This window comes from Schistocerca serialis, chromosome 4 (genome assembly GCF_023864345.2).
Source record: "Schistocerca serialis cubense isolate TAMUIC-IGC-003099 chromosome 4, iqSchSeri2.2, whole genome shotgun sequence".
NCBI classification, from domain to species: Eukaryota; Metazoa; Arthropoda; class Insecta; order Orthoptera; family Acrididae; genus Schistocerca; species Schistocerca serialis.
Window position 1 is genome coordinate 190,701,474 of NC_064641.1, and position 72,089 is coordinate 190,773,562.

The following is a 72,089-nucleotide window of genomic DNA, read 5'->3' on the forward strand; positions in this document are numbered from 1 at the left end:
TTTCTTTACATGAAGAACTTAAAAACCATCCTGAAATTTTTTATTCATATTACAGAATGAATCATAATACTTTTCAGTATGTGCTGCAGAACATTCAAGACAAAATTTCGAAACAGAACACAAATTTTCGCAGAAGTATAACAGCAGAAGAAAAATTAATTGTAGTCATGCTTTTGTATTTTAAATTTCAAAAACGCTATCTCTGAGGGGAAGAGAGTTTATGGGACTCCAGAAAATCATTAGGAAGTAATTAGCTTCGTCATTTTGGGTAATGTCTTGCCCTGCCTTCGACGAAGAATCGCAGAAATACTCCTTCAGAATTTTCCAACTTTTTTCTTCTTTCTTCTTCATGATGCAGCGCTTGGCAGTGGTGATTGTTCATCATGTGGAGCCACTGATGACCTCACAGAATTCTTTTCATTGCCTTGTAAGATAGACAGATTGATAGGCGAAGAGTTTTGAGATAATGCCCTTTGACTCAGTGGTTCTATTTCCACTGATAAGGAACTGAGCATAGCTCTTGGAACTTAGGAAAATCATATGACAGAACAAAGCCCGAGTGGAATTGCATTTTAATATACTATTCCCTGGCTCACATGGCCTTATTTTGCCAAGTTAAACAAGTTATTCTGTAACTGTCTCTCAGATCTTTGCATTTCGATTTCATTATTTTAATTGAAAGAATATAGAAGGGTGCAAGAAAATATCTCTTTAATTATTTATTGTTGTATAACTGTGGAATGACGTGGACTAAGTAAATATTTACTGTGGAAACAAAGCTGTAAAAACTTCGCCCAACACCACACTTGAGTAACACATTTTACGATTTTTTTCTCAGGTATGTGTCCACTGCATCTCCTTTCATGCACTAGCATCATCATTCCGATTAGGAGTGTCCACTGTATCAGTGGTTGTGAAAGACGTTTGTATGGCCATATGGGAGTCACTTGCTCCCATTCATTTACCAATGCCAACTGTTTCTCGATTTAAAGAAATTGCCAGTGAAATGCATACGAGATGGGGATTTCCAAACTGTGTTGGATGTATAGACGGGAAGCACATACGTGTCCAATGTCCTAAACTTTCTGGTAGAATGTTTTACAATTACAGACAGTATTATTCGATTGCACTCCAAGCAGTTGCTGATGCAAATTACAAATTTATGGCTGTAGATGTTGGTGCCTACGGTAAACAGTCTGATGCAGGCGTGTTTAGAGAAAGTATGTTATATAAGAAACTTACAAATGGGGAGCTGTTATTACCGCCACCAACAAGACTTGAAGGAATGTGTCAGGAACTACCGTAAGTCATTTTGGGAGTTGAAGCTTACCCCTTATTAGAGAATTTGATGAGACCTTTTCCTCGCAGAAATTTGGACAACGAGAAGATTCTATACAATGATATGCATTCCAGAGCAAGAAAAGTTGTTGAATGTGCATTTGGTATAATGACCAATAAATGGAGACTACTGAGGAAGGAAATTGAAACATCCATTTACATAGCTGATCACATAGTCAAGTGCATTTGTATGCTTCATAATATTGTCATTGACAGAGAAGGATGCAATGTTGAAGCTGGAAAGTTTTGTAACAATGCTAATATGCAGGCAGCTGGTGCCACATTCAACAGAAATTCCACATTACGTTCGAAAACTGTCAGGAACACTTTTGTTGAATATTTCGTTAAAAATGCAACTTAAAATAATTAAAAAACCTTTCAAAAATAAATTTTGGAATTGAAAGTACTTAGCTATTTACTGTACTTTTGTGTATCTCATTTCACTGTAAATAAAACAAATAAAATTATAAATGAAAATAATTTATATTTGTGTGTACTGTCTGAAACACACTCCTTGGTTACTTTGTTCTTCTTGGTTACTTCGTTCCATAATCTGGAAACTCCATCATTACTGTCATACTAGCCAAATTTCAGATACCAAATTGATGGACACAAGTTACTGTCATGTATATGTTATTCTGCATTCATTAAAGTAAGAACATCGCAAAAAGATGTCACAGACAACAGCTTATAGTAACGTGCTGCATGATTTTACAGTGCATTGTCATCTGGTAGGGACACATTTCCGTCCCTCAGTGATTCATTAAAGTAAGAACATCGCAAAAAGATGTCACAGACAACAGCTTATAGTAACGTGCCGCATGACTTTACAGTGCATTGTCATCTGGTAGGGACACATTTCCGTCACTCAGTGACACTCATATCTGTCTCCGTTTACAAGTAAATACGAACTATCTAGTGGCGACAATGCCGCGATCGCTGGCAAGCTATTGTTGTAAATGCGTGTAAATACGGTAGAGTTATAAATAAATGAAATAAAAGTAATTTCGCATGTATCATTATAATAAACGTAATTTTTCCTCACTGATTGTGAAAGGTGAGGTAACATCTTACAATAAAAGACGTGTGCAGTCACACTTGTGATGAAAGCAGAAGGGAGACGTGTGTTGCGTGTACTGCAGAAGCTGTAGTGCTGCTCCACAGGCTCGCGCCTGCGGTCGGCTCGCGCCGGCAATATTAAACACTCGGGATGTCGCCGGCGCGGCTCCGGGAGGCTCACGCCGTGTCGGCGCGGCCCGGCCGCCAGTGTGAACGCAGCCTTATCTTTCCATATTTCTTACCAGTCATTGTGAAATGATGCTATTTGTCAACGTTGTGCACTTGATTTACAAATCTTTTAGTGAAAAAGTTATGTAGCGGGTAGCTTACTGTTAGATCAGTTTTAGACCATACATTGTTGGGAATGAAATGTAGCTAAAAGTACCAAAAAGTTTTTGAAATGATAATGATACTGATATCTGTCTCTGGTCTCAAGTAATGCGAGCTATTCAGTGGCGTCAGTGCCGCGTCCGCAAGCCACGGAGTTCGCGAGGTTACAGCTTGGTTTAGTGTAGTCATATAATGCAGGACAGAAAAAAACTAATTACTAGTGATCAGCGCAGACCCAGTGCCGGTCCCTCTTATTTTTTTAATGGTCTCATTCTCTAGATAAATCCAAATGTATAAGAATTTTTCCCTCGGCTACTGGACAATCATCTGCTATGCTTTTATAATTGGCCACACGTTGCATCACAAAAGACAAACAATTATTTGTCATCAACATCCTACAATTAGTATGATGCACATTTCGTATTTCGAAACTAAATGATAACTGAAGCGCAATTCTGTAGTCTCGTTGTCTACTTTGACTGAAAAAATAGTGGAGAGTTAATGAAACTACTGTAGATCGGCACAGATGTGCGTTTCATTGTTCTTCTTTTTTTTTTTTCTTCCTTGGCGGGCTGCGCTGCACGGTCAAGGTAATCCCCACTCTTTGGCTAAATGGCTGGCGGGAGGCCAAATAAATAGATTTAAAAAGATCTCCACCCTTCGACAGCTGACAAGCAAGTCAGTAGAAAACACAGCTGCAGTCAACAGTTGCTCGCCTTTAGCTGGTCTGTGCTGTCGTGTAGAACAATGTCTTCACTCTTTTATTGGTATTGTTTTCACTCTGCAGTAACTCTCGAGTTTTGAAGTACAGACGAACTAGGAGGTTATGGATTCATCCCATGAATAGCGACAGACATTTAGGAGAGTTTTTTTCTTTATATGAAGAACTTAAAAACTATCCTTAAAAAATTTTGTTCAAATTACAGAACGAATCATAATACATTTCAGTATGTGCTGCAGAACATTCAAGACAAAATTTCTAAACAGAACACAAATTTTCGCAGAAGTATAACAGCAGAAGAAAAATTGTGTATAACAATAAGGTAAGATTCGTTAGTACACACTTTTTGTCTCACAGTAGAACTTTGTACAGCATTCACTACCTCCAGTTAATTGTAGTCATGCTTTTGTATTTTAAATTTCACAAACGCTTACCCTTACCTCTGAGGGAAAGAGAGTTTATGGGACTCCTGAGAATCATTAGGAAGTAATTAGCTTCGTCATTTTGGGTAATGTCTTGCTCTGCCTTCAACGAAGAATCGCAGAAATACTCCTTCAGAATTTTGTAACTTTTTTCTTCTTTTTTCTTCATGATGCAGCGCTTGGCAGTGGTGATGGTTCATCATGTGGAGCCACTGATGACCTCACAGAATTCTTTTCATTACCTTGTAAGATAGATTGATAGGCGAAGAGTTTTGAGATAATGCCCTTTGACTCAGTGGTTCTATTTCCACTGATAAGGAAGTGCCACAGCATGACTTTACAATGCATTATCATCTGGTAGGGACACATTTACGTCCCTCAGTGACACTCATATGTGTCTCCGTTTACAAGTAAATGCGAACTATTCAGTGGCGGCAATGCCGCGATCGCTGGCAAGCTATTGTTGTAACTGCATGTAAATACGGTAGATTAAATAAACGAAATAAAAGTAATTTCGCATGTATCATCATAATAAACGTAATTTTTCCTCACTGATTGTGAAATGTGAGGTAACAACTTAAAATAAAAGACGTGTGTAGTCACACTTGTGAAGAAAGCAGAAGGGAGACGTGTGATGCGTGTACTGCAGAAGCTGTAGAGCTGCTCCACAGGCTCGCGCCTGCGGTCGGCTCGCGCCGGCAGTATTAAACACTCGGGAAGTCGCCGGCTCGGCTCCGGGACACTCACGCCGTGTCGGCGCGGCCCGGCCGCCAGTGTGAACACCGCAATTCAAATCCATGTGTTTGATATCGAAGCGGGCGGCGGCCCGGCCAGGCTCGGCTCGGCCCGGCCGGCAGTGTGAACGCAGCCTTTAGGGACCGCGGCCGATTTAAAGGCTACCACCTAGCAAGTGTGGTGTCTGGCGGTAACACCACAAGCAGCATATGCTAGAGTGGTGATCGCATCACCCATGCTGTCATTACTAGGATCTATCTCATGTCATGAATCATTCACAAAACAAGTAATATAAAAATTTTACAGTTGCAGGACGAAATCCCCTGAAATTACAACATAACTTCCATTCTTTGATAATATTGTAAATACAACGTACTGTGGTATCGTTAGTTCCGATGCCACAGCGTAGGTGCACGCTCGTAGGTTGGCACTACGAGAGCGGACGATCTACGCCGACCACAGTGCCCTCTAGCCGACGGTCAACGAGCGCAGCTCTGCTTTCTGCCCAGTTGATCAAGAGCAGACGACCTAGCAACTTAGCTTCTACTTGTATGGGGGCTAGCCATTATATACCGGGTGATCAAAAGGTCAGTATAAATTTGAAAACTCAATAAATCACGGAATAATGTAGATAGAGAGGTACAAATTGACACACATGCTTGGAATGGCATGGGGTTTTATTAGAACGAAAAAAAACAAAAGTTCAAAAAATGTCCGACAGATGGCGGCGCTTCGTCTGATCAGAATAGCAATAATTAGCATAACAAAGTAAGACAAAGCAAAGATGATGTTTTTTACAGGAAATGCTCAATATGTCCACCATCATTCCTCAACAATAGCTGTAGTCGAGGAATAATGTTGTGAACACTACTGTAAAGCATGTCCGGACTTATGGTGAAGCATTGGCGTCGGATGTTGTCTTTCAGCATCCCTAGAGATGTCGGTCGATCACGATACATTTGCGAGTTCAGGTAACCCCAGAGCCAATAATCGCACGGACTGAGGTCTGTGGACCTGGGAGGCCAAGCATGACGAAAGTGGCGGCTGAGCACACCATCAACACCAAACGACGCGCGCAAAGAGATCTTCCACGCGTCTAGCAATATGGGGTGGAGCGCCATGTTGCATAAACCTCGTACGTTCCAGCAGGTGTTTATCAGCCAGGCTGTGGATGATGCGATTTTGTAACATATCGGCGTACCTCTCACCCGTCACGGTAGCAGTTACAAAACCAGAATCACGCAGTTCCTCGAAGAAAAAAGGCCCGATAACGGTAAATGTGGTAAATCCAACCCATATCGTGACTTTCTCGTCGTGCAATGTAGTTTCCACGACAGTTCTAGGATTTTCGGTAGCCCAAATTCTGCAGTTGTGGGCGTTGACAGACCCTTGGAACGTGAAATGAGCTTCCCCGGTCCACAACATGTTACTCAACCAATTGTCATCTTCCGCCATCTTTTGAAACGCCCACACCGCAAACGCCCTCCGCTTCACTAAGTCGCCAGGTAACAGTTCATGATGCCGCTGGATTTTGTACGGATAGCATCGGAGGATACGCCTCAGTGCCAACCAAACAGTAGTGTATGGAATGCCGATGCGACGTGCGACTGCACGAGCGCTGACTTCCCCGTGCAAAGACGAACCCGCTACAGTCTCCATTTCTTCCTGAACTGTCTCAGCAGCATTACGTCTTGTGCTCGGTCGGCCACTACGGGGTCTATCGTCTAAATAACCCGTGGCTTCGAACTTCGAAATCATTCTCGCCACAGCTGCATTTGTCAACGGACCTTTACCCGTTCGAATCCCCTTCCTATGGCGATAGGATCGTAAGGCTGAACTAGCACATTCCTCATTCTGATAATACAGCTTCACTAAAAGCGCCTTTTCAGGTAACGTCAACATGCTCCGACTGCTGGCGCATCTGATTCTCTCTCTCATTACAGCTCCTGACGTTTTGCTGTCCAGCGCCATCTGTCGGACATTTTCTGAACTTTGTTTTTTTTTTTTTGTTCTGGTAAAACCTCATGTCATTCCAAGCATGTGTGTCAATTTTTACCTCTCTATCTACATTATTCCGTGGTTTATTAAGTTTTCAAATTTATACTGACTTTTTGATCACCCGGTACTTTGCCTTTGTAGCTTCTAGTAATTGTTAGCTTTGATACATGAACGGCTTCGCACATACGTGCTCATCTTCACCAAAAGTTAAGTCATGTGTTTGAATATGTTTATACACCAGTAAAGGTGCTTTAACTTTACTTGCAGTACCGAAGTGCTTTACTTCACCTGCTCCTACTCGCTTCCTTCATTCGGCCTATTTTGCAGATCTCAGGAGCAGACCCACGCGCCGCCTTCCAGGCGGGATACAAAAGACTTACATTAACTACAGCAAAGTAAGTTGCCGTCTCGAAGCTGTCACGATGCCCACCGCGCGCGTGGAGCTGCCAACCGCCGGCACCTATCTTTAGTCGCCGGTAGCACGCAGAACTTCGCATTTGATGTATTGCTCACGGCCCTCTAGGAGCCGCCGAAGCCATCAACTTGTAGACGACGCCGATGATTAGCTTGTGCCTGCCTCATCGCCTCCAGTCGCCGGTACTGGCTCTCCGTCGCCACCTTACTCGAACTCAAGCACGCCTGTCTTACTACATTGCCTGCACTTGCCCAGCTCCAAAAATGGTTCAGATGGCTCTGAGCACTATGGTACTTAACATATGAGGTCATCAGTCCCCTAGAACTTATAACTACTTAAATCTAATTAACCTATCACATAAATCCATGCCCGAGGCAGGATTCGAACCTGCGACCGTAGTGGTCGCGCGGTTCCAGACTGAAGCGCCTAGAACCGCTCGGCCACACTAGTCGGCCGCCCAGCTCCACTTGAAGTACACACGTCGCCATCAGATTAGGACGATGGCAATAACCATCCATTCATAGCTCATAAAATCTGTTTTACATCCGCTGTTCAAAACCAATGTTCTCCCCTGACATCCATCGTGTGTGACAAGTAATATAAAGACTTTTCCATAGGCACACAGGAATCTTCACATCACTGTACGCAATGTCCTAATCCACAAAAAAATTAAAATTCACAGTGCTTTTCAAATAGGCACTGTTCAAAATTTCTCCCATTTCAGTTAATCACTGTCTTTAAAAGTACACGAATGAATTCCATTCAGCAAGTTTATTGTCCCAGAACAGTTACTGTCACATCGATTACACACTGCCTGCTGGCCATTTTGCCCCGCAAGGGATGCCAATTGTAACGAATATTATGAGGTTTTAATGCGCGCTATTAAAATCAACCGCTGTTTAAATGTATTTTTCCCCACACAAGGGATGCGAGGCGTAACGAATGTTTGGGTCGGTAGTAAAACGTAGTCTCACAGTAAACGCGGATTTGACCCCCGTAAGCTACGTAGTGGGTTACAGCAAAATGAAACTTCCGACCTTAATGATGCGCCGGGATTAACTAACACGGTGGATTTCAGCAAGAAATATCTGCGATCACTTCCTTTAGCACAACTGTAGGCAATTATCTTACCGCACGTCTTCTTAAACATGTCTCGTAGCTGTTGTCCCGTTTGGCTTCTTCTACGTCGGTAGCGTGTTCAGACGCTTGTGTAATAAATAGTGCATAATAATGTGACAAGTGGATAGATTTAAATACAGAGCATGACAAGAATCGTAAAATGTTAGAATGCCAACTAATTTTATTTTATTTCATTACATACAAAATTAGTAAAACTAGTTCTAGAGCCATTCTATCATTAATATTCATAACAAGATTCGCGGTCATTAACCATTAGTTCCCGAGCACCGCAAGAGTCACAAAAAATGCTTCACACGATCTTAGAATCACATGAGATGGCACAAATAAGTATGTTTTCCGAGACAACTTTAATAATTAATTCCATCTTTACACGAATTTGCATTTCACACACTATGTAAGTAGGCTATTTATGTTTTCTTATTGGCAACGTTACGTAGCGCTCTGTATGAAAATCACTGGCTGTGCTGTGTGCAGTCTGTGGCTAGTTTGCATTGTTGTCAGCCATTGTAGTGTTGGGAGCTGGATGTGAACAGCGCGTAGCGTTGTGCAGTTGGAGGTGAGCCGCCAGCAGTGGTGGATGTGGGGAGAGAGATGGCGGAGTTTTGAAATTTGTAAGACTGGATGTCATGAACTGCTATATATATTATGACTATTAAGGTAAATACATCATTTGTCCTCTATAAAAATCTTTCATTTGCTAACTATGCCTATCAGTAGTTAGTGCCTTCAGTAGTTTGAATCTTTTATTTAGCTGGCAGTAGTGGCGCTCGCTGTATTGCAGCAGTGCGAGTAACGAAGATTTTTGGCGAGGTAAGTGGTTTGTGAAAGGTATAGGTTAATGTTAGTCAGGGCCATTCTTTTGTAGGGATTATTGAAAGTCAGATTGCGTTGCGCTAAAAATATTGTGTGTCAGTTTCAGGACAGTCATGTATAATTGATCAAAGGGGACGTTTCAACTAGTTTGAGTGTTGCCACCTCAAAAACCGAATGTAAACAGGCTTGAATTAATATTACAACTTCGCATAGGTACGTTATCCGAGGGGATTTCTGAAAAAAATTGTTCCACTTTTACATGAGAACAGATTTAATATTTGGATTCATATATTGTATTACACTCTTGAAAACCGGTCGTAGACCAGTAGTGAACCATCTTAGAAGTTTGGCGCCTGTCCTCTCACAGCGCACTTGTGATTGGGTCTTCCTTTCAATCACTGACAGTAATTAAAATCTGTAATCAGTATTTCCTGATGAATTGAGTAATACTGAAAGTATTATTAACAATTTCTCAGGACAAGTAACGTCATCAGCACGGCTGGAGCAGTATATCAGTATCTAAACTGTAAAAGTAAATAACAAAACATTCGTTTTTGGCACCCAGCGTGGTGGATGAATCCCCATTGTCTCTCTCTCTCCTCCAGTACGATAGGGATTTTGGTCGCCCGGACGTTCTCACGCTATGTGACCATTAGGTGCGTCGTTCGATGAGTCTGCCTTTTCATCCCATCTACTCGCTAGCCACACGTGCCAAAATCTTCCTACACCGTTCATTAGAACGTAGCTGCATAATGTAATAAACGTGGGCAGTGATGTGGCATAAGCGCCGCTGTCGGATCTCAAACGAATCCCATGTTTCCAGTTTTCCAGAATGCTTTTGTCACTGGTCCTCAAAAATGAATTTAGATCAAACTGCATGACACGTAAGTTCGTATGGAAGTCATTAAATGAAAAGCGCTTTTCGTTGCTGCGAGAACTTTCCTCGAAATTTCAATCTCCAACTTTCTTCTGTGAACTGCATGCCTTAGTTGTGCGACTGGATTTGTGATTTTCTGTCACAGAGGCCACATTACGTAGTAAGTGGCGGAAAGCCGTCGAGTAAAATATGAGATTCTTACAATATGGGAGGACTTCGAAAAACTTTAAACAGAAGCAGCTCGTTTTGCATCATCGCGAAATAGAGAGGAAAATGTCACCGATATGATACAAAAGTTCGTATGGGAGTCGTTAAATGAAAAGTGCTTTTCGTTGCGGCTAGAACTTTCCTCGAAAATTCAGTCACCAACATACTTCTGGGAATGCGAATATGTTTTGTAGACTTCCCCTGCATAGAGAGAAATCACCAGCGTCATAAAATCAGAGATTCGTGTAGTAGCTTTTCCCACGTGCTATCCCAAAGTGCCGTACATAAAAAGCCTGAAAGTCTGATTTTATCCATTGTAAATGGTTTTTGAAAGCACGAGACTGTGGAAACAGTGTGTTGTTTATAAGTAACTTTATACTACCAGTCACGATTTTCTTTTGCTTATATTTTACACGACGCGTTTCGGGAAATGGTTCCCACTTTCAAGTGCGTTTTTTTTTCCTTACGAATTGTTCTCGATATGTGAGGTTCTGCTTTCTTTTGTTGACTTTACTGGAATATATAAAGAATGCGCAATTTTGGTTAGTTATCTACTTTAATGTGTATATTGCCGTTTGTAAAAAGTGCAACACCGTGAAGGAATTACCCGAATAGCACGAGAGGGGGTACATGTAGGCCGAGCAGAGCCCTCTCGCGTCGGTCCGACAGGGTCGGTGTTGTGCCCAGTGTAGTCGGCGCAGAGCTGTCACACAAGGTGGAAACAATACAGTGAGTGCCAGTATGCCCCGACGACGTCAAAGGGAGCCATATCGGCATGTGAGCGAGTTCTAACGGGGCTGAATGATCGGTCTCCGCGAAACGGCGTTGTCATAACGTGACATTTCGGCTCGCCCAGTGCATGCTGCTACGGCAGTGATGCGTGTGTGGAAGCTGTGGATAGAGGAAGGTCGTACGCAGCGACGAGTGGGAACTGGACCACGGAACACGACCACAGCACGGGATTGACCGTCATCTTGTCCGCATGGCCATTACGGACCGTACAGCGTCATCCACAGTGCTGGCTCGTCGCTGGAGCACCGCAACAGGTGTCAACTTGTCTGCATCGACGGTTCGTCGCCGTCTGCTGCAGGTTGGACAGGTTGCACGCATGCCATTACGTCGGCTACCATTGTCCAGAAACGCCAAGTTCCTCCGACTGCAATGGGCACGTGAACACCGTCACTGGGGTGCTGAGTGGCAACATGTAATCTTTCCGGATGAGTCCCGCTTCAGCGTGTGCTACAGTGATGGAGGCATACGTGTTCGTCGGTACCATGGTGAGCGCAACCTGGAGGGCTGCATTATGGAGCGACATATCGGACAAACACCAGGTGTGATTCTTTTGGGCGTCATTGGTTACAACAACCAATCTTGCATCGCACTTATTTAGTGCACTTTGCACAGCAACCGGTACCTAACGGAGGTTGTGGAGCCTGAGGTACTCTCCCTGCTTCAGGCGTCTCCACAGGCCACATTTCAACAGGACAATGCTCGGCCACTTATTGCGATGAATGTACAGGCCTTCTTCGAAGAGCGACGGGTACCATTGCTTCCCTGGCCTGCACGTTCGCTGTTGTTTATACTGATGGCTCCAAACAGGAGACTTTCCTTGGCTGTTCTGTGGTGTTCCCTGACCATGTTACCCGGATTCGCCTCCCTGCTGAATATACCGTTTTCGCCGCGGAGCTCCACGCGATCCTGAAGGCACTGGAGCTGATGCATCGTGTTCGGGGCGATCGATTTCTTCTCTGCTCCGATTCTCTTAGTGCCTTACAATCACTGCAGAACCTATACCCGACTGAGGAGATGGTCCAGCTGATACATGACCAACTGTACTTGCTCCAACGGCGGGGTAAAGAGGTATCCTTCTGGTGGGTGCCTGGTCATGTCGGCATATGGGGCAATGAACAGGCTGATCGGGCCTGCAGAGAGCAGGATGTGGTCCAGTGTCCTATCCCCTTGCAGTCAGTCATCGCTGCACTCCACAGGAAGTGCATGGAGTTGTGGGAGGACGAATGGCTGGCGGTGACGGCCAATAAACTGCGGTCGGTAAAGTCAACCACTCGGCCGTGGCGTTCCTCCTGCCGGCTGCTCAGGCGGGAAGAGGTGGCCCTCACACGTGTTCGGATCGGGCACTGTCCTCTGACGCATAGCTATTTATTACGGCGGGAGGATCCTCCGTTTTGTGCTGTGCACATCTCTGTCCGACACATTTTAACAGACTGCATTTTATACCGTGATGCAAGGGCAGAAGCACAAGTTTATGGGGATCTGGCTTGTGTTTTAGCTAACGTTGAGACGTGTGTGTCTAGGGTTTTTAAGTTTTGTGATGTGTCTGGACTCTGGCCTAAACTTTTAGGCTGGAGGATTTAGTGTATTGCAGAGTGGCTGACTCCTCCCAGTTTTTCCTTGCGGTCAGCCAGCCACTTCCATCTGCTACATTGTTTTAGCTCCCTCTCCCTTTTTCTTCCTGTGTTGTCCATGTTTTACTGCTGACGCCCTGCTTCATCCCACGCTTCGGTGTGGGTGAGCACATATTTTCCAATGATTGTTCCCCGTGTTTTTGGTTCCGTTTTATGTAAATGTTCTGAGTTTTTTTCTTGACACCCGTCTCACTATGATACTGAACGGGCGCTGAAGACCTTGCTGGCGTGCGCCGATAAACCCCTCTACTACTACTACTACTACTGCATGTTCGCCAGACATGTCGCCCATCGAACATGTCTGGGGTATGGTTGGTCGGCACCTGGTGCGTCACGGTCCTCCAGTAACTGGCGTCACGGATTTCTGGGCTCGGATACAAACTGCGTGGAGGGAAATCCCCCAGGAACGTATTCAGAACCTTATTGATTCACTGCAACGGCGCATAGCAGCTGAATTGCAGCGCAAGGTGGCCACACGACATACTGAATAGTAGGGCTCAAAGGACTTGTACAGATGTGAAAAGGTAATCATTTGTTACTTGTCATGTACCTAACCTGTGGTATTAAATAAATTGAATTCATGCGTTTTCTTCTTGGTGTAGCAATTTCCACAAACGGTAGAAGAACTTGTAATTCCACTTTTCTTATGGCCCGTTTGTGCAAAGTCTCACACATGTTAAACATTAGAAACAACTTTTCGTGTAGATTATACATTGAGAATAACTTATAAACGAATAGTTACAAAGATGTTTTCAGACATAGTTGACAGATAATGTTACAGATCTTCCACAGATCTTTGTACAGAACGTATTTATCTTAACAAATTGGATTATAATTTGCTTAATCTATTTTACAATGGTGCCTATTTTAGTTTAACGTCGAAGCATCTGAAAAAAATTCATCGATTCACTTTCAAGCTTTTCGTTTGCAATTTTGTCTTCATGTTTTCTGTAATGTGAATATATCTCCAGTTCTTCTAACAAATCCTTTTTTTACCCTTTTTATAGTCTGTGGATTACCTTCACATTTTTCTCTTTCTTTTTTTTTAATGCGTGTTCTGTATTATATGTGTGTGTGTGTAGCTAATGGGTTGTGTATATAGGCTTTAGTGTGTTGAAATTTTTGCCTATTTATCCTAGGTAGAACATGGAGCATTCCTAGCATGTTACTTTGTATATTTCAGAGTCTGAATATGGGCTATGATTACACTATATATTATATATTAGTTTTTGTCGTTGTTTATTCAGTATAGAAAATCCAAATTTTACTTTGTGATTTTTGAATATATTTGCAATCTTCTGTGATGTATTGCCAATGTAGGGGATGCGAGATATACATTTCTTTTTCTCTTTGTCTTCTGTGGTGCACTTGGTGTTTGAGTCTTTCTTCAGTTTGTCTATGACTGTGTCAAACATGGAAGTAGTATAATAATTAGCAACTACAATCTGTTTCACTATCTTTATTTCTTGTTGGACATTTTCTTGGTTCATACATACTTTATTTGCCCTGTGTAGGACTGATCTGTATGCTTCCTGCTTACGGATAATGGGTGACATGAGACTGCAGCGATTGTGGTATCGATTATTGTACTTTCTTCTAAATTCTGACTGTGCATGTATTTTTGTCTCTTATAATATTTAGATCCAGGTAGTTGATAATTTTGTTTTATTCATGTTCCACTGTAAATGTAATTTTCCTATATAGGTTATTCAAGCAATTAAGACTGTCTGTTATATGTTTGACATCTGTATTCACTAACAGCAGTGTGTCATCTATATTTCTTCTATAAAGCTGACTTTTATTTAGGCAGGGTTCTTGGCTGCAAACTAACTTTTGTTCCAAGTGATAGATGTTTCTGTCAGCCATGGTACCTCGTATACATGATCCCATTGGTAGGCAATCTGGTTGCTTATAAAGGATGTCATTAAAAGTAAAGTAGCTATAACTTCGAGCTAGCTGGAGGAGTTAAATAAATTCAACAATCTCTTGTGTTTGATACGGTTCCTTTGGTTTAATGTTACAGCTTCTTGTATGGTTTGAGTAAAGTTTGGAAATGTCAAGTGATAAAAATTGAGCATCTTTGGGGAGTTTCTTGCCTTTTACTTCTTCAGTTAGTGTCATGCTATTCTTTATTGAATATGTTGCTTCATATGTATAGTTTTCATCAGACGTTATTCAGTTTGCGTGAAAGTTTGTATGCTGGGCTGTTTATAGTGTTCACCATAGGATTCATTGGATTACCTTCTTTGTGTATCTTTTTTTGGTTGTGGTCTTAGACGTCGTGACTTTGTATTAATGCTTGTAAGATATTTCTTTTCAGTTTTTATCAATAGGTGAGGTGTGTTTTTTATTTGCCCCTTAATTTTGCTTTGAAATTGTTTCGTTGGGTATTTTTCGATGTGTTGAATACTATTAGCATCAAAGAATGTAGTCCTTTTATCACGACTAATGAACTGCTTTTGTCTGACTTTATTACTATGGATTGGTTGTTATTCAGTTTATAATTTATGGATTTTATTATATATTCAGATTTAAATTTATCTTTCTTCACCTATTTCTCAAGAAGCTTGCTTACTTTGTGACCTGTTGCTGCTTTTGTATTTGAATTTAATTTTGCAGCAGCTGCTGCATTTTAGTTGCAACTATTATCTGTTTTAATATATGGTTTTTGAGTTTAGTTGTATTTTTCTGTGTTTGGAGCTGTTTATTTTCTCCTTGGTCAAGTTGTATGTCTGTTTTGTTCACCACTCTGCTATAAAATGTGTATGTTTTTGTCAGTTATTAAATGTTGCACAGTTATTTTGTTTGGATATCAAGGTTTTAGTGTCTTGTTAAGTGTGCTGCAAATAGTCAAGGAAACCTTCCCGACTGTGTCTTGGAGGTTCTTTTAAAGCTTTCATAAATAGAAGGTACCACGTTGTTTGCTGCTTCTGTCTCCACGCTGAGTAGCTATCTGTTCGGCAAATTCTTCTTCTTATGTAACTGCCTTATTTCGGTTTTAAGTCATTAGTTTTTTGGTTTTCTGCTTTATAAGTTTTGCTATGCTACTGCATAAACTTACTTTCATTTTTATATCATTTTTACTTATATCGAGTTGTTGGCAGTGCTTGTTGCATCGTATATGTGCAGCTGAAGAAGGGTTCGAATGGTAAACAAAGTCCCTGCCCACCCATTAGGGATCCCACAATGTTTGGGGCCCGAAATCGTGTTCCACGTTCCCTCTAGATGCGAATTCATCCATAATCACTCTCCAGACTAAATCGGGACTCATATGTGAAAGTAACATTAGCCAACTGGTCGACCGTGCATGTGGCATGTTAACGACTCCACTCTAGTCGTTCTCTTCTGTGAAGACGCGTCAGATGTAGGCATACAGCAGGTCTCCGACAGCAAAGGCCACTCTGCCGAAGCCTTCTGCACGCCGCTTGCCTCCAAACAACACATCTAGTGGATTCTGCGAACTCACATGCCAGTTACCGTGCAGTAGTAAGGCGGTACTGTCGTTCTCACAATAATAAACGTACAACATGAGCATATCCGATAAATGGAAGGAATAAATACAGAATGATGAACAGCATTTTTTTTTTTTTAGTAGACATTTGGGATGTGTTTGTAATACGTCAGATGGAATGTTCGTAGTGATTTAGTTCTAGGTGGCAGAGCTAGGCAATCACAGACTATGAATACCTACACCTACAGAACAACTGAGACACAAAATCTTAGGAGGCAGACGACCATAGTTATATTAGAACGTATTACTGTACTGGAGCTGAATGTGTCGCTGTTCAGCTCCAGTACAGTACTACTTTCTAATCTACATCTGCATCTACATACCGGGTGATCAAAAAGTCAGTATACATTTGAAAACTTAATAAACCACAGAATAATGTAGATAGAGAGCTAAAAATTGACACACATGCTTGGAATGACATGGGGTTTTATTAAAACCATCCCATATTGCTAGATGCGTGAAAGATCTCTTGTGCGCGTCGTTTGGTGATGATCGTGTGCTCAGCCGCCACTTTCGTCATGATTGGCCTCCCAGGTCCCCAGACCTCAGTCCGTGCGATTATTGGCTTTGGGGTTACCTGAAGTCGCAAATGTATCGTGATCGACCAACATCTCTAGGGATGCTGAAAGACAACATCCGACGCCAGTGCCTCACCATAACTCTGGACATGCTTTACAGTGCTGTTCACAACATTATTCCTCGACTACAGCATTGTTGAGGAATGATGGTGGACATATTGAGCATTACCTGTAAAGAACATCATCTTTGCTTTGTCTTACTTTGTTATGCTAATTATTGCTATTCTGATCAGATGGAGTGTTATCCGTCGGACATTTTTAGAACTTTTGTATTTTTTTGGTTCTAATAAAACCCCATGTCATTCCAAGCATGTGTGTCAATTTGTACCTCTCTATCTACATTATCCCGTGATTTATTCAGTTTTCAAATTTATGCTGACTTTTTGATCACCCGGTACATACTCAACAAGCCACCATATGGTGCATTGCGGAGGGTACCTTCTACAGCTACTGCTATTTCCTTTCCTGTTCCACTTGCAAGTAGACCGAGGGGATAGGGACTGTCTATATGCCTCCACACAAGCTCTAATTTATCTTTTCTTCTCGGTCGTTACGCGAAATGTACGTTAGCGGCAGTAAAATAGTTCTGCAGTCAGCTGCAGATGCCGCTTCTCTAAATTTTCTCAATAGTTTACCGCGGAAAGAACGTCGTTTTCCCCCCACGGCGGATTCCCATTTGAGCTCAAGTAGCATCTCCGTAATACTTGCCTGTTGATCAGAATTACCGATAACAAATCTAGCAGTCCGCCTATGAATCTCTTCGATGTCTTCCTTTAATTCGATCTGATACGAGAGAGCCAAACACTCGAGCAGTAATCAAGAATGGATCACGTTTCGGTTCTATACGCGATATCCTTTATGAATGAGTTTCACTTTCTCAAAATTCTTCCAATCAACCGAAGTCGACCATTCCTCTCCCCAACTACTGTGCTTACGTAGTAGTTCCTTTTCGTATTACTTTGCACCGTTACGCCTAGATATCTAATAGAAGACAGTCTCAAGCAGCACCTTACTAATGCTGTATTCGAACATTAGAGGCTTGCCTTTCCTGCTTACCTTCACTAACATTTTTCTACATTTAGAGCAAACTGCCATTCACCACACCAACAAATTTTCTCTACGTTATCCTGTATCCCCCTACAATCACTCAGTGATGACAACTGATGCGCCACGACGACATCTGAAAAAAGCCGCAGATTACTGCTCACCCGGTCCTATCACACTTGGTTCAAATGGCTCTGAGCACTATAGGACTTAACATCTGAGGTCATCAGTACCCTAAACTTAGAACTACTTAAACCTAACTAACCTAAGAACTACCACACACATCCATGCCCAAGGCAGGATTCGAACCTACGAGCGTAGCAGTCGCGTGGTTCCCGACTGAAGCGCCTAGAGCCGCTCGGCCACAACGGCCCCTATCATACTTCCATGAAGCACTCCTGAAGATACTCCTGTGTTCGATGAACACTCCTCTTGGAGGATAATTCTGGAATAGCACCTGGGAAAAACGAACACCTACATTTTTCTGTGTGTTCTGATTTCTCTTATTTTATTACGATGGTCATTTCTCCCCATGCATGAAGAGTCAACAAAATATTTTCGCATTTGGAGGAGAAAGCTCTTAATACATGGTTTACAGGATATCATGTGAAGGCATAAGAGAGTCAAAATTAAGCGAAATCTATCCAAGAGATTCAAGAACTAGTACTTAAGTGGAACTCTGAATGTCTAGAGCCCACAGTGTTTGTCGGAAAGTCGTGTGTATCCTTAAGGGTGATGACTAGATACAGTATGGGAACAGTGCTGGCCAATGCATTCGGTTGATGTCGCATCTTTGAAGATAACAAAACACTGCTGGAGTACGGTGCGGTCTTGCTTTATCATCGACTAGGATGAAGTTGTCTCCGATTTCACGTCTGCAGAGCTTTACAATCGTTTGTAGGAGCTCTTGGGGTTATCGGCGACCAATCAAACTGTCATACATGAGAATTATAGGGGTCCATCATCTCATCATCATTGCCGCCCAGGACATTACACTACACCTGCAAACACATGGAATTCCTGAACGTATCCAAGTTCCTGGTGTCGTCTAGCTCTTTTACAAACCCTAACACGTCTAGTGTCCAGTCGCAAACCAATCCTTGTCTCGTCAGCAAACGTGACATAGCTCCATTCTGCAACGATCCAATGTTGCTGTGCAAGAGCATAGGTCATTCGACTGCCGTCGGTTACGTTGTTTTACTGCAAAATTTCTCATTGGTCTGCTGGAATGAAGGCTACCCTGATGCAATCTTCTGCGCACTGTTTGGTCCGAGATACGTATCCCTGTGGCCCGGTAGAAGTCATTTCCAATGTTTCTGGCAGTTGAGTTGGGCGCTTGCTAGCAGACAATTGGAGGAAACGATCCTGCATTGATGTTGTCATCAGAGGACGACCACTGCAGTGTCTGTTGTTCACATTTCCCGTCTCTCTACACTTTCTCTACACCTTAGACCCACTGCTTTGAATAATATGTAACTGATGGGCAACATCTTGCTGTGATGACCTGCTGAAAGTAATGCCACTATCTTGACTCTATCAGAATGTTGTATGCCTCTACACGGCATGTTACTGCAGGGTCGAACGCAAACTGAATGAAACTGCGGAAACGGCCACGCAGCATGACATTAGTAAACGCTGTCCAATGTATGGGCTCCGACTGGATAATGCAAGAAATGCGTAGATCAGTTGGACCTCTAGTATCGTAGACTACATTTTACGATTATATTCCAAACATTTGTTGAGCAGTGTATTTGCTAGGTGCACAAATTTTATAAATCCAACTTTTTATATGGAATATGAGTAACTGGTCTAGTACTGCGAACGTGCGCGTCTTAAGCAACTTCGAAACAGCAACTGAATTAAACGTCCGCTATGGAAACGCTGCCCTAACACGTCCCAATGTGGGCAGTCAGAGTTGTGTTATTCCTACCTCTAACTCTTTTTTTTTTTTATCTTCGTGTTGACCGATTGGGATCATGTAACATCTTTGACTGCTTTCTTAGTGATGACCCATATTCCGGTACTCCATCATCTTCCCATGTTATTTATTCCTTTCTTCTGTCATGTTATTCTTCATTTCTTATTTATTTCTGCCTTGAAAGCCTTGTCAATTCAGTATTTTATTTATAAAATAAGTTCTTTCTATGCTACACGATTTTTTGATAAAGCTTCTTTCTAGTACGTTTCATCTTTCTGTGATTCAGGCTATTGTTGTCTTCTTTTTCAGGTGTACAGGACACTAGTTTTCGCAGCCTTTCCTCAGGTGCCCAAACAAGATTAATTTCAGTTTGATATTATTTCCGATTATTCCGTATATCTTGGTAGATTACATTATTCTCGTTTTTCGACAACCTGTTGTTTGTATTGCACCCATTAATTTTGTAATAATCCTTTCTCAATTATATATATTCTGAACAAATTACAGTTTATTGCTAAGCATTCACATGCACATAAATTTTCTGGTTTTTCTGGCCTTAGAGCTTTAGTTTTGTATTTCTATGAACCCTTTTATTGTTGTAGATAGTTTTAGTTAAACCATATAATGTTTATATGTCACTAATTTTTACAACTATTGCAAACCTTCCTAGTTTTTGTTTGCTTAACCTGTTTGTGTTTCTACGTTCTTTTATATGCATTTTTCATTACACGAATTTTTTTCAACTGAAATTCGGAGACTAGTTCTATTGGCTGTACTTTCCAGTATATTCATTTCTATAACCTCTTCTGCGAGGCTAAGGAAAAGTAATGCGAAATCGTTTGCGAAACCGAGGCAGTCTAAATTAATTATATTCTTGGAATAACTGCGCAAATGTCGCGTGGTTTAGAGCTATATTCCACAATTTTAAAAATTTCTCTGACACGAAACAAAGCAATAAAGGCAATATGCCATCTTTTTGCCTTAAAACAGACCTCATTTCGAATAACTGAGAGACCTGCCTCATAAAACTCACTTTTCATCTCATATTTATCATAGTCATAATTGCTAATTTTAATACCGAATACTATATTAGATTTTTCTATTACTTCTCTGTCCGCTGAATCAAGTGTTTTTTTGAAATCGATAAATGATACTTTTATATGTTTATTCACTACCATACTGTGAAAACACTACTTTTAAGTAATACATCTGTTCTGCACAAAATTTTCTCTTTCAGTAAACACCCTGATATTTTCCTAGTTGTATGCCTAAAATTTATTCAGCTCTGGTTTGAGGATTTTTAACACATTTTTCATGTCACTGGTAGAAATGGGATTGCTCTGTAGTTGTTAATATATCGTCTGTCTCCCTCTAAACGCAATGGACAGATTAACTGTTTTTAACATTTCCTGTTTTCTACAGGTCCTCAAAAAGTGAGTGCAGATTTCTTATAATGTTCGGGTCTGAACATGTCAATTTCTTATAATGTTCGGGTCTGAACATGTCAATAATACTGCTGAACTTCAGCCTACGCCAAAAGATTTGCTGTTTTGGAATGATTTAATGGCTTCATGGTTTTTTAGGTACGAGGGTTGTCCAGGAAGCTCCGTTTGGTCGCGAAATGGAAGCCACTGAGAAAATCCGGTAAAGCTTTGCACAGATGTGTTGGGCAGTGTCTCTAGTATCCCCGTCGATCGTGTCGCGTCGCTCTTTTCAGTTTTGAGTGAACAGTGAGCACGTAAAAATGCGTAGGGAATAGCGTCTCCCGCCAAGTATGAGGGCATGGTTGCATGGTTAGAGAATTCGCCAGTGTCATTTAGCCCACAAACACAACTGTCGAGCAGTTCCTTCTTCATGCCAATTCTCGGCCGCGCACTGCAGGGCAATGAAGACGCTCCTGAAGCGTTTCCGATAAGAAGTGTTTCATCACCCTCAATACAGTCCGTAATTGGCTCCCCCTGAGTCTCATCTCTGCTCACAAGAACCGCTGGCTACGAATACAAAATTTTTCCACAGACAACGAGCTGCAGACCAGTGCAGATAATTTGCCAAAAGCACAGGCGGCTGCTTTCTATGACGAGAATATTGGAGAGTTAATACAACACTACGACAAAACCCGAAGATGGAACGGCGACTATGTAGAGAAGTAGGTGGAAAGTGTACATAATTGTTGCAAATAAAACTTTTCTGGTTTTCGCTGTGGTTTCCATTCCACGACCGATCGGAACTTACTTTCTGGACAACCGTCGTAGGCCAGCCGCTGTGGCCGAGCGGTTCTAGGCGCTTCAGTCTGGAACCTCGCGGCCGCTCCGGTCGTAGGTTCGAATCCTGCCTCGGGCATGGATGTGTGTGATGTCCTTAGGTTAGTTAGGTTTAAGTAGTTCTAAGTTCTAGGGGACTGATGACCTCAGATGTTAAGTCCCATAGTGCTCAGAGACATTTGAACCATTCGAACCAATCCTCGTATATTATTTTTCTTTCTCAGCTTTTGTTGCCTTGCTGAAAATTCTAATTTAATTTTTGGAACTGAGAGCATCAGGAATATGTCAAAAACTATTGCTAATTCTTTGCTAACATTACGTACCTCCATTGGTATCATTGTTATTAATATTATACCAAAAAAGGGAAACCTAATAAAACTACTTTACAAGTTACGTTTTCTGTTCTAAGTTCATTAAAACTACTTTACAAGTTACGTTTTCTGTTCTAAGTTCATTGCCTTTCGTGGTTTTATCTCGCATACCAAATGCTGTTGACCCGTACAAGTATACTTGCAATACAGTTGCACAAATCGCAAAAATATTAATTTCTAGGATAACTTTTTGCGGAACTCAAATTATATTGTTCTGTAGATCTGCCAACAGGTAATCAGATTCACCCACTCCGTATAAACTTACAGATGTGTGGCAAATCATTCACAACATTATGACACCAGGTGCCAAACATTATGCAAAAATGTCTTATTTGTGCTGTCGTAAATAGTCATGAATGACAAAATCCACATCTATTATTAAAAATTATTTCTTTTATAAAAGGCAAATCCCAACCTGGTTTCAGCACCTGTATCTCATCTTGAGGTGCATCTGCAAAATTATAAAGCAGTAATTAGACCAATCCGCATGGATGCACAGCTGAGGTTAAAATATGTTGAAATATCTGGTAAGACATCTTCTTCAATTTTAGGCCCGCCAGAAAGCTTCTCGCAGAGGAGGACCTACACAAAAAGACAAAGGTCCTCAATTAAAAGAGTGGAACCACGGCTAAATGGAATCAGGTATGAAGTATTAACGACCCGATATCCCACACGCCCACTATAAAACTTTCAACGGTCTGGGCGTAAGGGCTAGTCATACATGGATCCACATGAAGGTAGATAGTTTCTTCGAACACTGATACGTCCTTTATGAACTCATATGTTAATGTACGTACATGGTTTTTTCTAAGAGTTTGTGTTGGTCCTGCTTTGATTTCCGTATGTTTACAATGTGGGTAGGTGTTATTATTGCCGGCCGGAATGGCCGAGCGGTTCTAGGCGCTACAGTCTGGAACCGCGCGACCGTTACGGTCGCAGGTTCGAATCCTGCCTCTGGGATGGATGTATGTGATGTCATCTGGTTAATTAGGTTTAAGTAGTTCTAAGTTCTAGGGGACTGATGACCTCAAAAGTTAAGTCCCATAGTGCTCAGAGCCATTTGAACTATTTTTGTTTTTATTGATTTATAATTTCACAGAAGCACGTGAATATGTGACACAGGTCGAGATTTTTGGGGTAACTGTGTTTTAGGCTTTGAAGTGAAAGGCTTGAAAGTGAAGAAGCCGAGGATAACTTCTGAAAATTGAGTGGTAAGACAACAGCAGTTCAGATAGTTAAACAGATTACTAAAAACGGAAAGTTAATGGATATGTCTCCAGAATCAGATTTTCACTTTGCAGCGGAGTGTGCGCTAACATTGAACTTCCTGGCAGATTAAAACTGTGTGCCGGACCGAGACTCGAACTCGGGACCTTTGCCTTTCGTGGGCAAGTGCTCTACCAACCTTTTTTTTGTTTTTTGTTTTCTTTTATTTCTTATTTTTAATGGCAATTGCTCTACCAACATTTTTTTTAAAGTTGCACATAAGGAGAAAACAAATAAAAACCTCTTGTGTATGAAAATAAAAGACGACGTTCTTCATAAAATAACACAATATCCTTTGAAAACGTAAAACATAAAAGGTAGCTTATTTCCGCAAAGACCTTCTTTTTTATTGTTTTTTCAGTTTTTTATTGTTTTTGTTTTTGTTAACATAAGTGAGTATACAGTCTCACCATCAGCAGCAACCCAATTTTTGTTTGTTTAGTTTTTGTTTTTTTGGGGGGGGGGGGGCAGCACAGGAGAAAGAAAACAAATAGGCTGCAGATAGAGAGCTGTGTGTGAAAAGGATAAACATGTGTAGGGAAAAAAATAACTTTGAAGAGGAGGAGAAAAGAGAAGTGAAATAAAATAGGAATACTTTTCGCGCCATGCTCGACTTTGGCGCGCCATCAGAAAAAAATGCGTTCTGTCATTGGCTATTAAAGGGGAACGTGGGATCGTCCAGTCTTGGCTGGCACGGTTCGTGGAGATTCCAGCTTTGAGGCGGGTTGGTGAAAATACTCTGTAAATGTGGCCCGATAGTGTCGATGTCGGAGAAGGGTGTGGTGGTGTACTTGGAGGCGTGTCCAAAAGTCTGCCGGAACGACGATGTCGTCCCGGAAGAGGTAGTTGACAGCCATGCCACTGATCCATGTGATGGCGTGCCACTTAGCCGATGGAAAGTATGTCTTGTCGGGATATATCATCACGGTAGGAGAAATGTGATGTGGTGGTACTCGGAGGTAGAAAGCCACAATCTTCTGTGCGAGGGTCCAGACAGCTCCTGCATCCAACTGAGCTACCCAAGCACGACTCACGCCCCGTCCTCACAGTTTTACTTCCGCCAGTACCTCGTCGCCTACCTTCCTAACTTTGCAGAAGATCTCCTGCGATAGATATAATATCATATTGAGATAATTTCATTGTAATTGAAGGAATGATACACATTTGAAAATACTATGTCAGTTTTCTAGTAATGTGATGTTACCTATTCTAAACAGTTCTTGTCCTCGGTGTTAGCGTCCAGAGTTTTACGCACTATGGGGCAGTTTTATGTACCGCAATGAACGTTTCAAGTACAGCAGTAGACAGCAGACAAGAGTGAGCCAGATAAGAGCAAAACTGTAGAGTCCTGCGTTGGCAGTTGGACGTGGTGTTATTCAGTTAAGACTCTCGCAGGGGCCGTAAAACAGCGTCACAAGCAGGTGGCTGTGGCTGGTGAGAATGGCCTGTGGAGAGGAAGTAAGAAGGCGACGTGAGCAGGGGGCTGGGGGCAGCCCGGGGACGGCGGCGGCGCTGAGGGCACCGGAGAAGGGCAGGGGTCGAGTGCGCGCGCCGCCCTACGACACACTGCAGGTCGCCCGCCGTCTGCACTGGCGGGTCTGCGTGCCAGGTGGGGGTGGGGGTGGGGGGGGGGGAGAGGCCGGCTGGGATGGCGCCGCCCCTCAGCGCTCCGCCTCCCTTCCAATGTTTGTCTACACGGGAATCACATTGTATGCTGTGCCCACTCAGGGGCTGGTTTGAATACTGAATAGGCTCTTGACCAAGTCGGAACATACCAGTGTCTAACTGAAATGTTATCCGTCCTATTTAAACCACTAATTCACCACTGGCCATTACAGTTGCAACAATATGCAGGCAGATTAGTATGGAAGGCACCTCATGCTTGCTTATGCAAATGCTTAGCATGTCACCGCAACCTAACAAGTTAGGTAGAGTATCACCATCAGCATCCCACATACAAGGTGAACCAGACCTCTACTGACAATCTTTCAGAGGTCACTATACGAACCATATTAATAATAAGGAGACTGGACCTGGATAAACTGAAAGAACAAGAGATTGTACAGAGTTTCAGAGAGAGCATAAGGAAACAATTGACAGGAATGGGGGAAAGAAATACAGTTGAAGAAGAATGGGTAGCTTTGAGGGATGAAATAGTGAAGATATCAGAGGACCAAATAGGTAAAAAGACGAGGGCTAGTAGATACCCTTGGGTAACAGCAGAAATATTGAATTTAAGTGATGAAAGGAGAAAATATAAAAATGCAGTAAAAGAAGCAGGCAAAAAGGAATACAAACGTCTCAAAAATGAGATCGACAGGTAGTGCAAAATGGCTAAGCAGGCATGGCTAGAGGACAAATATAAGGCTGTAGAGGCTTATCTCACTAGGGTTAAGAGGGATAAGATAGATACCGCCTACAGGAAAATTAAAGAGACCTTTGGAGAAAAGAGAACCACTTGTATGAATATCAAGAACTCAGATAGATAGCCAGTTCTAAGCAAGGAAGGGAAAGCAGAAAGGTGGAAGGAGTATATAGAGGGTCTATACAAGGGCGATGTACTTGAGGGCAATGTTATAGAAATTGAAGAGGATGGAGATGAAGATGAAATGGGAGATATGATACTGCGTGAAGAGTTTGATAGAGCATTGAAAGAGCTAAGTCTAAATAAGGCCCCGGGAGTAGACAACATTCCATTAGAACTACTGACGGCCTTGGGAGAGCCACTCCAGACAAAACTCTACCGTCTGGTGAGCAAAACGTATAAGACAGGCGAAATACCCTTAGACTTCAAGAAGAATATAATAATTCCAATCCCAAAGAAAGCAGGCGTTGACACATGTGAAAATTACCCAACTAGCAGTTTAATAAGTCACGGCTGCAAAATACTAAAGCGAATTCTTTACAGACGAATGGAAAAACTGGTAGAAGCCGACCTCGGGGAAGATCAGTTTGGATTCCGTAGAAATATGGGAACACGTGGGGCAATACTGACCATACCACTTATTTTAGAAGCTAGATTAAGAAAAGGGAAAACCTACGTTTCTAGCATTTGTAGACTTTTGACAATGTTGACTGGAATACTCTCTTTCAAATTCTGAAGTTGGCAGGGGTAAAATACAGGGAGCGAAAGGCTATTTACAATTTGTACAGAAAGCAGATGGCAGTTATAAGAGTGGAGGGGCATGAAAGGGAAGCAGTGGTTGGGAAGGGAGTGAAACAGTGTTGTAGCCTCTCCCCGATGTTGTTCGATCTGTATATTGAGCAAGCAGTAAAGGAAACAAAAGAAAAATTCGGAGTAGGTATTAAAATCCATGGAGAAGAAATAAAAACTTTGAGGTTCGCCGATGACATTGTAATTCTGTCAGAGACAGCAAAGGACTTGGAAGAGCAGTTGAACGGAATGGACAGAGGGTATAAGATGAACATCAACAAAAGCAAAACGATGATAATGGAATGTAGTCAAATTAAGTCGGGTGATGCTGAGGGAATTAGATTAGGAAATCCGACACTTAAAGTAGTAAAGGAGTTTTTCTATTTGGGGAACAAAATAACTGATGATGGTCGAAGTAGAGACGATATAAAATGTAGACTGGCAATGGCAAGGAAAGCGTTTCCGAAGAAGAGAAATTTGTTAACATCGAGTATTGTTTTAAGTGTCAGGAAGTCGTTTCTGAAAGTATTTGTACGGAGTGTAGCCATGTATGGAAGTGAAACATGGACTATAAATAGTTTAGACAAGAAGAGAATAGAAGCTTTCGAAATATGGTGCTACAGAAGAATGCTGAAGATTATATGGGATATCACTTTACAAATGAGGAGATATTGAATAGAATTGGGGAGAAGAGGAGCTTGTGCCACAACTTGACTAGAAGAAGGGATCGGTTGGTAGGACATGTTCTGAGGCATCAAGGGATCACCAATTTAGTACTGGAGGGCAGCGTGGAGGGTAAAAATCGTAGGGGGAGACCAAGAGATGAATACACTAAGCAGATTCAGAAGGATGTAGGCTGCAGTAGGTACTGGGAGATGAAGAAGCTTGCACAGGATAGAGTAGCATGGAGAGCTGCATGGAACCAGTCTCAGGACTGAAGACCATAACAACAACAACAACAACAACAATATAAACCATATTAATAAGTGGTAAAACGCTAGACTCGCATTTTCCATTTTCTTTGCTTTCTCTAAATCGCTAGTGGCACTGCCGATTTCTTTTTACATTCCTCCCCAGTCAGAGCGCGAGGTCCGTTGCTAATGAACTACACGTCTGCGGGACGTTAAAGACAAACCTTTCATTTTCCCTCTCTCAAAAAGTGGGGAAGATGAAATTCAAAGCCGGCCGCTGTGGCCGAGCGATCTGGCTCGAAATCTGGCAGAAAACCGACAGAGATTCTGGTCATACATAAAGCACAGCAGTTTCAAGACGCAATCAATACCTTCACTGCGCGATAACAACGGTGAAGTCACTGATGACAGTGCCGCTAAAGCCGAGTTATTAAACACGGTTTTCCGAAACTCCTTCACCAAAGAAGACGAAGTAAATATTCTTGATTTCCAATTAACAACAACTGCCAAAATGAGAAACATAGAACTAGATATCCTCGGTGTAACGAAGGAGCTTAGGTCACTTAATAAAGGCAAGGCCTCCGGTCCAGATTGTATACCAGTCAGGTTCCTCTCAGAGTATGCTGATAAAATAGCTCCAGCATTTAGCATTTATGTACAACCACTCGTTCACAGAAACATCCGTATCTAAAGACTGTAAAATTTCTCAAGTCACACCACTACCCAAAAAGCGAAGTAGGAGTAATCCGCTGAATTACAGGCCTATATCACTAACGCCGATTTGCAGCGGTGTTTTGGAACATATTCTGTATTCGAACATTATGAAATACCACGAAGAAAACGAGTTATTGACACATAGTCAGCACGGTCTCAGCAAATATAGTTCTTGTGAAACACAACTAGCCCTTGAATGAGATTTTCAATCTGCAGCGGAGTGTGCGCGGATATGAAACTACCTGGCAGATTAAAACTGTGTGCCCAACCGAGACTCGAACTCGGGACCTTTGCCTTTCGCGGGCAAGTACTCTACCATCTGAGCTAGCGAAGCACGACTCACACCCGGTACTCACAGCTTTACTTCTGCCTGGCTCGTCTCCTACCTTCCAAACTTTACAGAAGCTCTCCTGCGAACCTTGCAGAACTAGCACTCCTGAAAGAAAGGATACTGTGGAGACATGGCTTAGCCACAGCCTGGGGGATGTTTCCAGAATGAGATTTTCACTCTGCAGCGAAGTGTGCGCTGATATGAAACTTCCTGGCAGATTAAAACTGTGTGCCCGACCGAGACTCGAACTCGGGACCTTTGCCTTTCGCGGGCAAGTGCTCTGCCATCTGAGCTACCGAAGCACGACTCACGCCCGGTAATCACAGCTTTACTTCTGCCAGTATCTCGTCTCCTACCTTCCAAACTTTACAGAAGCTCTCCTGCGACCCTTGCAGAACTAGCACACCTGAAAGAAAGGATACTGTGGAGACATGGCTTAGCCACAGCCTGGGGGATGTTTCCAGAGCGAGATTTTCACTCTGCAGCGGAGTGTGCGCTGATATGAAACTTCCTGGCAGATTAAAACTGTGTGCCCGACCGAGACTCGAACTCGGGACCTCTGCCTTTCGCGGGCAAGTGCTCTACCATCTGAGCTACCGAAGCACGACTCACGCCTGGTAATCACAGCTTTACTTCTGCCAGTATCTCGTCTCCTACCTTCCAAACTTTACAGAAGCTCTCCTGCGAGGAGATGTAGATGTAAATGTAGATGTGTAATGTCCTTAGGTAAGTTAGGTTTAAGTAGTTCTAAGTCTAGAGTACTGATGACCTCAGATGTTAAGTCCCATAGTGCTTATAGCCATTTGAACCATTTGAAATTCAAAATCAAAACAATTACATGTGCCAACTTCATTCTTTTATTACACTGAGGCGACAGAAGCCATGGGATACCTCCTAATATCGTGTCGGAACTCCTTCGGAAGGCGTAATAAAGAAACTCAACGTGGCATGGACTCAACAAGTAGTTGGTAGTCCCCTGCAGAAATATTGAGCCATGCTGCCTCTGTAGCAGTAAATAATTGTGGAGGTGTTGCCGGTGCAGAATTTCATAGCGAATTGACCTCTCGGTTATGGCCCACAAATATTCGATTGGATTAATTTTGGGCGATCTGGGTGGCCAAATCATTCACTAGAATGACGCTTCATTCGAACCCAAACTCGATAAGATAAAGTCAATGTTGTATGAATTCATGTAAACGATATGCAAATAACCAGTAAATCACAAGTGCACACCGAGATTGAAATACTTGAGGCTGGCGTACACACACACATTCAAGACACGACGGTCACAAAAGCTTTTAGTTCGGGAGAGGCAAACCACAAACCAGGGAGCCGGTCCCTTCAGAGGACGAGTCGACCTATCTACGTCGGCCGGCGACTGCCCATAGAGCAGACAGCGTTTGCCTGAGAGAAAGGGAGAACGCCCCGTGTTCGGCTTAAAAGCAAATTCCGCTACATTGAGTAGGAGCGCCCCAGGGAGACAGCAAACGCCAAACCCCGATGCTACAGATTTCTGGATTGGTCACCTTAAACGAAACGTCATTCTCCAGTTTTATAAGAGCAATGCTGATTGGCAGACTATATTCCTGACGCCTTGAGCTGAAGGAGTAATGGAAGAGACCGAAAGATATACCCCTTCACGTCTGCTGTGGTGAGGAGCCGTTCTGTTGTTGCTCTTGGAGCGAGAACACGTAACGAGAGCGTGCGCGAATCGGAGTGCGACTCTATATTGAGTCCTTGCGATTGAGCATTGTTCACTGTGTTGGTCACCACACTTATTGAGCGGTGTGAACGGACAGAGTTATAGTTAAACGCCTGTGAGCAAATTTTTGAGTGGCATCGTGGTGGACTGGTTATCTGACCCGTGTACCATGCCAATAGTTAGACTAGGGGCGAATAGGAGTCTTTGACTTCATCGAGGCGTAGGGAGAGTTTGATTGGCGAAGGTCAATCCAGATAGAACGAGAGTTATCTTATTTGTCAGCAGCGAGCGGCACAAACAGCATTCATCGCAGCTTACGGTATTGTGCGCTACAGCTCTTGCGAGCCCCATATTTCCTCCACAACAGTACACTTCACTGCATTTCACACGCGACAGCCTCACCCATACCTAGCAACATTGTAACGGATAATTATTCAAGTTGAGTAGGTGCGGCTCTCAGCCATTCTGCCAAGTCTATAACAATCTTAAACTTTGTACAGAAATTTCATTAGCGAATCCTATCCTTAGGAGGTAACTTCACATTCCGAAAAGAATCCGGAAATAAGTTGTTCAGTTCATAGCTAAAAGTGCCATTGTGATTTCTCAGAATTTTTGAAAAAAAACAATAATTTTCGTTACTTTCATGTTTTTCTTACACTAACTAGCACTACTCCAGTACCCAAGTATCCCACTAGTTACGTAAGAAATTTTGTGAATTTTTGTGTCATTTCCTTACAGCGGACGACTCCAGAAGATATTTATTGCTGAAAGTTTTTCAGGCATTTCTCTTTAGAACGTCAGGAGCATCTGTCTGACTTCTGTGGTGTGGGGGTGGAAATTGCACCTTGCAGGAGCCACAGGGTAAAGGGAACATCTCAGATTAATCCGTTTCGCAGAATGACAGAATAGCACCACACGTTGCTCACAACAACTCTACGAAAACGTCACTACTCTCTGTCATTAAGCGAAGCCCGACAGCCATTGTCGGGGATGAGAGATATTGCCTGAAATTTGATAATGTTGGCACACTATTCGCATTGTGGATCAGGGAATACTGAAACCCCTAACGATTTCGAAATGGATTGTCCAGCAGACTCTTGACCCTAGGGATATCGGAGTACTGAATTCTCAAACAATTTCCGAAATGGAATATCACATTGGTATACCTCCAGCTACTATTCCGCGTTCAGAGGCATTCATATTGGGCCATCTGTGTGATCAAATCATTCGCTCGAATTGTCCAGAATGTTCTTCAAACCAGTCGCGAACAATTGTGGCCCAGTGACATACCGCTTTTTCATCCACAAAAATTCCCTCGTTGCTTGGGAACACCAAGTCCATGAGTGGCTGAAAATGGTATCCAAGTAGAAGAACATCATCATTCCCAGTCAATGACCGGTACAATTGGACCAGACAACCCTGTCCGTTCCATGTAAACACAGCCCAAACCATTATGAATACACCACCAGCTAGTACAGTGCCTTGTTGACAACTCGGGTTATGGCTTCATGAGGTCTGTGCCACACACAAACCCTGGGGTCAGCGCTTTCAAACTGAAAGTGGGACTCGTCTGCCCACGCTATGTTTTTACAATCGCCCAGGTTCAATCGACATGGTCACGAGACCAGGAGAGCCGCTGCTCGGCGTGTTGTGCTGTTAGCAAATGCTCTCTCGTCGGTCGTCTGCTGCCATAGACCATCAACGCCAAATTTGGCAACAATGTCCTAACGGATGTATTCGTCGTACGTCCCACATTGATTTCTACGGTTATTCCTACGCAAACATCTCTGCCCTCGGTCGTTAAGTGAACGTCGTCGGCCATAGCGTTGACCGATGTGAGACGTAGTTCCTGAAATTTGGTATTCTAGGCACACTCTTGACACTGCGGATCTCTGAATATTGAATCATCTAACCCTTCTCGAAATAAAATGTCCTACGCGTCTAGCTACAACTGCCAATCCGCTTTCAAAGTCTGTTAATTCCCGTCGTACGGATATAATCACGCCGGGAACCTGTCACATGAGTCATCTGAGTAGAAATTACAGTTCCGCCAGTGCACTGCCCTTTTATACATTGTGTACGCGATACTACTGCCATCTGTATATGTGCATATCGCTGTCCCAATACTTTTTTCACCTCAGTGTAATTTACTTGGTAGCTTCATCAGAGAGTCTGATATAAAGCATTCACTACTCTAGATAGGCTATCAACCTATACGCCACTAATAGACGGCACCTAGATGAACATCTGTGTTCCAAATGGGAGGTAATAGTCTGTGGTGGACGGTACGTCTGCTACCGCTAAAGTCCGCCTCCCCACTTTCTCGCTTCTTTAAAGTGCGAAAAATCAGTGTCGGTAAAGTCCGTGTGATATCTAATTTGTGGGAGTTTCTCTCCTTGATAATTTCTAGAGCAGGATGTGGGAGGAAGTGATACGTCGTTCTATTCTTCGTGGAACGTAGCTCTCGATATTTCTACAGTAACCATCTTCGTGATACACAATATCTCTCTTGCACCAAATGCTAATGGAGTTCGTTGTGCATCTCCGTTACGTTATCTCCCCGACCATAGTATCGCGTAATGAGACAGGCTGTTCTTCGTTGGATCTCCTCTGTCTTGCAAAAGACCGCGTGTGTAAGTGAATTACACTGAATCAGAATCTGAACGTGAAACAGGCAAACAGACCCAGTGCTGAATTCAGTGTACGCGACGGATTTACTAGTGCTGTAAATTATTTACATCCTAGAAGTGGATCTTAAAGTGGAGAATGGACGTAACATTTATCGTTGATAAATTTTAAATGTGATGATGCATACAACATTTAAAAACACTCCATGATTTATTACATAAATACGTTTGGAAACAAAGCATTCAAAACAATTACGAAATTATCAACGTTATAGTTGAGCCGTGGTGCGCCTTTCTGGCACACTAGCTCTTTGGCGCGACACTATCGATTAGCCGGCTGTACTAGGATCTTTGCCCCTGTTGTGATCTCACTGGTGTTTCGCGCCCGGGACAGTTGGTGTTGGACTCACTACGAGGCGCAAGGACATGCTTGCGTGGACGAAAGAGGAAAACACGCGAGCTCGCCCAGCAGCGGCACGGCGGTCTACCCCGTAAGACGGTCGTCTGTTTGTGGCGAACCTGCCTCATGTCAACTCCGGGCGCTGTTCGTCCCATTGCCTTGGTGCCTGTTTCCTCGGAGAGACCCATCCCTGGAGACCATCTCGAACAACGCTCTCCATCGAAGGTGTAAGTGATTTTGGCGCCTTCGTTTCGTTGAACGATTTGCGTTGCAGAGAGTGTACTCGTTGCTTGGTTGCCCTAATGTACATGTTGTTGAAGTAAGACCAGCCGGCAGCGTGTGTGACCGCATGGAGACCAACGGTTACTATTTCTTTTAAAAAATCCGCTGGTTTGATTACTATTAGGTAGCTGATTGGCACGAAGGTGTGTGTGTTATATTTTGGGTTTTTGGGACAGTATCCAGAAGTTAGGTATTGTCTGCATGAAATTTTCAGTGTATTTTGATTGCCATCAGATTGACGTCCCTTGTATATTGCTGCAAAATTTGGGTCACTTCTATTGAAAGCTCTTACTAAGTTATTAGTAAAGACTCGTGTTCTGTAAAGCTAGTCTTTTGTACGTAGTTCCTTTATATAAGTGCATTTATTTGAAAGTACTGACTCTGTTATTAGTGAAGACTCGTATTCTGTAAAAGGCAATCATTTGTATGCAGAATTTTATACGTGTGCATTTATTTGAATGCAGTATTACTAAAAGACCAATTGGTTCTTCATTTATATTGTTGTTTATTGATCTCTTAACTTATATTAATTGATGTTTGGTTGCTGTTTGCCGTGTCTTCTGCGATCTGTGTGTGTTCCAGTTTTCAGCGAGTTGGGGTTTGTGGGAGCTACGCCACGTTCCGCTTCGGTGCACAGAAGCTGTGACGTGACGTTTAATGGGAAATGACTCCCGGTTGGGCCCCGGCGTTTAGGTGTTGTTTTGGACGGCTGGTCTGCTGCTTCCGGCATTTTAAGTTAAATCACCTTTTGCCCAGGGCAGTCTGGCATCACTGTCCCTTTTGTAAACATTTAACGTGTTTCATGTATATTAAAAAAATGTTTTTTTTATTACTTCGGAATGAATTGTATTAAATTGTAACTTGTGCTGCTTGTGTTATTTGGGTTCTTAACGAACTGGTGTGCGTTTCATAAATCACTTTCATATTGCAAATTATTGCTCTTTTAAATAAATTATCTGTGCCACATTTCTTTAAATCACTTTCAGATTGTAATTTATTGTTCCTTCAAGTATTGAAATCTCTGTGGCTCATCCCTTTAAGTTAGTTTTCGTAACTGTAATTTGCTGCCTTGCTTGAGAAATAAGCTATCTGTAATATTTTGGTAATGTTTTAAAGATAGCCACGTGTTGATTGTCTCTTATCTCTTTTATAAATATTGTCCTTGAATAAAGTGTTAATTTATTGATTTGGTAATTGTTGTGTTTAAGGAGTGACAGTCACAGTAATGACATACATTCCAAAGAGAATTGCAAAACTAAGTTGGTAAACTTAATATGACGATTACAGTGACTGTCTCACCTCAAGAAACAAGGAGTCCCAAAGATGTGAGGATATACTGGTGAACATGAAGCAATGAAACCTATCATCTATCTGAACGAAGAACTCTCGCTTATCCCAATATGCCAGAGCTGTAAGCGATTCTCGACATAATCTTCTGTGTAATATGAGCTGAGTGGAGACACTACACCTCTCTGCTATGAAGTTCAGTGCTACAATCGGTGGTCCGTGGGCTCCAACACTGGACCCAGATTGCTCCTCCAAGTGAGAGAGCAGCCTGCAGAGCGCCAGTCGGTTCATACCCAAGCCCTATGACAGAGTCTGTACTTTTCAAGCCTGTAAAAAGCTGCATACATGCACCCTTCTTCCCACCGACAAAGCGCGACCACCAGTCCTCTCAAAAGCTACCACAGCCGGTCAATGGCATAGTTGTTTCTTCAACAAAATGTCCCACCATGAAAAGGCGACCAATGAACTGAATTTCCTCCGCTCTGCACAAAAATTCACCACTAAGTGTTACGTACTCCTGACGTCATTTCTATCACACCAGCGTTCTCACAGCCATCAGCTAGCTTTGTATTACGGGTCCTGAGAAGTATTGAAAAAGTGTGCAAAATGCTAGTCGCAATCTCTGCTGTCACTTCTGAACTTTTAGTAGGTCAGAACTATTTTGAATTTTTTTTTTTTTTTTTTTTTTTTTTTTTTTTTTTTTTTTTTTTTTTTTTTTTTGGAAAGCCAGCAGAAATTTGCATGTTGAAGTATTCTTCTTAACATGATCCTGGCACCCACAACCCCCTGACATTGTTCCGTCCTCCGTAAAGAATGCCTTTACCCGGCATCCAATTTTCCTAGTAGTTATTTCATGTGGCCATTCCACTTTAGATTACTCTTGACAGTTACTCCAAAGTATTTAGCGTAGTTATTCTTTCCACTGCTTTGTCGTCAATGGAGTAATCGAACACTGTTGGATCTCTTCAACGTTTATGAGCAATACGTTACTTTCTTTACGTTCAGGCCCAGCTTCCATTCCCTGCACAAGTCATCGATTCTCTGCAGCAAGTCTTCCTGCATTTCAGTTCCATATTCTGTCATTGAAACCTACAAAAAACTGCATCGTCCATAAATAGCCTCATTTTGCTCACAACGTTGTCCACTAGATCGTTAACATAAACTGTAAAATGTATCGGCCTTCTAATACTCTCTTGGCGCACTCTCGAAATTACCTATCCATATGTAGATGTTGTTTGATTAAGAACGACGTATTGAGTTCTATCTGCAAGAAGATTCTGTGTCCAATCACAAATATGGTTCAACACACGATAAATCCAAAACACAATATATTCGAAATTTGTTCTCTAATCAATAGAGCGGAACACTATAGAATTCTTTTGTGACGTCAAGGGACACGTCGTCAACCTGAGCTCCTCTTCCTACAGCGCTCTGGATATCATGGATGAGAGGAAAGAACTGAGATTCACGAAGTCTCTTTTTTGTGTTGAATCCATGCTGATTGTTGTAGAGGAGATTTTCGTCCTTCAAAAACGTCATAATGCATTAACATAAAACATGTTACACAGTTCTACAGCAGAGTGATGTCAGCGATTTGGCCAACAACTAGGCGCTTAGCGACGCTTGTTGAAAACGGGGATGATCTGTACCTCTTTCCGATCATTGTGGTTTCTTCGTTGCTCTAGCAACCTACGATAAACTATTTCTAAAAGAGGAGAGAGCTCTTCGGCATACTATCTGTTAAAATGTTTCAGCTATCTCACCTTGTCTAGTTGCCAATCTAACTTTGAGAAATTTTAGTTGATTTTCTATTCTGTGAATATTCGTGAGATGATTGAAAGTATCTGTTTGGAAAGAACGATATTTCAGTCCTGATAGAGGGCTGTGTTATTCTTAACATCCTTTTTAAAATAGTTGCTTATTCATTTTCGGTTTAGGAAATTATCGGCCAACTTAATAAGCTGTCATTTTGGTCATGATCTGAAGGTGATCAGTGATTTCTGAAATTTTATACAATTTATAAAGTGCCCATCGGGATTTAGTATTAAATTACCATGCTTTATTACGAAATGTGGCAACGGCCTTGCCGCAGTGGATACACCACCAGTTTCCGTGAGATCACTGAAGTTAAGCGCTGTCGGGCGTGGTCGGCACTTGCATGGGTGACCATCCAGGCCGCCATGCGCTGTCGCCATTTTTCGGGGTGCACTCAGCCTCGTGATGCCAACTGAGGAGCTACTCGACCGAATAATAGCGGCTTCAGTGAATAATACCATCTTACGACTGGGAGACCAGTGTGCTGACCCCACGCCCCTCCTATCCACATCCTCCACCGAGGATGACACGGCGGTCGGATGGTCCCGGTAGGCCACTCGTGGCCTGAAGACGGAGTGTTTTTTTTTTTCTTTTTACGAAATGTGACTCTGAAAGATGGGACAACCCAACACCGCGTGTTACGGCGTAAAGTCAAGCGCCGGCACACCAGTCGCGAACGACACAGAAGAGAAGGCTGTGAGAAGATGTCAGCCAATCGCATGCTGACTGGACCTCCCTCCAGGTCGACAACGCAACAGCAGCGGCCCCTGTGTGAAGAGGACATAAGCGCCGCAACCGACTGGTGACGGCCCAGTTCCATAACACTGTCAACAATAGCGACTTCGATAGCAGTTCAGGAAAGTCTTTTGACAGTTAGAGAACAGTATTCACTGTAAAGACTGATTATTTCGTATCTCGCCTTGTCTTGCAACCTACCTGTGCAACTGCCAAAGTTAAGTATTGTAAATGATTTATTGTAGTCAAACTCATTCATACGACTTGCAGGTCGGAGTGGCCGAGCTGTTCTAGGCGCTACAGTCTGGAACCACCCGACCGCTACGGTCGCCGGTTCGAATCCTAAATGGTTCAAATGGTTCAAATGGCGCTGAGCACTATGGGACTTAACATGTGAGGTCATCAGTCCCCTAAACTTAGAACTACTTAAACCTAACTGACCTAAGGACATCACACACATCCATGCCCAAGACAGGATTCGAACCTGTGACCGCAGCAACAGCGCGGTTCCGGGCTGAAGCGCCTAGAACAGCTCGGCCACATGGGCCGGCGGTTCGAATCCTGCCTCGGGCATGGATGTGTGTGATGTCCTTAGGTTAGTTAGGTTTAAGTAGTTCGAAGTTCTAGCGGACTGATGACCTCAGAGGTTAACCCCATAGTGCTCAGAACCATTTCAACCATTTTGAACCATACGACTTGTTTCATTGTTTGTCTAGTGAACCGAAAAAAATGGTTCAAATGGCTCTGAGCACTATGGGACTCAACTGCTGAGGTCATTAGTCCCCTAGAACTTAGAACTAGTTAAACCTAACTAACCTAAGGACATCACAAACATCCATGCCCGAGGTAGGATTCGAACCTGCGACCGTAGCGGTCTTGCGGTTCCAGACTGCAGCGCCTTTAACCGCACGGCCACTTCCGCCTGCTAAAATCTAGTGAACCGAGTATGCACGCTTTCCACACCGTGTCTTAACGATTACCGTACAAGAACATACAATTATAAAATCTGGCTCTCTGCGAGTGTTTGTAGAATTTTGAAATTGAAATTTTAAAACAGAAAGTAAACGCTTACGATAGGTCTCAGACGTTCGTGGATGACATTTAGAAGAATCCTGCTGGCATGTGAAATTTATGAAATGGTTCGGTAGTTTCCACAACGCTGTACATTCCCTTCTTATGAAACGGAATCATTACTGACATGATCCAGTCTCCTATCCATGTTCCGTTATTCCATACGCTGTTACATATTCGATGCATGATTTTCAAACCAAAGTCTCCAGATGCTTTGATCATTTCGGCAATAATAAGGTTATGTCCAAGCGCTTTGTTACTTTCCAATTTAGCTATAGCTTTTCGGACTTCTTCTTTTTAGATATTAGGTTCCTTTTCTGCTGGAATGTTTGCAAGACCAAGTTTTCCGTTGTTATCCGTGCACAAATTGTTGTAGTATGTTCTCCGCCGATCAGCAACTAGTTCTATGTTGGTTAGATGTGGGCCATGTTCGTAGTCCATGTTCTTAATTTGATGGATCTTGTTAGTTTGTCTGTTTCATTGAACATGCCCCTGGTCTCACTACAGTCCCAGTTTCACAATTCCCTCACATCTTTCACTGAGGCAATTATTTTTCTCTCTTCGGCAGCTTCTCTGTATTAACGCTGTTAACTTGCGGTACTGCTGAGTTACAAGTAATCCTCTCATCTTCAGTACATTCCTGTCGTTAATGATTTGTATGGTTTCGTTAGTAAGCCAGTAACTTTTATTCTTCACTTTTTGATTCCGTTTAAAACTTCCTCATCTGCTTTAACTAATGTCTGCCTTAGCAAATTCCCTTTCTCCTCAGATGTCATGTTATTTGACTGATTGGTCGAAAGTACACTCCTGGAAATGGAAAAAAGAACACATTGACACCTGTGTGTCAGACCCACCATACTTGCTCTGGACACTGCGAGAGGGCTGTACAAGCAATGATCACACGCACGGCACAGCGGACACACCAGGAACCGCGGTGTTGGCCGTCGAATGGCGCTAGCTGCGCAGCATTTGTGCACCGCCGCCGTCAGTGTCAGCCAGTTTGCCGTGGCATACGGAGCTCCATCGCAGTCTTCAACACTGGTAGCATGCCGCGACAGCGTGGACGTGAACCGTATGTGCAGTTGACGGACTTTGAGCGAGGGCGTATAGTGGGCATGCGGGAGGCCGGGTGGACGTACCGCCGAATTGCTCAACACGTGGGGCGTGAGGTCTCCACAGTACATCGATGTTGTCGCCAGTGGTCGGCGGAAGGTGCACGTGCCCGTCGACCTGGGACCGGACCGCAGCGACGCACGGATGCACGCCAAAACCGTAGGATCCTACGCAGTGCCGTAGGGGACCGTACCGCCACTTCCCAGCAAATTAGGGACACTGTTGCTCCTGGGGTATCGGCGAGGACCATTCGCAACCGTCTCCATGAAGCTGGGCTACGGTCCCGCACACCGTTAGGCCGTCTTCCGCTCACGCCCCAACATCGTGCAGCCCGCCTCCAGTGGTGTCGCGACAGGCGTGAATGGAGGGACGAATGGAGACGTGTCGTCTTCAGCGATGAGAGTCGCTTCTGCCTTGGTGCTAATGATGGTCGTATGCGTGTTTGGCGCCGTGCAGGTGAGCGCCACAATCAGGACTGCATACGACCGAGGCACACAGGGCCAACACCCGGCATCATGGTGTGGGGAGCGATCTCCTACACTGGCCGTACACCACTGGTGATCGTCGAGGGGACACTGAATAGTGCACGGTACATCCAAACCGTCATCGAACCCATCGTTCTACCATTCCTAAACCGGCAAGGGAACTTGCTGTTCCAACAGGACAATGCACGTCCGCATGTATCCCGTGCCACCCAACGTGCTCTAGAAGGTGTAAGTCAACTACCCTGGCCAGCAAGATCTCCGGATATGTCCCCCATTGAGCATGTTTGGGACTGGTTGAAGCGTCGTCTCACGCGGTCTGCACGTCCAGCACGAACGCTGGTCCAACTGAGGCGCCAGGTGGAAATGGCATGGCAAGCCGTTCCACAGGACTACATCCAGCATCTGTACGATCGTCTCCATGGGAGAATAGCAGCCTGCATTGCTGCGAAAGGTGGATATACACTGTACTAGTGCCGACATTGTGCATGCTCTGTTGCCTGTGTCTATGTGCCTGTGGTTCTGTCAGTGTGATCATGTGATGTATCTGACCCCAGGAATGTGTCAATAAAGTTTCCCCTTCCTGGGACAATGAATTCACGGTGTTCTTATTTCAATTTCCAGGAGTGTATTTCTTGGACTCGATTCCTAAAAATTTCAGTTTCAGGATTTTGCTCTAATCTTCTTGCCTTTGGAGGTGACATTTTTAGTTTCATTCCCAATTCAAGACATAGAAGTTGATGGCCAGAATCACAGTCGGCATCAGAAAGAGGTTTAATGGTTTTGACTGACGATGTCCATCGTAAGCCAATCAATGAATAGTCTACCTGATTACAGTATGTTCCACGTGATGAGGTAGAGGTATAAAGTCTTCTTGGTTGATACTGGAGGCAAGTATTGGTTATAACAAAATTATTTTCCTAACAGAACTGAATCAGTCCATCTCTAAGATGATTTCTTTTGATTGAATCATGACAGCCAAGCACTTCGTTTGATGAGTACCGTTTCCCTACTTTAGCCTTGAAATCTTCTTGCACTGTGGTAACTTCCTTTTTGGGTATTGTCTTTAGGCAGCTGGAACAAGACTCATAAAATTCTAATTCGTCATCTGCTGTTGAATTTGGTGCGTATGCCTGTATTACATACAGTTTGCAAGCTCTCGTGTTTAATTTCACTAGAACCATTCGGTCACTGACAGGCTAGTAATCACAGGCGCATTCCATCCCTTGTGTACTAACAAGGCAACACCATCAATGGAGTTATCTGATATACCAAAACAGTAAGCTGTATAGTCGTAACCTCCCCCTCCCCCCTGACCTTGGACCTTGCCGTTGGTAGGGAGGCTTGCTTGCCTCAGCGATACAGATAACCGTACCGTAGGTGCAACCACAATGGAGGGGTATCTGCTGAGAGGCAAGACAAATGTGTGGTTTCTGAAGCCTTTTCAGTAGATGCAGGGGCAACAGTCTGGATGATCGACTGATCTGGCCTTGTAACACTAACAAAAACAGCCTTTCTGTGCTGGTACTGCGAACGGCTGAAAGCAAGGGGAAACTACAGCCGTAATTCTTCCCGAGTTCATACGGCTTTACTGTATGGCTAAATGACGATGGCGTCCTCTTGAGTAAAATATTCCGGAGGTAAAAAAGTCCCCCTTTCGGATCTCTGGGCGGGGACTACTCAGGAGGACATCATTATCAGCAGAAAGAAAACTGGCGTTCTACGGATCGGAGTGTGGAATGGCAACTCCCTTAATGGGGCAGGTAGGTTAGAAAATTTAAAAAGGGGAAATGGATAGGTTAAAGTTAGATATAGTGGGAATTAGTGAAGTTCGGTGGCAGAAGGAACAAGACTTCTGGTCAGGTGAATACAGGGTTATAAATACAAAATCAAATAGGGGTAATGTAGGTGTAGGTATAATAATGAATAAAAAAGTAGGAGTGCGATTAAGCTACTACAAACAGCATAGTGAATGCATTATTGTGGCCAAGGTAGACACGAAGCCCACGCCTACCACAGTAGTAAAAGTTTATATGCCAACTAGCTCCGCATATGACGAAAATATTGATGAAATGTATGATGAGATAGAAGAAATTATTCAGATAGTGAAAGAAGACGAAAATTTAACAGTCATGTGTGACTGGAATTCGATAGTAGGAAAAGGAAGAGAAGGAAACGTAGTAGGTGAATATGGAATGGGTGTAAGAAATGAAAGAGGAAGCCGCCTGGTAGAATTTTGCACAGAGCATAAATTAATCATAACTAACACTTGGTTCAAGAATCATAAAATACGGTTATATACATGGAACAGGCCTGGAGATACTCGTAGTTTTCAGATAGGTTATATAATGGTAAGACAGAGATTCAGGAACCAGGTTTTAAATTGTAAGACATTTCCAGGGGCAGTGTGGACTCTGATCACAATCTGTTGGTTATGAACTATATTTTAAAACTGAAAAAAGTTTTGAATTTAATGAGGTGGGATCTGGATAAACTAACAGAACCAGAGGTTGTAAAGAGTTTCAGGGAGAACATTAGGGAACGATTGACAGGAATGGGGGAAAGAAAGACAGTAGAAGAAGAATGGGTAGCTTTGAAGGATGAAATAGTGAAGGCAGCAGACGATCAAGTAGGTAAAAAGACGAGAGCTACTAGAAATACTTGGGCAACAGAAGATATATTAAATTTAAAAATATAAAAATGCAGTAAATGAAGCATGCAAAAAGGAATACAAACGTCTCAAAAATGAGATCGACAGGAAGTGCAAAATGGCTAAGCAGGGATGGCTAGAGGACAAATGTAAGGATGTAGAGGCATGTCTCACTAGGGGTAAGATAGATACTGCCTACATGAAAATTAAAGAGACTTTTAGAGAAAAGAACCACTTGTATGAATATCAAGAGATGAGATGGAAACCCAGTTCTAAGCAAAGAAGGGAAAACAGAAAGGTGGAAGGAGTACATAGAGGGTCTATACAAGGATAATGTACTTGAGGACAATATTACGGAAATGGAAGAGGATGTAGATGAAGATAAAATGGGAGATATGATACTGCGTGAAGAGTTTGACAGATCACTGAAAGACCTAAGCCGAAACAAGGCCCCGGCAGTAGACATCATCCAATCAGAACTACTGATCGCCTTGGGAGAGCCAGCCCTGACAAAACGCTACAATCTAATGAGCAAGATGTATGAGACAGGCGAAATACCTTCAGACTTCAAGAAGAATATAATAATTCCAATCCCAAAGATATCAGGTGTTGACAGATGTGAAAATTACCGAACTATCAGTTTAATAGGCCACGGCTGCAAAATACTAACATGAATTCTTTACAGACGAATGGAAAAACTGGTAGAAGCTGACCTCGGGGAAGATCAGTTTGGATTCCGTAGAAATGGTGGAACACGTGAGGCTATACTGACCCTACGACTTGTCTTACAAAAAAGATTAAGTAAAGGCAAACCTATGTTTCTAGCATTTGTAGACTTAGAGAAAGCTTTTTACAATGTTGACTGGAATACTCTCTTTCAAATTCTGAAGGTGGCAGGGGTAAAAACAGGGAGCGAAAGGCTATTTACAATTTGTACAGAAACCAGATGGCAGTTATAAGATTCGAGGGGCGTGAAAGGGAAGCAGTGGTTGGGAGGGGAGTGAGACAGGTTTGTAGCTTATTCCGGATGTTATTCAATCTGTATATTGAGCAAGTAGCAAAGGAAACAAAAGAAAAATTCGGAGTAGGAATTGAAATCCATGGAGAAGAAATAAAAATTTTGAGGTTCAGTGTCAGAGACAGCAAACGACCTGGAAGAGCAGTTGAACGGAATGGACAGTGTCTTGAAAGCAGGATATAAGATGAACTTCAAAAAAAGTGAAACGGGGATAATGGAACGTAGTCGAATTAAGTCGGGTGATGCTGAGGGTATTAGATTAGGAAATGAGACACTTAAAGTAGTAAATGAGTTTTGCTATTTGGGGAGCAAAATAACTGATGATGGTCGAAGTAGAGAGGATATAAAATATAGACTGGCAATGGCAAGGAAATCGTTTCTGAAGAAGAATAATTTGTTAACATCGCGTATAGATTTAAGCGTCAGGAAGTCGTTTCTGAAAGTATTTGTATGGAGTGTGGCCATGTATGGAAGTGAAACATGGACGATAAATAGTATAGGCAAGAAGAGAATAGAAGCTTTCAAAATGTGGTGGTACAGAAGAATGCTGAAGATTAGAGAGGAGGAGGTATTGAATAGAATTGGGGTGAAGAGGAGTTTGTGGAACAACTTGACAGGAAGAAGGGACCGGTTGGTAGGACATGTTCTGAGGCATCAAGGGATCACAAATATAGCATTGGAGGGCAGCTTGGAGGGTAAAAATCGTAGAGGGAGACCAAGAGATGAATACACTAAGCAGATTCAGAAGGATGTAGGTTGCAGTAAGTACTGGGAGATGAAGAAGCTTGCACAGGACAGAGTAGCATGGAGAGCTGCATCAAATCCGTCTCTGGACTAAAGACCACAACAACAACAACAACAGTCGTTATCTGTTTTGAAGTGTCTAGCGCCTTTCCAGTAAATCTCTGTTGATACCAATATTCTTATTACAGTTCACTGGTGTTCCCTTTCCACAATCTGTAACTTTACAATTTGGCCTAATCCTTGGACATTCCACATTCTAAGCCACAGCCTTGTGTACGAGGTGCGGCTAGAAAAAAACCGGACTGATGCTGGAAAAAACATTTATTTACAATTATTTATAATTTCATGTTATCTCCTTCAATGTACTCTCCTCCTCGGTCTCTACACCGCTCCATACGAATTTTCGACTGTTCATAGCAATGCTGCAGATCATTTTCGGTAAGTCCATACATTACTTCCGTCGCTTTTTCTTTTACTGCTTCAACAATCTCAAATCTAATTCCTTTCAAAGCTGACTTGACTTTAGGGAAAAGAAAAAAGTCACAGGGGGCCAAATCAGGTGAGTAGGGTGGATGATCTAAGATGGGAATGTTGTGTTTTGCCAAAAACGTCTTCACTGACAACGCACTGTGAGCTGGGGCATTGTCTTGGTGAAGGATCCATGAATTTTTTCTCCACAAATCGTTCCGTTTTCTCCGTACTCGCTCACGTAAGGTAGCCAGGACGCTAATGTAGTAATGCTGATTCACTGTTTGTCCCTCTGGTACCCAATCAATGTGGACAATCCCTTTGATGTAAAAAAAACAATCATCATTGCCTTGAATTTCGATTTTGACATTCGTGCTTTTTTTTGTCGTGGAGAACCAGGAGTTTTCCAATGCATCGATTGGCGTTTAGTTTCGGGATCGTAAGTAAAAAAGTACGATTCATCGCAAGTAATAACATTTTGTAAGAAGGTGGGATCACTTTCAATGTTTTCCAGGATGTTCCTTCTGTTCAAATGTGAGACACTTTGGAACCATTTTTGAACACACTTTGTTCATGTTGAAACTTTCATGAAGACTCTGCCTAACACTTTCCTTGTCAACTCCTGTTAACTCAGACACTGTTCTGATTGTTAAACGGTGATCTTGTCGAACAAGTTTACCGATTTTTTCAATGTTTGCATCAGTTTTTGCTGACAATGGTCTGCCAGTTCGAGTGTCATCACTGGTGTCTTCGCGGCCATCTTTAAATCGTTTAAACCACTCAAACACTTGTGTTCGCGATAAACAATCATCGCCGTACACTTGTTGTAACATTACAAACGTTTCACTTGCAGATTTTCCTAGTTTGAAACAAAATTTGATGTTAACACGCTGTTCTTTCTGTACACTCAACATTTTCCGACGCACAGACAAAACGTCAACTACTTAAAACAGACACCACGGGCAGACTGAGTGCAGGAGGCAGATGAAACTCGAGCAGTAGGCGGAGCAAGAGTCACGTGACAGGCCACGCGACTTTCAGCCTTATTGCATTCGTTTTATTGTTTCACCAGTACTAGTCTGGTTTTTTTCTAGCCACACCTCGTATATTCCTTTGGATGTTCGTAGTGTTGCTTGCGGCTGTCCCCCTCCCCTTTTCCCCGAAAACTCGTGGAACTCTTTTTATCTTCTGAATGTTTAACAGCTGTTAAATCAATGATAGTTTTTTTTTAACAGAAAACTGTGGTGGTTTCCCATTAGAGCAACATATAAAGGACTAGATACATCAAATAGATACTCCATAAGCCACCGTAAAGTGCATGGTCATTTTCTTCCTCCACTCGCAAATAGAGAGATGGAAAAACAACTGTCTAATGGCTTCCTTGTGAACCCTAATTTCTTCTATTTTATGTTCTTGGTATGTGTGGTGATGGCAGTAGAATCGCTTGGCAGTCTGCTTGAAAAGTCGGTTCTCTATATTTTCTCAATAGTGCTTCTCGAAAAGAAAGTCGCCTTCGCTCCAGGGATTCCCACTTGAGTTTCTGAAGCATCTCCATAACTGTTACGTGTTGTTCGAACCCACTGGTAACAAATCTAGCCACTCCACTCTGAACTGCTTTGATATCTTCCTTCAATCCGCCTTGGTACGGATCCCAAACACTTGAGCAGTACTCAAGAACAGGTCACACCAGCGTCCTATATGCGGTCTCCTTTACCGTTGAAGCACTCTTTCCTAAAATTCTTCCAATAAAGCAAGTCGCCATCACAGTTGTCACATGCTTCGTTTCATTTCATATCGTTCTGCAACGCTACGTCCAGATATTTAAACTTCTTGAGTGTGTCAAGCAATACACTAGTAATACTGCACCCCAACATTACTGGTTTGTTCTTCCTACTGATCCCCGTTAACTTACAAGTTTCCACATTTAGAGACACTTGCCATTAATCACACCAAATGGAAATTTTGTCTAATTCGTCTTGTATCTTCCTGCAGTCACTCAGCTTGAACATCTTACTGTACACTACAGCATCATCAAAAAACAATCGCAGATTGCCGCCCCCCCCCCCCGCCCCCCAGTCCCTCCGTCAGCCAAATCATTTATATATACAGAGAACAACAGCAGTCCTATTACACTGATGAACATTCGCCGTTCAAATGGTTCAAATGGCTCTGAGCACTATGGGACTTAACTGCTGTGGTCATCAGTCACCTAGAACTTAGAACTACTTAAACCTAACCAACCTAAGGACATCACACACATCCATGCCCGAGGCAGGATTCGAACCTGCGACCGTAGCGGTCACGCGGTTCCAGATTGTAGCGCCTAGAACCGCACGGCCACTCCGGCCGGCACACATTAGCCGTCGAGGACAATATACTGGGTTATATTACTTAAGAAGTGTTCGAGCCACTCACATACCTGTGCTTTCGTTAACAGCCTACAATGGGCACTGTGTCGAACGCTTTCAGGAAACGCCCTTCATCCATGGTTTTCAGTATATCACGTGAGAAAAGGGAAAGCTGAGTTTCGCACGAGAAAGTGCAAGTAGAAGTGGTTAGGTCATCGTTCTTCTTGGATAGCGATGTAGGACGAACCAAGAGCTCGCTTAGGCCGGAAGGCTAACTATTTTAAAATGATGGTGTCTCTCATGTATAGCTCTTCCTCCAACCTTCTTGCGTGGTGGACCCACAGCGTAACTTGTTCATGTTAACACTCACTCGTTCTGGAAACAGGTTGTAGGGAAGCAGCCTACTCACGCTGTATAAAATTCACATCAGTCTTTCCACTGTGTGCCAGCCTAGCTCTGACGTCATAAATGTTGCGCAGTACTTTAAAAATCAAGTAAATAACCTCAAACGTTTCTAGCATGTCAGGAGTAATACTAAATCAATATGTGTTGAATATCAGTTCGATAACTTTAACCATTTTCGAAATTTGGACGTTTTTCTGTAAAAATCATGGCGCAACAGAAAAGAGCTAGAGACTTAAAAATTTATATTTAGATTCTTTTTCCATAATAATTTAATAGAAACAGTACTTTGGGTCTCACAAACTAAAATTTTAGTGGAAATTCATGATTTTCTGGTTTTTATCTTAAAAATTAAGGAAGCAAGATTGATTAAGTAGGCTAATAAATAAGGCTAGGATGTTTAAATTTAAGTAGAATGGAGATCCGCTATAATCATAAAGATGTGAGAAGTTTTAATTGAATAACTATAAAACTATACCGATAGCGTATCTCCAAAGGGCAAGTTCAGAGCTCGTCTACTGCGTGTAGTGTAATTAAATTAATTATCTCGCGAAAAATATTTTACTTAGCCACGTCAGACTTTTATTATGATTACTTACCTGTGTGCTGATTGCACATTTAAATTGAGAGCTTCATCGGTCATCAACAAAGGAAGCGATGATTTATTCAATAACTTAATGTGGTGCATTACTAGCCCAGCGGCTAGTCGGGAGAGCCGATTTGATCAGGCGTTCCCTCAGCCGTCCGCACAGCGGCTTTATACAGGGTTATTACAAATGATTGAAGCGATTTCACAGCTCTACAATAACTTTATTATTTGAGATATTTTCACAATGCTTTGCACACACATACAAAAACTCAAAAAGTTTTTTTAGGCATTCAAAAATGTTCTATATGTGCCCATTTAGTGATTCGGCAGACATCAAGCCGATAATCAATTTCCTCCCACACTCGGCGCAGCATGTCCCCATCAATGAGTTGAGAAGCATCGTTGATGTGAGCTCGTAGTTCTGGCACGTTTCTTGGTAGAGGAGGTTTAAACACTGAATGTTTCACATAACCCCACAGAAAGAAATTGCATGGGGTTAAATCGGGAGAGCGTGGAGGCCATGAGATGAATTGCTGATCATGATCTCCACCACGACCGATCCATCGGTTTTCCAATCTCCTGTTTAAGAAATGCCGAACATCATGATGGAAGTGCGGTGGAGCACCACCCTGTGGTACGTTTGGCTCCCTGCTTGCTTTATTCGTCGACTTCCGCGGGCTACGCGTGAAACTTGCCAGCACGCGTTCAACCGTTTCTTCGCTCACTGCAGGCCGACCCGTTGATTTCCCCTTACAGAGGCTTTATACTGCGCATACCATCGCCGAATGGAGTTAGCAGTTGGTGGATCTTTGTTGAACTTCGTCCTGAAGTGTCGTTGCACTGTTATGACTGACTGATGTGAGTGCATTTCAAGCACGACATACGCTTTCTCGGCTCCTGTCGCCATTTTGTCTCACTGCGCTCTCGAGCGCTCTGGCGGCAGAAACCTGAAGTGAGGCTTCAGCCGAACAAAACTATCGTGCTTGAAATGCACTCACATCAGTCAGTCATAACAGGTCCTGAGTTCGAGTCTCGGTCGGGCACACAGTTTTAATCTGCCAGGAAGTTTCATATCAGCGCACACTCCGCTGCAGAGTGAAAATCTCATTCTGGAAACATCCCCCAGGCTGTGGCTAAGCCATGTCTCCGCTATATCCTTTCTTTCAGGAGTGATAGTTCGGCACGGTTCGCAGGAGAGCTTCTGTAAAGTTTGGAAGGTAGGAGACGAGATACTGGCAGAAGTAAAGCTGTGAGTACCGGGCGTGAGTCGTACTTCGGTAGCTCAGTTGGTAGAGCACTTGCCCGCGAAAGGCAAAGGTCCTGAGTTCGAGTCTCGGTCGGGCACACAGTTTTAATCTGCCAGGAAGTTTCATATCAGCGCACACTCCGCTGCAGAGTGAAAATCTCATTCTGGAAACATCCCCCAGGCTGTGGCTAAGCCATGTCTCCGCTATATCCTTTCTTTCAGGAGTGCTAGTTCTGCACGGTTCGCAGGAGAGCTTCTGTAAAGTTTGGAAGGTAGGAGACGAGATACTGGCAGAAGTAAAGCTGTGAGTACCAGGCGTGAGTCGTACTTCGGTAGCTCAGTTGGTAGAGCACTTGCCTGCGAAAGGCAAAGGTCCTGAGTTCGAGTCTCGGTCGGGCACACAGTTTTAATCTGCCAGGAAGTTTCATATCAGCGCACACTCCGCTGCAGAGTGAAAATCTCATTCTGGAAACATCCCCCAGGCTGTGGCTAAGCCATGTCTCCGCTATATCCTTTCTTTCAGGAGTGCTAGTTCTGCACGGTTCGCAGGAGAGCTTCTGTAAGGTTTGGAAGGTAGGAGACGAGATACTGGCAGAAGTAAAGCTGTGAGTACCGGGCGTGAGTCGTACTTCGGTAGCTCAGTTGGTAGAGCACTTGCCCGCGAAAGGCAAAGGTCCTGAGTTCGAGTCTCGGTCGGGCACACAGTTTTAATCTGCCAGGAAGTTTCAAAACTTTATGAGTTTTTCTACGTATCTGTAGTGTGTCGTGACCATATGTCAATGAATGGAGCTACAGTGAATTTATGAAATTGCTTCAATCATTTGTAATAGCCCTGTATATAAGAACGCTGCGCGAGAGAAGGAAGGCCTCAGTTCTCTCCAGACGCTGAATAGCACACCACCTATGTCAGGAGTCGCGTCGCGTCGGTATCATTGCTATAAATAGCCTCGGATGCCGTACTAAGTTACTCGGGATACGCGTAACCATGAAATCATTTTCGAGTGAAGTGTTAATTCTGGGATGACTTTAATGATCTATCTTCAGTTTGCGTATGTCGTATTTTCACGTGCCGCCGCGGGACAGACATTCTACCATTATTTAGCGTGGCGTTTGATGAACATTATCATCAAATTATGGCGAGCATTCACTTAAACATTTAATTTGCACGGTTATAGTTGCATCAGCGCATTAGACTCTGAACTGCTCTGGTAGTTGGATTGTGTGGATTCCTTTTTTTGATCTGTGACTTTCAGAATATAGCGAACGTTTTTTCACGATCGTTTTTGATTATGAATCCCAGACAATCTCCTAATTCCTCAGAGCTATAAGCTGTAGCTATAAGTGTATTTCTCAGATGAAGTGGCACTAGGAATTCTAACTACAGGCTTCACGTTTTGCTAATCACTTTCTGGTTGCCAATATTTTAGTTAGAGAGCCAGTGTTGAGAACGGCAAAAGACAGCATAAATAATAGGAACATTTATATAACAATTAATTCCACCCGCCGCCCCACATATGGTTAATCGGCCGGGACATGCATCTTTTCTGCAGTTACATTACAAGTCTACATTTATATAACAATTAATTCCACCCGCCGCCCCACAAGGTCTGCCTTTATACACCACACGTTCAACCATTTTATCCCTTTTTAACAGCACTAGACCTGAGCATGTGTTACTGAAATGAACGATTTCCAGAATTTCGGTAAAAGTCCAGAGGAAATATCTTGGTTGCTAATACAAACATCAAAAAAAGTTTTGCATCACCCTGGCTCCTAGAACTCCTGAAGATAGACTTTGATTGTGGATACTGTATCACAAACACAGTCGCTTTGACTGTTCAGAGATGTCACTAAACCCGCTCAAAGACGTAAACAACCGTGCATGAGCAGCGCCTATTAGACAGAGAGGGTCCGACAGCCGATCAGTTCCTGTCATTCCACCAGGAAGGAGGAGCACAGCTCGTGTTGTCTGTATTTCAACCATGCCTAGACGGTCAATACCACGGTTAGATTGTGTCCACATTGTTACTTTATGCCAGGAAGGACTCTCAACAAGGGAAGTGTTCAGGCGTCTCGAAGTGTACCAAAGCGACGTTGTTCGGACATGGAGGAGACACAAAGGTGCAGGAACTTTCGATGGCGCCTCGCTCAGGCCGCCCAAGGGCTACCTACTGCAGTGGATGACCGCTACCTACGGATTATGGCTCTGAGGAACCCTGACAGCAATGCTTTTCGTGCACCCACAGGACGTCGTGTTACGACTCAACCTGTGCGCAATAGGCTGCATTATGCGAACTTTTCTCGCAACGTCCATGACGAGGTCCATCTTTGCAACCACAACACCATGCAGCGCGGTACAGATGGGCCCAACGACACGCCGAATGGACCTCTCACGATTGGCATCACGTTCTCTTCGCCGATGAGTGTCGCATATGCCTTCAACCAGACAATCGTCGGTGACGTGTTTGGAGGCAACCCCGGTCAAGCTGAAAGCCTTAAGCGCTACAGTCTCGAACCGCGCGACCGCTACGGTCACGGGTTCGAATCCTGCCTCGGGCATGGATGTGTGTGGTGTCCTTAGGTTATTAGGCTTAGGTAGTTCCAAGTTCTAGCGGACTGATGACCACAGCAGTTAAGTCCCATAGTGCTCAGAGCCATTTTTTGAACGCCTTAGACACACTGTCCAGCGAGTGCAGCAAGGTGGAGGTTCCCTGTTGTTTTGGGGTGGCATTATGTGAGGCCGACGTACACCGCTTGTGGTCATGGAAGGCGCCGTAACGGCTGTACGATACGTGAATGTCATCCTCTGACCGATAGTGCAACCTGATCGGCAGCACATTGGCGAAGCATTCGTCTTCATGGACGACAATTCGTGCCCCCATCGTGCACATCTTGTGAATGACTTCCTTCAGGATAACTACGTCGCTCGACTAGAGTGGCCAGCATGCTCTCCAGCATGCCTGGGATAGATTGCTTATGGACGACGTAACCCACCAATCACTCTGAGGGATCTACGCCGAATCTCCATTGAGGAGTGGGACAATTTGGACCAACAGTTCAAATAGTTCAAATGGCTCTGAGCACTGTGGGATTTTACTTCTGAGATCATCAGTCTCCTAGAACTTGGAACTACTTAAACGTAACTAACCTAAGGACATCACACACATTCATGCCGGAGGCAGGATTCGAACCTGCGACCGTAGCAGCAGCGCGGTTCCGGACTGTAGCGCCTAGAACCGCTCGGCCACTCCGGCCGGCGCACCAACAGTGCGTTGATGAATTTGTGGATAGTATGCCACGACGAATACAGGCATGCATCAATGCAACAGGGCGTACTTCTGGGTGAGAGAGGTACCGGTGTGTACAGCAATCTGGACCACCACCTCTGAAGGTCTCGCTGTATGATGGTACAACATGCAATGCGTGGTTTTATGAGCAATAAAAAGGGCAGAAATTATGATTATGTTGATTTGTATTCCAATTTTCTGTACAGTTTCCGGAACTCTCAGAACTGAAGTGAAGCAAAACGTCTTTTGATGTGTGTATAAATCTGCCATTAACTGGAAAGTTCATTTGAGCAAGACAGTGCTTTTCTATGTGTTGTACTTTAAATTTTTACAATTTTTGGACTGACTTACTCTGTCAGTTACAGGAAGTCTTAGGGAAACCCGATTCTGAAACTTATTACTCAAGCAAAGAAATTCTTGAAACATATATATACTCCGAGAAGTCTTGCGTATGCGTCCGCTTCCCCAGTAAAAACATTCATGAGACAGTCAAAATAAATCAATTGTAACCTGCCTATTTTCGTAGTACCTTTTCCTGCTGACTAAAGCTTCGAACTGTTGACAGCTTACAGTCTGATTTGAGGAAAGTGCACCGCAACGTGTCAGATTAAGCCACGCTGCAAGAAAGCGCCGGCGAAGTACATGAATAATTACACGAGTGGAAAGAGATAGCGGCGCAAGGAACAGCGCAGTCAAGTGGTAAAATATTATTGTTTGTAAAATATTTATTTGTCTGGCCCCTAATTAATACAAAGCTAGAATGAAGTGATCCTGAAACTTTTATTTTATTAGGCATCAAATTTTCATAAGCTGAAAGATGCTATCATTTATTAGCGTACTACTTAAAGTCCGAGATTTTGGTACGATGCCAGTTTGAATGAAGAGTTTAATATTAAAACTAATAACTCACATAATTAATAATTTTATTGTGTGCGCGTTATTGGTGTACGGATAACCACGGTTTAAACTGCTGAGCAAATGTTCCAACAAATACCACTTCTTGATTTTTTTTATGAAACGAACTGAACCTAAAGGGGCTTTCTAGAGTAGTCATTTATCAGTCAGTAGACCAACCATTTCGATGCAGATACTTTTTGATGTTTATTATCTTCTTTTAATCCATATGCGTTCAAGATGGAATTTAGTACATTAGAGCAGTAACGCTAGTACTATGTATAGTATGTGAGATGAGATCAGCATATGCCTTCGTCTACTTTAGTTTAGAAACCTAGGGGACTATTTCGGAAGTACACCTTTCCACGTCCCCCACGAATCGTAGGTTTTGCTTAAGCAAAGCGTGTCCCAGCGATACAGATAGCCCTCCTCAATTGAAGGGAACCTTAAGAAAAGTCAAACTAACCGTCATTCCTGAAGAGGGCCAGCAGTCGTTTCAGTAGTTGTATGACTGACTGATCTGGCCGTGTAACATTAAGCAACGTGGCGTTGCTATACTGACACTGCACAGCCATGAAAGTAAGAGGAAACTATAGCTGTTATTTTATTCACGGAACATGCAGCTATGCTATATTGCCTTTCGTATCTTCAGGCAAGGACTAATGAGCAGGATGTCGTTATCTGGAAAACAGAACTTGTCTCATGGGTCACAGCGCGAGATGTTAGATTTCTTAATCGAGTAGGGAGGTTAGAGAATTAAATAAAGGGAATGAAGTTAAAGTTGGATGTAGTGGGAACTATTGAAGTGTGGTAGCGGGAGGAACAGGACTTGCGACCAAGTTAGTACAAGATTTGGAACACAAAATTAAATAGAGAAAACGCAGGTCTAGGTATTATAATGAATAAGAAAATATGTAAGGTGGGCACGTCAGCCTAATTTTTGTAAGTTATCGATGTGCACGTCGCAGAGCGAGCAAGTTCTCTTACTGTTAGAGAATCTTTGGTCATGGTTGTAGTAAAGTCTTCGCCTCTTCGCAGTCTGATACATCCTTAGTGCTCTGTTGAGTTGTGATTGTATCTGTTAGATGAAGAAAGATTTATTGTAAATAAATTTTGAATAATGTTATTTTTTTGAAGAGGAGAAGTTTGAGGTAAGACTGCAGCACTGAGCAGCTAGTATGTTGATCTGATTATTGCAGCTAATTTAACTTCGTTCACTTGCTGACAGCTGAGAGAAAGACCACCCCACTTTCATGATTCGTGTATTAACATAGTAACTGATTAAGCTGTTTGCTTTTTACAGAAATTCTCTGTTAACATTCTACTCTTTTTAAATCAATTGTTCACCTTGTTGAACACAGTATTGTTCAGACCAAGGTAGTAAGTGATCATGCCGAATTTTACTCTGTCTTTTTGAAAACATACTTCATTCTAAAATCGTTGTCTTGGAATATCACTTCATAGGCACACATACTCTCACCCTCGCACTGCTTAAAGAAGTTTTATCATTACGCATTACCACATTGCACCATATGATGTGCAACAAATTGAACATTGTTGAAAATTTTATTTAAAATAGAAATCTAGCTTAACCGCTGCCTGCTTGCTGCCTGCTGTTGTGATTTCGAGTCAAAACGCGGGGTAAGTAAAATTTTAATTAGGGTCAGATAATTGTTTTACTTAAGTTACACATTTAATACAAACGGAGGTATATTCAGACCAATTACAGTTCAGTTCAAATTACAGGCTGTGTAATCAAAGGTTAGCATGTGAGTTGAAGTGGGTAACAGTTTATGGATACATAGTCTCGGTAATACGCAGATTTTTTTTTAGAGTGGGAGGTAAATTTGGGCTAAGTTTCTTACGCGAACATATAGTGAGAGCTTACAAGTAGAAGTGCAGAACAGCTGCAATGAACAGCATAGTGAACGTATTACCCTAGCCAAGATAGACACAGAACCAACATGCACCACAGTAGTACAAGTTTATAATACCAACGAGCTCCGTAGATGAAGAAGAGATTGAAAGAATTTATGATATGATGGAGGAAATTATTCAAATAGAATAACATTTAATTTGATGGGTAATTTGGTAGTACGCAAAGGAAGGAGAAATTAGGCTGGAGGGGGGGGGGGGGGGGGGGGGAGTGGGGCGAAAGGAAAAAAAGTGGAATCCTCCTGGTAGAATTTTGCACGGATCATAGTTTGACCATCACTAAAACTTGATTTACGAACCATTTGAGAAGGTAAAGTAAAGCTGTATGGCATGAATGGCTGGGAAACCACGAAGGACAGGTTCTGCCGCCTGATCGGAAAGGTTTTCCCTATCCTTCATGTCCGTAGGCACCTTTCCTTCACGAAGTACGGGAGATGTGCACGTAAGTGCATCTGTTAAATATAGCTTACTGTAATGATGGTTGTGTATGGTCTCGTTCACTTCCCTTAGGCAGAGGCCCTTGAAGGTTCTTATGCTGGTCTCCCCTGCCTCGCCGGTCATTGTGGTCCTAATTGCCCCAACACTTTCCCATGTACAGAACCCACTTTGTCGAACTCAGCTATGTACGTGATGCCCTTCCAACCAAGCGCGTACCACCAGTGAAAGACAAGTTATTTTCGCAATGCGCCTCCCACAGTATGTTGTAGAACCTCCACCTAGATATCCGTTGGACAACAGTGTGGAAGAACGTTCATGTGCCCTTCCTTACAACCGATGCACGAGACCTGTGGTATCGCGTCATTAACGGTAAATACCCGACAAACAAGGGACTTCACCGTACTGAACTGGCTACCACGGTGAGAACACTGATGAACATTGTCTCATGTCCGTCGACAAACGCTGTCAGGGCCCAAAAGCCGAAATCTCGGACGCCAGTGATCCAGACTGTTGCTTTTCCTCATTTAATGAGACACTGCAACGATGTTTGGAATTTAAACAGGGCATTGTTGTAAAGACTGGTGATCAGGGACCCACGCCATTACCTCTCTTGTCCCTTGTCAACAGCGTGTGGCTTACTGATCACCCATCCCAATATTAATCACGCACAACGGTGCTTCCCTTCGGTGAGCTGACGGAACCGGTGATCCACCTTGGTACAGTCACTGACATGAAAGAAAGTTATCTACGTGGGAGACTTGGGGACATTGGAAGGTTTCGAACTGATTATGTAATGATGAGACAGAGACTGCGAAACTAAATTTCCAGAGGCATATCAGGTTTCCAACCATAATTCATTGGTTATGAATTGTATATAAAACTGAGAAGTGGCAGAGAATAGAAAAGTAAGGAGATATGACCTGAAGAAATTTAAGGAGCCTGAGAATCTTCAGTGTGCCAGAGGAGCATTAGGTGACGTTGACCGAAACAGATGAATGGAATATAGCAGACGATTAATGGATAACTTTGAGGGTTGAAATTGGGAAGACAGCAGAGGATCACATAAATGTCTAAATAGCATAGGATGTACGGAATTTAATAACGAAAGGAGAAAATATAAAAACGCTGCAAATGAAGCAGGTGGAATGGAAAACAGACGTTTAAGTAACAAGACTAACAGGGAGTACAGAATGGCTAAGCAGCAGTGGCTAGAGGACAAATACAAGGCTGTAGAAGCATGTATTAATAGGGGAAAGATAGTGACGCCTCCAGGAAAATCAAAAAGATGTTTGGAGAGGAGCAAACCAGCTGCATGAATATCAAGAGATCAGATGACAATCCGGTGCTAAGCAAAGAAGACAAAGCAGAAATATGGACGGAATATAGAGAGGATCTACATAAGGGAAACAAACGAGATGACAACACTACAGCTGAAGGTGAGATGGGAGATACGATGCTGGGACAAGAATTTGACAGAACACTGAAAGATCAAAATGGAAATCAGACCCCTGAAGCATACGACTCGTCCTCAGAATTACTGTGATCCTTGGGAGAGCCAGCCATGACAAAATTATTCCAGTGTCGTTCAAGATATATGAAAAGGCGAAATACTCTGTCTTCACGAATAATGTAATAATTGACAGGTGTATATACCAATGAACCATCAGTTTAATAAGCTACCATTGCAAAATGTAGACAAGAATTTTTGTGCAGAAGAATGGAAAAACTGGTAGAAGTCGGTCTTGGCTAAGATCATATGGGGTTCCGGTCAAATATAGGAACATGCGAGACAGTACCGATCCTATGATTTATCCAGACAATAAAACCTATGTTTATAGCATTTGTAGATCAAGAGAAATTTTTTGACAATATTGTAAGGACAAAACTCTTTGAAGTTTTGAAGGTACCAGGATAAAATACATTAATCGAAACGTTATTTACATGTTGTACAGAAACCAGACTATAGTTATAAGATTAGAAAGATATGGAAGAGAAGCCGTAATTGAGAAGCGAGTGAGACAGATTTGTAGCCCATCCCAGATGTTATTCTATCTGTGCCTTGTGAAGTAAACCGAAGAAAGATTAGGAAATGTAAAGTTAACGAAGAAGAATTGAAATGATTAAGGTTTGCCGATGACACATTCTCTCAGAGACGGCAAAGGACTTGGAAGAGCAGTTGGACAGGATGAATAGTGTCTTGAAAAGAGACTATGAAACCAACACGAAAAAAAGTAAAACAAGGGTATTTGAATGAAGTCACAGCTCAAGTGATTACGAGGAATCAGAGTAGGAAATGAGACACTACGCGTATTAGATAAGCTTTGCTATTTGGGCAGCAGACTAATTGATAATGGACGAAGTAGACAGGAAACAAGGTGGAGACTAACAATAGAAAGAACACGTATGAAAAAGAGAAATTTGTTAACGTCTAACGTTACTTTAAATGTTAGGAAGTCTTTCCTGGAGATACACTATGTGATCAAAAGTATCCGGACACCCTAAAAAAATACATTTTCCGTATTAGGTGCATCGCGCTGCCACCTACTGCCAGTACTCCATATCAGCGACCTCAGTAGTCGTTGGACATCGTGAGAGAGCAGAATGGGGCGGTCCGCGGAACTTACGGACTTCGAATGTGGTCAGGGGATTGGGTGTCACTTGTGTCATACGTCTGTACGTGAGATTTCCACACTCCGAAACATCCCTAGGCCCACTGTTTCCGATGTGATAGTGAAGTGGAAACATGAAGGGACACATTCAGCACAAAAACGTACAGGTCGACCTCGTCTCTTGACTGGCAGAGACCACCGCAGTTGAAGAGGGTCTTAATGCGTAACAGGCAAACATCTATCCAGACCATCACATAGGAGTTCCAAACTGCATCATGATCCACTGCAAGTGCTATGACAGTTAAGCGGGAGGTGAGAAATCGTGGATTTCATAGTTGAGCGACTGCTCATAAGCCACACTTCCAACCGGTAAATGCCAAACGACGCCTCGCTTGGTGTAAGGAGCTAAATATTGGACGACTGAGCAGTGGAAAAACGTTCTGTGGAGTGAGGAATCACGGTACACAGTGTAGCGATCCGATGGCAGGGTGTGGGTATGGCGAATGCCCGGTGCCAGCGTGTGTAGCGCCAACCATAAAATTCTGAGACGGTAGTGTTATGGTGCGGTCGTGTTTTCCATGGAGGGGGCTTGCACCCTTTGTTGCTTGGCGTGGCACTATTACAGCACAGGCCTACATTGATTTTTTAAGCACCTTCTTGCTTCCCACTGTTGAAGAGCAATTCGGGGATGTCGATTGTATCTTTCGACACCATGGAGCACCTGTTCATAAAGCACGGCCTGTGGGGGTGTGGTTACACTACAATAACATCCCTATAATGCACTGGCCTCCACAGAATCCTGACCTGAATTCTACAGACCACATTGGGTTGTTTTGGAACGCCGACTTCGTGCCAGGCCTCACCGTCCAACATCGATACCTCTCCTCAGCGCAGCACTCCGTGAAGAATGGGCTGCCATTCTCCAAGAAACCTTCCAGCACCTGATTGAACGTAATGCCTACGAGAGTGGAAGCTGTCGTCAAGGCTAAGGGTGGGCCAACATCATATTGAATTGCAGCATTACCGATGGAGGGCGCCAAGAACTTGTAGGTCATTTTCGGCTAAGTGTCCGGATACTTTTGGTCACTTAGTGTATTTGTGTAGAGAGTATCCTTATATCGATGTGAAACATCCATGATAAGCAGTTCAGATAAGAAGAGGACAGAAACTTGTGAAATGTGGTGGTATATAAGAATGTAGAAGATTAGATGGGTAGATCGAATAACAAGTAGGGAGGAACTAAACTTGAAATTTAGCACTAAAAGTGAGGATCATTTTCTGCGAAAGAGACATCAAAGAATCCTCAAATTGTTGATGGAGGGAATTGTGGAAGTTAAAAATTGTAGAAGACCGAGGCTTGAATACGGAATGGTGGTTCAAAAGTATGTATGTTGCAGTGGTTAATAAAAAATGAAGAGGGTTACACAGGATACACAAGCATGGGCAGCAGTATCAAACCTATCTTCGAACTGGAAACTACAACAACAATACCTTTTCATACAGCTATTGATGGAAAATTATCCATAAACTGAATGAAAGTAAATGTTAAAATGTTGGTTTTGTTCTAGACAATGGCCTTGACATTTCAGAATGTCTCGATTTTTATACTGATATACCATCCAGAAATCTATTACTCATTTAGTAGTAATGTGTAATAGAATAAGCCATCATCCTGGAATGCCACAGTAATGGTTATTTGAGAAAGTTAAAATAGACATGGGCCCTATGACGAATGGTATCAGACTCAGAAGACATTTCGGTAACTGAAGAAAACTTCATAAGCCAAGATCGCTAAAAACAACCATTTTATTGCATGACCGCTTACAGAGCTATGCTGTCATCATCGGATCTTATGACGACAGTACAGCTCTGTCGTAACCGATCATCCGATAAAACACTTTTTTCCGATCTTGGCCTGTGAAGCTTTCTTCGGTTACTGTACACTGCAGATCGCCTTCTGACTGACCATGTCACGAATATAGAAGACATTTTTTTTATTACTATTTTACGCTAACTGCGCGTACTTCCTATTTTGTTCACCAACTCTCTTTACTTTGAATATCTGAACATAGAATATATTTGCTATGCATTTGATATCACAGATTTCTCAAGAAACCAGCTTTGGGCGAATTTCCGTTCGGATACATTGTTCGAAGCTGATGTTACGACGACGCAGAATTATGTTTATCCTCTTGAGCGAAAAACTCCTGATACAAATAGAATCATTCATATGAATATTATTTTGTCCGCATATAACGTGGTCAAAAGAAGTACTCTTAATAATCAAAAGCATCGAAATCAAATACATTTTTGGAATCAGTTCACAAACGAAAATGATAAAACACCTAGCGTGTGTTATTAAGTCAAGGATATTCTTAACGCAATTGGTCACCTTACAATAGGGGTCTTTGGCCACGCCTCCAGAACCAAGTGTCAGATAAAGTAAAGGAAATGTGGTAAAATAAAATAACTCATAAGGGAGAACGCGACAAGAATATAAGACGCAGATTAGCACGGAGGGCATTCCTCTCCAAAAAAGTGTAGCGTAATGAAACATCGGTCTTAGTTTCTCACACAAATTTCAAAGAGGGCACACCTTAAAGGACACTATTGTACGACACACATAATGCACTGTGAGAACCCGTAAATCAGCGAGTTGAAGCGTTTGAGATGTGGGATTAGAGAATGATGCTGAAAACTGATAAGATAAAAGATGAGGAGATCCTCTGCAGAGTGGGTGGGGAAATATATACAAAGTCCAGACCACCGCCTATGTTCGACGGAATGTAGGCAACGGGTTGGGGGAGAGGGCGGTACTCTTGTCGTAATGCGGCAACGGAGGATTTATCTGGTATAAAAAAGAGCATGATAATTAGCTTTCGGGCTAAGTGTGAAAGCATTCCGAAATGCCTATATCTGTAAACTATTCGAGTGCTGTCGTGGTTAAAATAAACGCTGCACCGCAAAACTGTGCGATAGAAAACCGGTGCGGAGGCACGCGTGGTGCACCACAGGTCATAGATGACAAGGGCTGAACCACGGCTGCGGGTATGTGTACGAGCGAATAGATATGCAACTACCGAGAAAATGACAAAGGGGGTACCAATAGTCAATAAAATTCTTCTGGGTTTGACGCCAATTTGTCATATGTAAAATTCCGACGTTTCGGCGTCTGTTGCAAGGCGCCTTCCTCATGGTGTATTGCTAACAACGGCCGCGGAAGCCTACGTTTAGATTTAAGGAACCTGTTCTGTACCAACAGTCTGTCCTTAACGACTGATCAGCGAACGTTGCCGCGTATGGGCGTCCGCACCTGGCAGCTGGTTCGCGCACCCATGCTGACAGCTGTTAATAGCCAACGACAGCTTTCATTCGCGCGCCAGTAACGCAGCTGGACGCCCACTGAGAGACGACAAGTGGCCTTTCCAGATGAATCACTTTTTATGCTCCACCGGACACATGGCTGGTGGCGTGTACGGCAGAGAATAGCCGAAGAGAAAAGGCGCAGTGAAACAATACAAGTATGTATCTATTCTGCCCGCCCGGTTAGCCGCTCGGTCTAGGGCACGGCTTTCCGGATTGGGAAGGAGTGCATGGTCCCCCGCACGAATCCACCCGGCGCACTTGTGTAGAGGTCCGGTGAGCCGGCCAGTCTGTGGATGGTTTTTAGGCGGTTTTCCAACTGCCTCGACGAATGCTGGCTGGTTCCCCTTATTCCGCCTCAGCTACACTATGTCGGTGATTGCTGCGCAAACAAGCTCTTCACGTTCGCGTTCACCACCATTACCACGCAAACACAGGGGTTGCACTCGTCTGGTGTGAGACGGGGGTGGGGGGGGGGGGGGGGGGCACCGGGGGCCGAACCGCACAGTAACCCTGAAAGAGTCGTTCGGAGTGGGGCGGTGGAGGGGTGAAGTGGACTGCGGTAGTCGTCGTGGGGCTGTGGACCACTGCAGCTGCGGCGGGGACGGAGCCTCTCCGTCGTTTCTAGGCCCCCAGTTAACATACAATACAATGTATGTATTCTTGGGGATCCCGTTTGCTCCTACATGCAAGTAGTTCCTACCCGGCACGATGGCATCTACCAGCAGAACAATTCAAAGTGTCACACAGCTCCAGCGTATGTGGCGTGATTCGAAGAGCTCAAGATGTGTTTACAGTACCCTGGGCACAGAATTTAACGAACCCAATCTAGAATCTGTGGTACCACATCGATCGGGCTGTGCACACCATCGTTCCTCAAGCGAGAAGTCTTGCGCAGCTGGCCACGGATCTGGAGTCGGCACGGCTTCACATCACTGTCCGTACCTTCCAGAACCTCACTGACTCTCTTCCCTGCATGTCGTGCTGCAAAAGTTGGTTATTCAGGCTTCGACAGGTGGTCACATTAATGTGTGTGGGCCGTGTATGTAGATAACACAAGCTAGACGTAGGACAGGGAGGTAGGACATATGTTACAAAATATATAATTTCCATGGAGCTCGATGGAGCTGTAGAGGGCAAAATTTCAAGAATAACTAAGGACCCTGCGTGTAACTGCGCTACTCTGATAGGAGATTTGCACAAGGGAGGACTTTGTGGTGGGCCGCATTATACTAGTTAGATTTATGAAAAAAAATCTGCAGACCATCTGCACTTGCAGTACACCTACAAAAGAAAGAGATGACTCTCCTCTCGCCCCCAGCAGTCACAGACCAGTATCACACTGACCTTCTTACCGTGAAGTGCAGACCAGTAGGACACTGAGCTTCTTACAGTGAAGTGCACGTAAGAAAGCGAAGAAAAGGGGCATGGAGCAGTGTATCATGTGAGGTGAGGCACCAGCAAACAGTGTCAGTCTGCCAAGTTTGTAGCATGCGCTTCGGACGTAGGGGCGGGGGATAGGACAATTTACACTGGTATTCACGCTAGTTTAGGTACGGTGGAGGTTCTTAGCCACAGTAAAGCTCGTTATGGGTAGCATAAATCTAACGCGACAACTATTAGGTCGTGTAGTATCGGACAGCAGTTTGTAGAAGACAGGAGCTATTTCTAAACTTTAGCGGTTTCGTGTCAACTATTGCGCCTCTGCAACGTGAACTACGGAGAAGCGAGACCACTGCGCACGTCATTTTGAATCAAAACAACAACGCGTTTCGGAGTGACAACACTTTCTACTGATTTTTCCGGTACACGAACTTTGTACGGTTGTGTTTTGTTTTCAAATAAGTAATATAACTTTTTATTCTATCTTTAGATACAACTGACACTATTTTCTATATTGCAGTGTGTGACATCATCTAGTCCAAGTAATAACACTGGAAATGTTGAACTAGCGCTGTAGTACGTTTGGACTACGTCAGACAAAGTATTATCGCTTTAACCGGACAAAACAAGAGCACAAGAACTAATCTTTTTACAATTGTTTCTTCAACGGGCACAGATGGAGATGTCATGGAATTAATGAGGGTAAAAATAGCTTGAAGGAATCCGCAGAAGAAATCAGACTTCTTGAAATGACAACCAGGTAATATAATGAGAAATTTTGCTCCAGAAAGTACACTAGGTGATAGACTGAAAGCTTTACGGGAAGAAAGAGATGGCCATGAGACCTGTTTTAGCTAGTAATGTTTATTTTTCATCAACATTCAGGAAACAATACTTTACAATCAATTAAACATCCAAGGAAGGCGAATTCAGTACTACATTTGGGAAGGTTGTTGGAAGAGAACTGTGCCTCTACAGAGCTAAGCAGTCACATGTGATTCATGTTTAATTAGTTGTAAACTAATATTTTGATTTAGGCCTGTTCTGTTCAAAACTATAAATTATTGACTGTATTATGATTTCTTTCTTGAGAAAACTTTCTTCCAACGTCGAAACTTACTACTAAGATGTGTAACTTGTACTTACTTCAGTTTCATTTATGGAAAAATTTTGTAGGAAAAATTAGTTTGTTTACACACTATAATTTCGTGCCTGATACAACACACCAAAATTTTACACAACTGAAGATGAAAAAAAAAATTAAAAAATCAACGAACGTACGTTCTTAGGACACCGATTAGTAGTTTTACATTTATACTATCTGAGTAGCCGGCGTTGCACAGGTATGTATTTATTCCAGTCTTCTATTAGTTCATCTCCCCCTATCACCCCTCTCTCTACATATCACACATTCCATCCTTCTCTGTCCGTCTCTTCCAAACCCTCTCTGGCCACCTCCTCCATTTCCACTTTCTATCCATCTCCTCCTGCTCCTCTCTCTGACCATTTTCTATTTCCTCCACCCACTGTCCTTCTCCTTCTCTCCCCTCTCCATGTCCACTTCCCCTTCTTCATTTCACTGTCCATTTCCTCCTCCCCCTCCTCTCTGTCTGCCTCTTCCTCCCCTGTCTGTTCACCTCCTTCTGCTTCCTTTCCATTTCATCCTCTCCCCTGTAAGAGTCGATCTCCTCCTCCTCCTCTTATCTGCGTCCATCACCTTCTTCCCCCTCTCTCTCCTCGACCTCCCTTGTTTCTCCACGTTATCACCCCCACCCTAATACCCTAATAGGAAGCTCGTGGTTTTTACCCCCACAGTATTTCTTTCAAGATCATAACCCGTATGTCTACCAAATTTGGTTGAAATCGTTCCAGGGGCTTGAGATGAGCTTTTTACCCGTGGCTTTGCCAACGTACGCATATGTCAAATATATTCCACGTATATTTAATATATTTCACACGTATCTGTACACATGTTTCACCTGCATCTGTAGCGAATTTCTCACTATTGTTTCATTTTCACGCAGATCAGTTTTTATGACGTCGAATCTCGTGAAATATTTGTCGTACAATGGTACACTTTTGCAGGTACATCCAGTGGTACATGAGGATATGGTCTGCAAAATGTGTCGCGAATAGATCTAGAAGTAAGGAAATAATAAAACTTCATTATTCGAGTTGCAGTTTTACTGCACGAACAGCGAAAATGTAGAGAGCGATAAACTTTTTTCTATTCACGATTCGTGTAAAGATTTGAAATTACACTACTGGCCATTAAAATTGCTACACCACCGAGATGACGTGCTACAGACGCGAAGTTTAACCGACAGGAAGAAGATGCTGTGATATTTAAATGATTAGCTTTTCAGAGCATTCACACAAGGTTGGCCCCGGTGGCGACACCTTCAACGTGCTGACATGAGGAAAGTTTCCAACCGATTTGACCGGCGTTGCCTGGTGAAACGTTGCTGTGATGCCTCGTGTAAGGAGGAGAAATGCGTATCATCACGTTTCCGACTTTGATAAATGTGGAATGGAATCGGTGGGTTCAGGAGGGTAATACGGAACGCCGTGCTGGACCCCAACGGCCTCGTATCACTAGCAGTCGAGATGACAGTCATCTTATCCGCATGGCTGTAACGGATCGTGCAGCCACGTCTCGATCCCTGAGTCAACAGATGGGGACGTTTGCAAGACAACAACTATCTGCACGAACAGTTCGACGACGTTTGCAGCAGCATGGACTATCAACTCGGAGACCACGGCTGCGGTTACCCTTGACGCTGCATCACAGACAGGAGCGCCTGCGATGGTGTACTCAACGACGAACCTGGGTGCACGAATGGCAAAACGTCGTTTTTTCGGATTAACCCAGGTTCTGTTTACAGTATCTTGATGGTCGCATCCGTGTTCGGCGACATCGCGGTGAACGCACATTGGAAGCGTGTATTCGTCATCGCCGTACTGGAACACGTCTCGGTCACCTGTTGTTCGCATTGACGGCACTTTGAACAGTGGACATTACATTTCAGATGTGTTATGACCTGTGGCTCTACCCTTCATTCGATCCCTGCAAAACTCTACATTTCAGCAGGATAATGCACGACCGCATGTTGCAGGTCCTGTACGGGCCTTTCTGGATACAGAAAATGTTCGACTGCTGCCCTGGCCGGCACATTCTCCAGATCTCTCACCAACTGAAAACGTCTGTTCAATGGTGGCCGAGCAACTGGCTCGTCACAATACGCCAGTCACAACTCTTGATGAACTGTGGTATCGTGTCGAATCTGCATGGGCAGCTGTACCTGTACACGCCATCAAATCTCTGTTTGACTCAATGCCCAGGCGTATCAAGGCCGTTATTACGGCCAGACGTGGTTGTTCTGGGTACTGATTTCTCAGGATCTATGCACCCAAATTGCGTGAAAATGTAATCACATGTCAGTTCTAGTATAATATATTTGCCCAATGAATACCCGTTTATCATCTGCATTTCTTCTTGGTGTAGCAATTTCAATGGCCAGTAGTGTACGTGTAAAGTCTTTTTCTAAGTCACCAAGTGCTCCGATTCTCAAATAGTGGATGAATAACGTGTAGGTATTCGTGCAGCATGGTATACACCGTTTTTTCAACAACCACCCGCACCCCTTTGATAGGTGCGTGATCTTAGTCCCATAGCGATATTTTTTAGACGGTAAGTTTGTTTGAAATCGGTCCATTGCCTTAGGAGGTGATGTGGAACATACATATATAGGACGTATAATCATTTTTACATTATGTATGGATTAAGTAACATATTACAGAGTGAGAGGAGCATTACAGTACAACCTTCACAAACAATGACAATATAGAAAACCCTTACGTGTGGGACACTAAGTGGCCCTCCCCTATGTTAAGAAGCGACAGCGATAGTTTTCCATGTACAGAAATATGTCTAGAGAGAGAGTCACAGGCAACAACAGTGATCCTAGCGACGCGCTTACCCCAGCGTTGGCGGTAACCAGGGCAGACTACAGCTGTAGTACAGTGGCGTGCGACAGAGGCAGAGAATTCACAGGAGACGCCGCAGAGCCGTCTCCTTCTGTGCCTGCGCGGAACGCACCGTCGTCTTTCCTTGCACGCCAGTCCCACAATGACTGTCGCGCGTTGTTGCTCGGCGCTGAAAGCAGCTGAGAAGGTGAGTCTTACGTCGCGCTGTGGCGAGCTGCGCTGCTGTCGGCCCTCTTGACCTGGGACAATGCAGACGCGGCGGCGGCCTTTGATGGCTGGCTGACGGCGCCTGCGTTGTGGCGCACTTGTCTGCAGAGAGCGGCAGCCTCTCTCCTCGAGAGGGCGCGAGGGCCTACCCGCACCTGGGCACCCCTCCATCCTCTGAGGACACTCTTCATTGCTACCCTACTGCTCGCAAGATGACGACGGCCTCGTGTGGGTCACGAACCGGTGCAAATCTGTTTCCTAATTGATACCACTATGTCAGATGTCTTATGTGCAACTGCCTCGTCAAGCTGGCTGTAACGACTGTGTCTGTGTGCGTGTGTTGATTCCGGCTAGTGTGGATAATTCTGGCGCTGACAGAGTGGTTTCGCCAAAGAGGTTATTAATTTCCATACTGGGTGACCTGGACGAGGATGATTTAGACATGTAAAGTGTGGACCTCTGCTTTAAGTAAACAATTAATGCACCTGCATTATGCGAATAAGTGAATCAGATGGAATCGTAAGGTAGGGTAGCTATAGAAATGCTATTGATACATTTCACAGATTTGTTCAGTCCTTGTGGACCCTTACTGGCAACACCAATGATGCAAAACAGGATCCTGATTTTTTTTTTGGCGGGGAGGGGGGGGGGGGGGGGATAATCCTCCTGTCTATAAGAACCCATACAAAATATCATTTCTCCAATAATGGAGGAATTCATCAATCAACAACTAAATGATGGCTTTACTGAAGAGTGTGATAGTTCCTGGGGAGCACCTGTTGTCACATGCCCAAAACAGAAATGTGGGATGAGGTAATACAGATTCTGTTGTGACTACCATTGTTTAAATGCTAGAATTGTGATGGATGCATATCTGACACCAAATATTGAGGAAACATTGGAGAACTTGGGTCAATGGAGGTATTTTTCAACAATGGATCTGAAAAATGATCACTACCGCTTTGAAGTAGTGCTAGAGAACCAGCTGAAGATCACATTTACCATACCATTTGGCCATTACCAATATTAGTGGGTATCTTTTGGACTTAAGAATGCACTGGCCACATTCAGCGATTATGGGACGGCATGTCAGGGGTATTAAGAACAGAACAGTGTATGGTCTACTCAGGTGATATTATTGTTTTTTCTAGATACGTGAAGGGGCACAGGCTACAGCTGGAAGCAGCGTTTAAGAGGTACGTTTAGGGTGTTGAACATTAGGTATTCAAAAGTGTCACTTTGCTGTGGCACAAGTCTAATCTGTTTATTTAGACATGACTGATTAAGCACCAATTTAAGATTGGTATGTACAGTCTCAGATTTCTTGCTGCCGCAAACTGTGAACATCTGCAGTCATTTTAAGGTTACGCAATTATTATCGAAAATCTGTCAAGTGTTGCTGATGTTGGTAGACTATTGACAGATTTGTTGAAGGATGCAGAATTTCAGTGAACAGCTGACTGTCAATCTGATTTGAGGGACTGAAACAGGCACTAACAGCTAGACCCCTGTTAGTATTTCTGAATTACGGAAAAAAGTTTATTCTGTCTTGTGGTATGAGCAACCAGGCAGAGCTTGTGTGTGCGTGTGTGTGTGTGTGTGTGTGTGTGTGTGTGTGTGTGTGTGTGTGTGTACTCCAGTGTTTGTAATAATGATGATGCCAGAAATGAGAGGGTGAAACTGAACAGTCACTTAATCAATAAACTAAGAGCTCACTAATATCGGATAAACTTTTTGATTGGATTCAGGAGGTCCTAGCAGAGTCAACATGTACTTCTAAGACCTATGGTGTCTTCAAATGTAGCGTATTAAGATCAGCTAATTCGCGGAGGAGTAATATCGTGGGTGGCGTGCAATGAAAGACTTCAATAGGCAAATGTTGGGGCACTTTTTCACAAGGAGGTCACAACAGTCAGGCGAAATTACACATTATTATGGCGACCCCAAGTTAACTGTTACTGATTGCTGCACTACATGTTCAAAGTGACACAGAACCAAGGGCGTGCTGAAAAGTAATGACCGCGAATTTCTTACGCGACAACTTTTAAAGCTCTTTAAATAAAGTAAATGTTACTAATATTCTACACACTTATCCTTCATGTCTACATATTTATATCTCAACATAGTCACCCTAACGACAAACACATTTCTCCCAACGAGAGACCAGTTCGTTGATACAGTCACTATGAAATGTGTGACCTTGTAGACGGGGCCACAATCGCACGTCTGCTTGCACTGCTTCGTCAATATCAAAATGAAGTCCTCGAAGGTGTTCTTTAAGTTTTGGAGACACATGAAAATCGGTTAGGGCCAAGTCGGGACTGTTTGGAGGATTATCGATGGCAGTGAACACAAGGCGAGAGTTTGTTTCACGTGTCGCTGCGCTCGTGTGCGTTCTGGTATTGTCATACTGAAAGAGGGGGTGCTCCACGTGAGGACAAACTCCGCAAATTCGAAACCTGATTGAATAACGCTGTTTCTCACGCATCAACGTACACTCATGCTCATAAATTAAGGATAATGCTGATACATGGTGAAACAACGCTCTGGTGGGCGGTTTGCAGGTTTAAATCACCTCGGGGTATGACCATGCGGTGCATTTGACCTGCGGTCGTCGCGCGGTGGCGCTGGCAGCAGTCCACATACGCAGAGGTATGTTGGTGCTTGTCAGAGAACAGCGCAGCGATTAAGAAAAAAATGGCTCTGAGCACTATGGGACTTAACATCTGAGGTCACCAGTCCCCTAGAACTTAGAACTACCTAAACCTAACTAACCTAAGGACATCACACACATCCATGCCCGGGCAGGATTCGAACCTGCGACCGTAGCGGTCGCGCGGTTCCAGACTGAAGCGCCTAGAACCGCTCGACCACACTGGCCGGCGCAGCGATTAAGAGTGCAGACGTTTTCAGACGTGCTAATGGTGACTGTGTGTTGAAAATGGATGACGTTATGAGGGATGGAATACTAGGGCGACTGGAGGCTGGTCAAACACAGCAGGTCGTAGCACGGGCCCTCCATGTGCCACAAAGTGTGATCTCAAGATCGTGGCAACGATTCCAGCAGGCAGGAAACGTGTCCAGACGCTACAGTACGGGACGTCCACAGTGTGCAACTAAGACCGATATCTCCCCATCAGTGACCTCAGACGGCCACGGAGTACTGCATGTAGCCCTGCTCGGAACCTTGCCGCAGACACACAGTCTACAGACGACTGAACAGACATGGTTTATTCGCCCAGAGACCTGTAAGGTGCATTCCACTGACTCCTGGTCAGAGGAGAGGCCGTAAAGCCTGGTGTCAAGAACACAGTACATGATCATTGGAACGGTGTTCCCCAGCTATGTTCACGGACGAGTCCTGGTATAATCTGAACAGTGATTCTCTCTGGGTTTTCATCTGGCGCGAACCAGGAACCAGATACCAACCCCTTAACGTCCCTGAAAGGGACCTGTATGGAGGTCGTCGTTTGATGGTGTGGGGTGGGATTATGATTGGTGCCCGTACACCCCTGCATGTCTTTGACAGAGCAACTGTAACAGGTCAGGTGTAGCGGGACGTCATTTTGCACTAGTATGTTCGCCTTTTCAGGGGTGCAATGGGCCCCACCTTCCTCCTAATGGATGATAATGCACGGCCCCACCGAGCTGCTATCGTGGAGGAGTACCGTGAAACAGAAGATATCAGGCGAATGGAGTTCTCCTGACCTAAACCCCATCGAGCACGTCTCGGATGCTCTCTGACGACGCATCTCTGCACGTTTTCAAATCCCTAGGACACTTCAGGATCTCCGACAGGCACTGGTGCAAGAATGGGAGGCTATACCCCAGCAGCTGCTCGACCACCTGATCCATAGTATGCCAACCCGTTGTGCGGCCTGTGTACGTGTGCATGGTGATCATATCCCACGGTGGACTTACAGATCTGTTTCGTGTGTGCTCCCTATGTGCCTTTGCTATTAGGGTCAGTTTCGTGTAGTGCTACGTTGTGTGGCAACACATTCTGCAATTATCCTTAATTTATGAGCATGAGTGTAGTTACATTGCACACAGCCACCCTACAAGATACAACTCGGAACCTTCTAGCGGCAGGGGACTGAAAATATGTAGACATGAAAAATAACGATGTAGAATATTAATAACGTTTATTTTATTCAAAAAACTTTAAGGGTTTTCATGTAAAACTTAGGAGGCATTACCTTTCAAAGCGCCATCGTACATAACACTACTCTCCGGCATAATCACAAAATCTCTGTAAACAACGTTCGAAAATTTCTACCAGTCGTTCAGTTCCTCGACAATAGAAATCCGTTCCTTGGTAATGGAGCCATTCGAGAACTGCCATGTGAAAGCCCTCGTCGTCTCATCATTGGAAAATCTCTTTCCCTCACACATTTCCGTTCATCTTGCCGAAAGGAAGAAAGTCGCAAGGTGCAAGATTTCCAGTTTCCAGTCAGCACCGCCTACGTC